Source organism: Malania oleifera, chromosome 8, assembly GCF_029873635.1.
Source record: "Malania oleifera isolate guangnan ecotype guangnan chromosome 8, ASM2987363v1, whole genome shotgun sequence".
NCBI classification, from domain to species: Eukaryota; Viridiplantae; Streptophyta; class Magnoliopsida; order Santalales; family Ximeniaceae; genus Malania; species Malania oleifera.
Genome location: NC_080424.1, coordinates 80,079,157 through 80,151,245, shown reverse-complemented (window position 1 = coordinate 80,151,245; position 72,089 = coordinate 80,079,157). Strand labels below are relative to the sequence as shown.

Here is a 72,089-nt window from a genome sequence, read left to right as displayed (position 1 = left end):
ATGTCTGCATACCCTTTCTTAACCCCTTCTTGAGTTGTATGGCTGAAGGAATGTCCCATCATCTCCTTTCCTCGCAACGGTTTGCACCATGCACGAGTGATCTCTCATAAGATACAGAGAACCAGCAGAAGACATTAGAACTACCTTTGTCCCCTTTAGGAATTCCATTCCCAAAATGACTTGAAAGTCAACCAATGGCACCGTTGTGAATTCGCATGACATAACCACTGCTCAAGCTTCACAATCACTTACTTGGCTAGTTGGGCTATTGAATTTACCACTTTCATGCGTTGTGAATCCTTTTCCAATGATAAGTTAAGTCTCCATGCTCCTAGTTGCGAGACAAAATTGTGAGTAGCCCCGACATCCACCATAGCGCAGGTGCTATTCCTATTGATCCTCAAGTCCACAAACATCAATCCTTTTACTTGTGTAACTTTCACTGCTTTTGCTTGCTTTTACAATGCATTTATTTGCCGCATTGCACCCATCCTCAGGGTATCCTCCTTTTCCTCATCACTTTCCACTACATGTTCTGCAGTGGAAGCATGTAAGGCATTAAGTGTAACGCCCCGACCCTTTATACGGCCCCAGAGTGCTACTACACCTGTATAATACACCTGTCTCTGATAAACATCCTGAATAGGGACATACGGGGGTTTCATACTAATCTGAAATCTCATGCACAATGGAAAACATAAACATTCATATGGAATCTAATAGACAAACCATAGTTTCTAACTGTATTCCCACATACATACAATTGTGCTTAAAACATAACCTGTTCTTACAATCCCCAAAAAGACATTCTGAACTAAGTCTATTACATATACAAACCACTTACGTGATCTACACACAATACGACACTCCAAGTCCCTCTAGCAACTAGGAACGACGTCGTGCAGGGCCTGAAACAAAGGTTGTATGTTGGGGTGAGACACTTCTCAGTAAGTTGGAAGATATTGCATTAGTGTGTGACAACATGTATTTATTTCAATTGAAAGTAGTTACATATAAAGTATATTCTCAATACTGTGATATAGGAGATATATAGATATAATTCTGGCAATAGATAGTTTAGCATCATAACGAGTGAGAGTCCCCAAGGTTAGGGAAGGGTACAGGCCCATACACTGTACAATCCCTTCGCCTAGTACTCAAACTTGTGACTTTGCCCATTTTAGTTTTTAAATCATGTATATATGCATATTTAGAAAACCATCCAACTTAGAAACTTAATAACAAATGCCAACACTACCCCTTGGCGAGGGTTATGTGATCATAAATCCCTTAACAAGCCCTACCCTACGCAGGCACTTGTTAGTCATTATGGTTACTATAGTCCGAGTGAATTCACCTGGTCCATTAATCCATCAGTGACACACACCTACCCAACCGATTATCTCGATACCCACACTGAAAATCTTTTGTGCGTGTCTGTGTGTGTATGCGAGTCTGTGTGTGTGTGTTTGTGTGCGTGTGTTTTTTTTTTTTTTTTTCTTTTTTAAATCTAAGAAACATGTAGTACTAAATATTAGAATTCATATTATAATTTTTTTTTTGAAAAATTAAGCTTTTTTGTTTCATTAAAATTTGGTTGAATTGCAACTGCACAAGGGAAGTGGCCCATCGTGCTCCTTCAACGGAGGCTCCTCCAGCCGCTTAGTAGCTTCCCCTCCCTAGCTTGCTAATTCAATTAGCTTTTACTTAGCAGTTTCTTTAACTTATATATAGCTCTCAATTTCACTAAACACACAATGCTCTACTCCCATTAGTTTCCAAAAGCTACAAATTAAGAAATAATACATATTTAGAAATTAAATATCGAAAGACTAAATAATTAGTATTCAATTTCGGCCAAAACAAATTCAAGTTAAATTTCAGAATTAATCGCAAAATCATATTTAATTTTAATGTGACACTTAACACATAATTTTGCTGAGATGTGTGCAGACAATGATGGTTGCTGGAACTGAAACATCATCAACCACCTTGGAATGGGCAATGTCTCTACTATTAAACCATCCAAATGCCATGGAGAAAGCAAGATTGGAGATGGATGCCACTGTTGGCCTAGAACGCTTGGTAGATGAGCAAGACCTACCCAAGTTGAACTACCTTGAGAACATAATCAATGAAACCCTGCGGTTGTTTCCCCCCGTCCCGCTTCTAATACCACACGAAGCATCCACAGATTGCACCGTGGGGGGCTTCCATGTTCCGCAGGGCACCATGCTAATGGTTAACTTGTGGACCATTCACAGGGACCCTGAGCAGTGGGAGGAGCCGAACAGTTTCATGCCGGAGCGGTTTGAAGCGTGGGGAGGTGAAGGGTGCAAGACAATGTTGCCTTTTGGTGCAGGAAGGCGGGCGTGTCCTGGGGCAAGTCTAGCTAGGAAAATGTTGGGGCTGACACTTGCAGCTTTGATTCAATGCTTTGAGTGGAAAAGGGTTGATGAGCAAAAGGAGATCAATATGGAGGCAGAGGGAAACGCGTTTGGGATGCCCAAGGTTGAGCCGTTGGAGGCCTTGTGCAGGCCACGCACAGCCATGACGGCCCACCTCTCTCAACCATGGTAGGTGTATTTATAAAAGAGTAAGGTAAGTTCTTACCTGATTAGTTAATACAGAAAGGAAACTCTTCATTGAGGATATCTTTTCTACATATAGGAAGCTAGTTTTGTTGGAAGTAAAACCCTATTTTTTTTTTAATAAATGAGTTGTCGTTTATAAGTACGTTGTATTTTTCTTTTTGGTGTAAACTATGAATGAGAAGATAGAATTAATGTAAGAGGCTCTCGGAATAAAGAGGGATTGAAGAAAAATTACACTGTTGAAGTCTGATTAAAAAGATAAAAATTCTGCAATATCAAGACGAGATGAAGTTACTGCTTCATATGCTGCCCTGTTGAAGTATGCTAGGACAAACTAGATTTTCTTAGATCCTAAGATTGTTGGTAAAATTTGTTGACAAGGTATATAATTAAGGAGCCACAATGAGATGAAGTGTCCTAAACCAAAATGAGAAGGATGCTTTGAAGGATTCCATCATTCAAGGTAGGTGAGGAAGGCCCTCGCACATATTAATCAAGGGTTACATGACATTGTGGTTAAGAAAATTGCTAGTGCAACTTTTCTACAACTTCTTCCCCAAAATAAGAAAAGAACTCATGAAAAAGAGTTGATAAAGTGGCAACAGTTTGTCTCACCCAACTTTTATATAGAGTGCTTGTCAATATTTACATATGATTGAACCAATATAAAATTATTTCTCTTATTAATTTTCAAGAGTTTTGGCCATAGTTTAGAAAATAATTAATTAAAATATAGGGTTGTTGTTAACACCCTAATTTATTTAGAGCCAGTTTAGTCAATAACCAGGTTAATTTTAGAATTAATTGGGTATCAAGGGGTATATTTTGTATCTAGAGCAATCAATTAGAGCATTGCTCTCCCTCTTGGTGCTATAGTATGCAAATCATGCATCTCGAGTATATTAAAGTCTCAATTTTTTTTTTTTTTTTGAGTCATTAAAACACTACAAAAATGAGGTTTTTAAAATGATCATTGATATGAAGGGTATTTGGCCATTGGTTCTTATTTTTGGTTTAATCCACTGATAAAACCCCATTTTTGCCAGTAAATTTAATTTTCATGTGAGAAACCGCTAGTAAAATATTTAGTTTGGTGCCAAAACCTCTGGCCAAATTTTTTCCATAAATTACTCTATTAAATGACATTAAAATATTTAGTCTATAGGCTTAGTTACAAAATCTAGAGTTTATCTCAAGAATATATTACGTTATGGCCATTTGGTATATGTGGTCCAAGCTATAAATATGATGGCAAACTAATTGCCTAACTATAATCTTATAGGACTAGGAGTACATGTTTTTTTTCTTTTTTCCCCCAATATCCAACCTTCTATCATAGTGTTTATACCATCCTTGTGCATCCCTTGAGAGCGGTGATCGTCTAACCACAGTAGTCGTCTGAGAAATTAAAAATGAAGGTTGCCTATGCAAGGCATAGGGTGTTCGCTTAGGTAATGTATTGTCTAGTCACCATAGTAATTAAATGAAAAATCACCTAGATGAAACATAAAACAAACATCACTTAGATAACCAAGGAATCACAAGTAGCCATTCAAGTGATAGAAGTCATTAGTCATCAGGGGGTGAAGATCATCAAATCATTAGGTAGTAAGGTGGATAAGTATTAGGCAAGCATGTCAACTGTAATAAAGTTTTTGTCAACTATAATAATTGGATATATAATGATTAGAAATGGTCTCAATTTATGATTAGGCCGTTAATGTTTATATGCAGACCAAATTTATGATTAGGCTTAATCGATTAAATTTTTTATTTGTAACATAAGGATTGGTGTATGTTTGACCTCAGAGGAGTATAAATCGATGTACGATCTATCTTATAAAGGACGTTCAACCCATTCAACTTAATTCATGCAATGTGACGACAACTATCACTTAGGTCTCTATGTCACTTTTTCCCTCTATTTTTATCTTTTATTAGCTCTACTTCCCCATCTCTTCATCTTTCTATCTCCCTTTATTCATTTATTCTAATCCAGTTTAGCATTATATACTTCAATGTAAAATATCAATATGAAATAGAATGAAACTCAAGTGTAGAATTCACCAATATCCTTCTTAGATGAGGATTAGCAGTAGGAATTCAGAGGAGGAAGGATTAGCACTTTAGAATATCTTAGCAAAAGAGTTTTGCAATGAGTGAGCAAGATAACTTGTAAGAACAAGAGTGCTTTCGGCTTGACGAATAGATTTTTCAATTCTTGGATGTATTTTGATTTGCAAAACCATGTATTTATAGGATTTCAAACTTGTTTCCATGTTGCAAAAGTTTCCTTAGAGAGTTTCCCAAGTTTTTAGAAAGTTTGGAGTTCAAACGGCTATATTTTAAAATATTAGAATTTAAAAAATTTTCCCGTTGAACAGTGTTTAGATGTCTGAAGATTTGAGTTCAGTCATCTGAAGTTCCTCAAACCCCTTAAAAAATGAACTAGACATAGGGTCAGATGTCTGAAGTAGGGTTCAGACGTCTGAATAGCTACTGCCTCTTTATTTTTTTTTTTAGAAAATCTTCAGACGTCTAAAGTGACGAGTTCAGACGTATGAGGTGGTCTTGTGTGCTGTTCAGATAGCTAAAGTCCTTCTCGCAAACAGTGTTCATATGTCTGACAGCAGTGACCCCGCTTCAGTGTTTTGGTCATAACTTTTTCTGTATAACTCCAAATTGTGTTCTTGGTGTCAAAAGAAAGCTAAGAGAAAATCCTACAACTTTTATGTTGAACACATTTTAAAATAAAGAGTTTTAGATAGAGAAAAATTCACCTCAATGCGGATGTATAAAAACTACCAGCATTTGGAAAAACTCTTTTTAGTGCTTTTTATTCCAAAAATGATTCTAACCTTGTTACAATAATTTTTAACGTTATAAAAATATTTTTTAGGTATTTTAAAATGTATCTAGGTCCAAGAAGTTAACCTAAGAGTTTCAAAATATTTCAAACGATATTTTAAACATTAAAGCACTTACATGAGACTTCTAAGACATTAACATTCTAGGTTCTTGAGTCTTCGTGCTTTGTCCTTGGATTGAGTCCATCTTTTCTTCAAGCTTCCATATTCTTTGAGCTTTCTGACTTTGCTTTTCTTTGGCTCTTTTGACTTTAATATTCCTTAGCTTTCAACAATTCATTCATGTCCTCATAATCTTCAAGGTTTAATATATTATCTTTAAATCCATGTTTTGACTCATTTAAGTTTCATTTGATCCTTGTGAGCACTTTGACCTTACTTTCTCATAAATGAGCCCTGAAATATTATTACTCACACAAATACATTAAATTTTACTTGTTTGTTAGCATTAAAACAAGATAACAAGATTTTAAGCCTTGTAAGGCCAACAATCTCCCCCTTTTTGATGATGACAAACAAGGAGCAAAAATGTGAGTAAGCCTTAAAAGGGCTCCCCCTTTCAATAAGCTTCATCTTAATAAGATCAACAACATTAATTTTATCGATCATGCTCATCACTTTCTTTTGGTTTTACAAGCTTTTTCAATCAATGTTAAATACTTAAATACTTCTTTTGAATAGATATTATATTCATGCTCAATTATGCCCAATTTTTGCTTCACAACTTCTCCCATTTTTGACATCAATCAAAAAGAATAGAAATGATATAAATTCAAATACAAATCATTTTAAGCATATCAATAACCATGTATTCCAAACATATGTACACACTCAAGTTATTGTTTTTCAACATAGCATGTATAGTGTGTAGCTCACAACATTTATTCAAGATACCAGTTGATATTAATTTGATGGTTTTTATGATACCAATTTAAAATTTAAAATTTAATTCATGATATCAACTGATTAATGATTCATGACACCCCCTCTAAATTTAATACATTCAGTTTTGTTATTAATTTTACTTTTATCATCCCATGTAAAATATTGAATCATATCATATATCAAATATCAATATCATGCTAAGATCATCAATGTCACATCATGCTTATAGACATAATCATGCTCATAAATAATTTGACTTTGTGATACCAAGTGAGCTTTTAGATTTGATATCTATTGAAATTTTTAATATGTGAAACCAAAAATACTTTATAGATACCAAAGCTTAATATCACATAATGTATAGTTCATGGATACCAATATAACTACTATATCTTTCATAGCTCATAGATAAAGAGCAGTATGTTTATCCATGTGATTCATTTAAAATCATGCATGTTCAAGAATTCTCCTTATATAAAAAATTTATGCTTAAGCTCAATAATCTCATTCTCAATTTTCAACATAGTGAGTCATACTTTTCAATATATATCAAATCAAGTTAATTAATACACATGTTGCATATAGTATATCAATATATCACATGTAGGCAAGTAAGCATGTAGCATGTAATATCAAGGTGCTTATATAACATGCTCAGATTTGATATTTTCTTTATATTTTCTTAAGTTAAGCCTAGTAAAAAATCATCCTATGATTTTGACCAACACAGCCATTTTCTATTTTATATATATGTGAAGTCATTATTTCATTTTTGGTACCCATATTTTCTTGGGTCAGGAGGGTTTTTCGAGGGAGGTTTCTTTTATTTTACATACTTATTTGGTTTTAACACCTTTCCTCTTAAACGGACATTCAAACTTTATATGCCCGTTTTTCTTGCATTGACAGGATATGGTATTTGTGTAGGCATTAGAAGATATGCAAGTATTTTCTTTGGATTCTTTCAAGAAATATCCCATGTAAGAATTCTTTTTCTTTTTATTTTCAATTCCATTGAAACCAATTCCTTCTTTATTTAGAGACATTCTTTGTAAGCCAATCATCTTATCAAGGTTTTCCTTTCCTTTTGTTAAGTTGTAAATAATTTTATCCTTATCTTTTATTTGATTCTTGAGATCATTTAACTCTATGTCTTTCTTGTACTCAACCTTCTTTTGAGATTTCTCTAACTCTAGAGATAATTTTCTTATGTTATCCTCTAATTCATATCTTTCTCATATATGGTAGAGGATAGGAATCGAAGGTCTTCTATCATTCGGTCATTCTTACTTTCTAGTTTCTCAATTTTCAAGTTGTTTTCTTTTTCAGCAAGATTTTTGGATTCTATTCCTTTCATTGTTCATTCATACTTATGTTCTAATTGCTTGAGTTTTGACTCTTTATCTCTTTCAGCAATCTTTGGGAATTCTAACTCTTTCATTAAACTTTCATTCTTATTCTTCAATGAGGTGTTTTGTTTATTTGCTTTCATCAGCATCTTATGTACTTTGAATAGATCATTTTGAAGTTCATCATAAGATGGCATACTCTCATCACTATAAGAATTATTTGAAGATTTAGTTGAGGAGCTTTCTTTGTTATCCCATGCCATGAAACACGTGTAAGCAACCTCCTGGTCACTTATTTCATTCTCCGAACTACTTGTACTATCCCATGTAGTGGCTTTTATGGCCTTCTTGTTTTTCTTTTTAGACTCTTTCTTTAATAGTGGACATTCCAGTTTTAAATGTCCAACTTTATTGTAATTGTAGCATTTAGGAGTTTTATTCTTTGATTTCTTGGTAACTTCTTCTTCTGATTCATCTTATTCAAATTTTTGATTTCTTCTCTTGAATTTGTTTCTCCTTCTTAGTATCCTTGCTAGCTTTTTAGATATGAAGGCTACTTCATCTTCATCCATCTCTTCACTACTAGAGTTTTCTTGTGAGGTTTTAAATGCTATTTTTTCTTAGGCTTTAGTTTTTCCACTCTTTTCATTTATTGTCATTTCATATGTAAGGAGAGAACCTATAAGCTCATCTAAGGAAGTGGTTTTCAAATTTCTTCCTTCGGTTATGGCAATGGCTTTTGGTTCCCATACAGTTAGTAGCCCTCTAAGAATTTTCCTTTTCATTTCATAAGTAGTGTAGGTTTTTTCTAGTGCATTTAGGGAATTGATTATGTGAATGAACCTAGTAAACATATTTGTAATTGATTCATTTGGATTCATCTTAAAGGCTTCATACTTGCTTGTGAGCATATCAACCCTATTATCCCTAACATCTGTTGTTCCTTCATAAGTAACTTCTAGCTTATCCCTTATTTCCTTAGCTGATTTACAAGCCATTACTTGATTAAATTCATTAGCATCCAAGGCACAATATAAAACATTTATAGCACTTGAATTTGTTTGGAGCATTTTATAATCTTGATCGGTCATATCTTTCTTCTCTTTTGGGATTTGTTTTCCATTTACTATCTTAGTGGGAATTTGATCTCCATCTATAACAACTTCCTATTCTTTCAAACCACAAAAGATAGGAGGCCTAGTTGAAGATTGTCCCTCTCCAAAGGGAGCTACGCCTATGAGTGCCATTACGATCTTTTTATAGCTTCTAGTTAAAAGTTACTATAATCCCGCTCAAATACCAATTGAAATTAGGAAAAGCTTCCCAAGAGGGGGGGGTGAGTTGGCTTTTAAAATTTTCTTTTGATTCTCTTTTAGAATTCTTAAACTTATTTTATTTCTTTTAACCAATTTGTGACTTATTTCTTTAATTTGTTAAGCACTCACGAACTTAGTTTCTTTATTTAATCCTTAACCATACAAACATCCAATCATTCAACCAAACCAATCAACTATAATTAAAAAGTAAACAAACAAGTCAATACACAACACTTATGTAACATAACAACACAAGATGGTTGTTTGTTTATAATTTCCAAATTTGAACCAAGCCCTGTAGTGAATGAGAATTTATGCTTGCTGATCTAAAGCCCTGTATAGATAAATCAAATCACTCTTTCCAAATATTTAGAACTCAAATAAACTCTTGATAAATTTATCTTTGGGATGTTAACCAAATAACGTACTTCCGTGAGGTTTCCGCAAGATATGGTGTAACCAATGCACTCCCTTTCGGTTTTCGCAACTCAAATCAAAATTAAACCTTAAGTTTGTTTGATTTCCAAATATATGTAGTTTATATGATTTTCAAATTTAAACCATCCACGCAATTTAAATATGCACTGAAAATAAAGAATAGGGAAAGAGAGAGTGAGACGGGGATTTTTACGAGGTTCGGCTTATACCCAGTCTACGTCCTCGCCCTTGGCAAACCACCAAAGGATTCACTAAACTTGTTCCGTTCACAGGTGGAACAAAACCTTTACAAGCGATACCCCACGCTCAAACACTCGTTCACTAGGCTAGAGCCCAGCTCTCCAAACGATGTCCCCTCGTTCAGTCACTCCTTTAGGCTAGAGCCCACCTCTCTAAGCAATGTCCCCTTGCTTAGCGAATGATCCAAACAATCCTTGGAACGTCAAAGAACTACAAGAAAACAAGATATAATCTGCGTACAAGTATACTCTCTCAAAGAGCAAGTTAGTACAATTTTAGCATTATATACTTCAATGTAAAAATATCAATATGAAATAGAATGAAGCTCAAGTGTAGAATTCACCAATATCCTTCTTAGATGAGGATTAGCAGTAGGAATTCAGAGGTGGAAGGATTATCCCTTTAGAATATCATAGCAAAAGAGTTTTTCCGAGTGATGTTGAGACAGCCGGCAACATGGGGACAAGTATAGTTAGCATGCTTTCCTTTAAAGTTATTGTATTATTTGATTCAGGAGCTACACACTCATTTGTGTATATGGAGTGCACTAGATTATGTGGGATAGAAACATAGTTATTAGACACTGAACTATTAGTAACTACATAACTCACTTGAAAAATGAGCAGCTCGGAAGCTATCCCAAGTATAGGAGTCCTGTCGTGCAATATTCAGCCCAAGGGCTAGATCGTCTCCTCTTGGAATGCGGTTTAATCTAAAATTTTATGTTTTTCCAATCGAAAAATAAAAGGTTACTGAACTTAGTTCCGATTCGGGGTTTTAAGGATTGTTGAGATTCTTTTAAAAAATTAAATGAACACACCAATTAAACCCTAATCCTAACATGCACATAATTAAATAATAAGAACGGAAACCCTACGTCAAATCAGTCAGACATCGAAACACGCGTTAAAATTCATAATAGAAACTAAAGACAGTAACTTTAACACGTAATTAAAATACGCAATAATGAAACTCACTCAGTAACCAAGAACCTCTAACAAAAATCAAAAACTCGAACCAAAATCAAAATTTAAAGGCAACCAAGAACACAAAAAGAAATTAAGACTTAACAACCTAAACTAAATTGAACCTGATGAAATGAAAACTTTAATAAGACTTGACCCTAAACTAAATCGAGCTTCGATAAAACATTTAAATTTTGAAAAGATCAACTAATCTAATTTCTTAAAAAAAAAATGCACTTTTTTTCTTTTTGTATTCTATCCTTTCTTTTTTTTCAAGAAACAAAATGGAATAAAATTGAGTAGAAATTAATTTGAGCAAACAAAAAAAATAACTTTAATCTAATGGTGAAACCAAATATAAAACACCTTAAACAATTATTTAAAATCTAAAATTTTCCAATAAACTTCAATAAAGATTTAGCAATATTCAACTAAATAAATAACTTCAATAATAATAACATACCCTAAACAATTATTCAAAACCTAAACTTTTCAAATAAAATTTAATAATAAAAAAGAAACAATATTCAGATAACATTGAAAAAAAATAAGAAAAGAAGAGAGAGGATGTACCCGTGTTTCTGCTGAGAGAAGAGTGGCTTGTTGCTGGTCTTTATTGCGCTGGAGTTGCAGCAGCTAGTAGGAGGATGGCTAGCAGCTTCTCGGGTGGTTGTGGTTGGTAGCAGGGGTGGCTGCTATGGCTTCTGGTGTGGAGGTCTTCAGGTCTGTGGTGCTCGGGTCTCCTCATGACAGCAAGGGAAGGGCTTGCTAGCAGCAGCTTCCGGCTAGGATGGTTGCTTTAGTGGTGGCTAGAATAGAGGGTTGTGTAGTAGGAAAGGGAGGACCAGTGGGCTATGGTGGTTAAAGCAGAGCCGAGGGAGGGTAAGAGGGAGAGTAACAGAGGGAGAGAGTTAAGAGAGGGTAGAGAAGAGAGGGGTTCCGAGAGAGTTAGGGAGAGAGAGAGCAAGGAAGAGAGGGAGAGAAAGAGAGAGTGAGAGAGTAGTGAAAGGGAGAAGAGAAAGTATGGGAGAAGGAGACAAGGGAAAGAAGGGGTGTGCGGGGTACACCAAAAAAATAGAAAGGAGGAAGGTAATAGAAGAGGGTAAGGGATGCGCCCTACCCACGAACAGGTGACCCGACCCGGCTGCATGGCCGAGTCACATCAAATTTATTTATTTTTTTATTTTTTCTTTTTCTTCTTTTTTTTTTTCTTAGTGATCGAGCCAATTTTGATCCTTTTAGAGCTCGTTTCTCTCAAAACTAGAAACACAAAAGTTGTAGGTAATCTTTTTATCTCTCTCCAAGATTTTGAATCGTCTCGATCAGGGCTTGGATGGAAAAATTATGCGCGAATTACGAACTGATGCCGATTTTAGCTCCAAAATTTTTTCTTGCAATAAAAAAAGTCAAAAATTCATAAATTACTCAATAAAATCCAAATATTATAAATATGACACCTTTTTAAAATATTGAGATTAATTAGGCATTTAATTAAATATATAAGCCCTGCGCGAATTAAAACGCCCAATTACGCAATTTAAGCGCGTAATCACACCCCCCCCAACTAGTGTTTTGCTAGTCTCTAGCAAATAACGTGAATGAATTTTAGGGCGTTGTCCACAATTACTAACTCTAGAAAACATAAAATTAATGTCCATGTAACACAATTATACAGTTTTACATACAAGAGTATAACTGAATTTCACACAAGCTTATTCATATTCAATGTACACAACTCCGAAGCACGTCACTCATACAAGTTTCATCGTTTATATAGAAATTAAGAATAGTATACTCACATTAAGTTAACAAGCGGTACAATTTAGAGTTAATGCGGTCATATACGTTCGAGTATATAAACAGGTAAAATCTCGAGGTGTGTGTTACTCATTTCATCTAGGATACCAGTGGACACCTACAGAATGGTCGTTTTGACTCGGCTTAACTGGTATACCCTCAAAAACATTAAAAAATAATAGGTTCATTCGTTATATGTGAGGAGTGTCACGATCAAACATCCCACATATTGAAAGGAACAAACGCTAAGTGTATGGAGTGGACTAGTCTGAAAAGGATCTATCTTATCTATGAGGTGTCGGGTCTTCACCCTAACATCTTCTCACCTACTCGCCATATCCAACCGAGACCACCCTAGATCAACTTATTCACAAACTTGGAGTGAATACATCTGAGGCATTAAACGGTTGAAGAATCTTCATACGTGGAGAATATATGTCGTGTCCTTGACTTTTTTGTGGTATTTTCGTGGAGCAGGTTTTAGCATTTTATTTCATGCGCATTTCTATTTCTTATTCTTTCTTCTGCTCATTCTTCAATTTCTATATTTTCTTGATCAATTAGGACAATCATTACACTTCTTTTATTATCTTCATACCATCAACGGGAATTAAGATCGAACAGTGGTCCATGAACTAAGTCTATTTCTAGGGATGGCTCAGCCTTCACACTTTGAGTAGGCTACGAGACCTATCTATCTCCCCAGTAGATGTCACGTCTAGGCTAGAAAATCAAAAACAAAGACTAGTGTACAAGAAGTCATCCAAAAGAAAAGAGAATTGAGTCTCTTGAACTCTGATTTGATGTTAACACTCAAAAGGACGATAAATAGCTCAAGGATATCTCACAAGGTGTCATAGTCACTACGGGTGTTCTCTTAGTGCTCACAAGGAACCCTAAGTTCAATGAATCACGTCAATGTGTCTATTCAGCCTCGTGAGATGTTGTGTAAATATAAGAAATTATATAGCTAGATTAACACGAGTGTACTACCAATCAACTCTTCAGGGAGTTACAAAGTTATATAAAGAGAAACTACACAAAAATGACTCAAGTGTGTAATTCTTAGGTTAAATGCAAGTATGTGAAGGGTATAAGTCAGTGCTAATCATGGCATACAAGTGTAATTCCTCACTACTCTTTCTTTCTTTCTTTTGAAATTAATATATAAAACCTAGCAAGTTTACGTGCATAGTGTCACATGCAAATGCTCACCGCCCCAACTAAAGTGGAACATTGTCCTCAATGTGAAAGCATGAGAGAAATAGAAAAACTATGTGCGGGAGAAATAGGGCGTACCTGGGTGGAGAAGTAATGGAAAATGAAAATTGAACTATAAGAAAATGTACCTGAAAATTAATTAAAAATAAAATAAGGTAAAACAAAATGAAAAGAAGGGGAACAAAAACATCACAGTTGTCTAGCGGATGCTCTGGAGGAATTTCTTCTGATGGGTGCATGTCTATAAATTGTACTAGCGCGTCTCCAAATTTGAGCCGCCACAATGAATCAGTCTTCAGACCTACACGAAAGTCGGCCTCAAATGAATTAATATTCACTAAAATACTAGACAATACGTGTGCAGATCGACTTTCTTGTTTTAACAAGAAATGGTATTTATTCAGCATATTTTTAAGGAAATTTACTTCTTCACGAACTAGTGTTTGAGGGGAAGTTGTTGGAACAATTACCTGTAGTTCTTTAGAAGCATTAGTATTTAAAGTTTTACCTGATCCCTTGAAAATTAAACATTCACGATTCTTCTCACCCTTTTTATCAGGTGTAGCAAACATCTTACCACTACTGGGAGTGACGGTTCCACGGTTGCCAAATGCTGAGGATGAGGTACCACGACTTGGTACTCCTTATTAGTATTAGCCTCCTCATTAACTGACTGCTCCACTTCTAGGCTCGTTTCCTTCGGTTTTTCTTTGACTTCATCTATTTCAGTCATAACTTCAAGTGTTGGGACAACTGGTTGTTCGGCGATGAGCATCTCAGGTTGGGGAACTTCTTTCCTACTTCTCGAAGTAATGGCAACCTACGCTGTCTCAAGAGAAACATCATGTATTTGTTATTGTTGCTGCTGGTATTCTTGAGGACTAGACTGAGGTTCCACTGGGAATTCCTCTTTTGCTAAGATATCCAACCGCGTGCTTATCGAGTTAACAGCGTCCCACAATTTATTTAAGTTATGAGTAGAATGTTTGACTTGAATTCGCATGAATTGTTGGAGCATATTCGCCATCTGTGTCATGCTATCATAAAAAATCCTAATGGCGCACAACTCTGAGGGATCTGTTGTGGCTGATACTAAGGTGGAAGGGTGTCTAGGTAATATATTGGCTCATATGTATCTCCACCACTGATTGTACTGATAGGGTGTACTGTCATGGGTTCCTAATTGTATCGTGTATTCCACTGTGGGACACTTTCACCTAGGTAAACAAAGAATGATAGTACCTGATTTGGATCCTCGCTGAAGGGTTCTCCATTGCACATGGTCTAGACAAAGTGCTTGCAATTAGGGATAAGAGCAGTGTAAAAACAATTAACTAACCTCCATGATTCAAACCCATGATGTGGACAAGTACTTAGCAGATCCTTGAATCTCTCCCAACAAGTTCGAAAAGTCTCGCCACCCCTCTACATAAACTGAATAATCTGTTCCTGCAAAAATTGAGTTCTCTACGAGGGACAAAACATATGCAAAAATTCACGCTCCATATCAACCCAATTAGTGATAAAGTGAGGTCTCAAGGAATCAAACCACATCAATGCCCCATCTTTCAAAGAGGCATGAAATAAATGCAGTCTAGTAGATTCATTAGTTCTAGCATAAGAGAAAAAAAATATTGCAAATTAACTCAAACTCTGTCAGGTGCTGATAAGGACACTCAGATTCCGTCCCGTAGAACTGGGGTAGCAATGACGTTCTCCCGCGCTGCATCATGAAATCACGTTTTTCATTAGGTAAAACAGTGATAGATGGTGCAGTGGTATATTGAAGCTGCAAAGTCCATCATCGTGCATGGTGCAGGTGCAGCCATATTAATTAATTTATTTATTTTTTCAAAACTCAATTTTTTTTTTTTTTTTCATGAGACTAATTAAAATGACGGAAAAAAAAAATGCTAATTTGAGACTAAGATTGACATTCCCCGGCAACAGCACCAAAAACTTGACTCACTCGAAAATTGAGCAGCTCGGAAGCTATTCCAAGTATAGGAGTTCTGTCGTATAATATTTAGCCCAAGGGCTAGATCGTTTTCTCAGGGAATGCGGATTAATCTTAAATTTTACGTTTTTCCAATCGAAAAATAAAAGGTTACTAAACTCAGTTCAGATTTGGTGTTTTCAGGATTGTTGAGATTCTTTTGAAAAATTAAACGAACACACAAATTAAACCCTAATTAAATAACAAGAAAGGAAACCCTACATCAAATTAGTCAAACATTGAAACACGCGTTAAACTTCAGAATAGAAACTAAAGATAGTAAGTTTAACACGTAATTAAAATACGCAATAATGAAACTCACTCAAACATAAACGCAAATGATAAAAACCGAACCTTTAACAAAAATCAAGAACTCGAACCAAAATCAAAATTTAAAGGCAACCAAGAACTCAGAAAGAAATTAAGCCTTAACAACCTAAACTAAACTGAACACGAGGAAATGAAAACTTTAATAAGACTTGACCTTAAACAAAATCAAGCTTCGACAAAAAATTTAAATTTTGAAAAGATCAACTAATCTAATTTCTTAAAAACAAAAAACACTTTTTTTATTTTTGTATTCTATCCCCCTTTCTTTTTTGAAGAAACAAAACTGAATAAAATCGAGCATAAATTAATTCGAGCAAACAAAAAAAACAACTTTAATCTAATGGTGAAACCAAATAATAAAGCACCTTAAACAATTATTTAAAATCTAAAATTTTCCAATAAACTTCAATAAAAATTTAGCAATATTCAACTAAATAAATAACTTCAATAATAATAACATACCCTAGACAATTATTCAAAGCCTAAACTTTTCAAATAAAATTTAATAATAAAAAAGAAACAATATTCAGATAACACTAAAAAAATAAGAAAAGAAGAGAGAGAGAGAGAGGATGTAACTGTGTTGCTACTGAGAGAAGAGTGGCTTGTTGATGGTCTCTTCCGCACTGGAGTTGCAGCAGTTAGTAGGAGGATGGCTGGCAACTTCTTGGGTGGTTGTGGTTGGTAGTAGGGGTGGCTGCTGTGTCTTCTGTTGTGGAGGTCTTCGGGTCTATATTGCTTGGGTCTTCTCACGATAACAAAGGAAGCGCTTGCTGGCAACAGCTTCCGGCTAGGATGGTTGCTTCAGTGGTGGCTAGAATAGAGGGTGGTATAGCAAGAAAGGGAGGCGTAGCGGACTGTGGTGGCTGGAGCAAAGCCAAGGGAGGGTAGGAGGGAGAGTAAGAGAGAGAGAGACTTGACAGAGGGCGGAGAAGAGAGGGATGCCAAGAGAGTTAGGGAGAGAGAGAGCAGGGAAGAGAGGGAGAGAAAGAGAGAGTGAGAGAGTAGGGAAAGGGAGAAGAGAAAGTAGGGGAGAATGAGACAAGTGAAATAAGGGGTGCGTGGGGCACACCAAAAAAACAAAAAGGAGGAAGGTAATATAAGAGGGTAAGGGATGCGCCCTACCCACGAACAGGTGACCCACTAGGTCACATCAAACTTATTTTCTTTATTTTTTTTCTTTTTCTTTTTTTTTTTCTTAAAGATCGAGCCAATTTTGATCCTTCTGGAGCTCGTTTCTCTCAAAGCTTGAAATACAAAAGTTGTAGGTAATATTTTCATCTTTCTCCAAGATTTCGAATCATATCGATTAAAGCTCGGACGGAAAAGTTTTGTGCGAATTACAAACTGATGCCGATTTTAGCTCCCAAAAATTTTCCTACGATAAAAAAATGCCAAAAATTCATAAATTGCTCAATAAAACCCAAATATTATGAATAGGACACCTTGTTAAAATATTGAGAGTAATTAGGCATTTAATTAAATATATAAGCCCTAATGCACAAATTAAAATGCCTAATTACGTAGTTTAACCGCGTAATCACTACACCGACCGGGTCAGTAGTAAGGTGTAGTAGGGTGCTCCGAAACTGTCCAGTTGATGTCCAAGGGAAAGTCTTGCTTGCTAATTTGATAGTGAAAATGAGTAAATACTCTTGATAGTCAAATTTTCATTTAGTTTAGAAGAGTATTCAGAATGAGTAGACATATTCAAAAATGTTTTTGTTCTTAGTAATCATGTCCATGCTTGGGCAAAGAGCATAAAGGATATGTGAATGTTGTGAACAATGCTCTTTGGAGAATGGAAAGTATCCTATACATATAATCACAATCTAAAGCAAGAATACAAGTAGATAGGTGAAACCTTGCCGAACATGATCATGGTTTGTAAGGATTTCCTATGAAGAGGATAGGTGAATCAAGATTAGAGGATTTAAATATTAAGCTCAAAGGGAATAATTTGATTTAACAATAAAATACGAATTCTCAAGTGGATGCCTCTAATTTTGATTGTGTGAGGGATGTCTTATTTATTAGCACAAGATAGATATGGAATTTATTATCATTGCTTTTACCTAGAGTGATGACCAGGTCTTCACTAATGAGATTAGGGTTAAAAGATATAACGCAAGACAAGGTCCCTAAAGCTCAATTCTGTACAATGGACAAAGGCTGCTTAAACTTGTGATTTTCATGTTAGCATGGGTTAAGCATTTTGAATTAAATACCAGGCATACATGCCATGTCCATATGGAAGTGGATAAAGATTCTTAGTATAACAAGATAGGTGAGTACGTACAGTCATCACAACCTCCTAAACCTAAGCCTAGGAACTAAGGAAACATTAAATAATTAAGTAATATTAAGTTAAATCCAATTTTCCTTAAGAGCTATGAGGTTTACTTTCATAATAACCCACATCATTTCTTTGTCCATACTTCTAGCATTTCTAAGTCGGATACGCCTTTTCATTTTACAAGATAAGCGAAATTTATATGCATGTGACAGATTATGCTTACTTGTTTTATTCTTATTTGACGATGTATGACTGTGGGACTTATGATATGAACCCTTTTTGAAAAATTTATTTCTTTTGGCTCTTAAGGGTTCATTATAATTATTTTTTTTATATTCTACTTTGGGTGCAACAATAGAATAATCATCTATTTCCTTTTCCAAGCAGATAATTTTCAATATCTTCTTAATCTTTCTCTTCTCAAGGATAGCATGATAATCTTTTAATTCTTTTAACTGTATAGCTATCCCCTTACTCTCAATTTTCAAAAAATGATTTCTGCTTAAATATCTTAACTAGAAATTTATTCATTTTCAATGAAGTCTTTTCTAGTTTTTCAAATGACAGCATGCTTTTATTATTCAATTTTGCACATGATTCATCATAAGAATTAACACAATAGTTTTCATATGAATCATTGCATGCATGTTCAACAGGGCAATCACAAATATTCTCAGATGATTCATCATACGATATGCTGCAATGCTTTTCATAGGAATCATCATATACATCATTAACAATATTATGAACAGATGATTCAGCATAAGACACAACACAACATTCAGCATAAGAATCATCACACGCATCATCAATAGAATTATCATGGTATTTAACAGATGATTCAGCACATGTAGCGACATTGCATTCAACACATGAATCCTCAAATGAGCTAGAGTGAGAATCATATACCTCATATTCTATTGATGCACTATCCCTATCACTTACAACTCGCTGAACATCTGAACATGACATCTCTGGAGTGATGGTTTCCTTTTTCTAGGTCTCTCCGTATTTCTTTTCAAGCTCAACCCACATCTCTTGTGCACTACAACATGCCATAAACTCATGAAGAATATCAGTATCTAAAGCACAATATAGCATATCCATGGCATGTGAATTTGCATGCATCGAATTAATATAATTTTTTATAGGCATACAAATTCCATTTACAATTACCTGCCAGGCCCTCCAATTCATTGATTTTATAAAAACGCCCATTCTAATTTTCCATGTGGTGTAATTGACACCACAAAATAATGGAGGACTAGTAGGTGATTGTCCCTCTCGGAATGGGGATACACCAATTTGAGCCATTGCGATCTTTTTGTAAAAACGTTTAAGTCTAGTGCAACGAGGCTCTGATACCAATTGTTAGAATTCGTGTATTCCCAAGAGGGGAGGTGAATTGGAATTTTAAACTTTTCTCCTAGGTTGAACTAGATGTCAGCTGAGTATAACAACCTAGGGTCTTTCTATCCAGTTCCAAATACGTTGATGAATATAATATGCAAAAATTTGAATCGAGCGCATCATTCACATAATAACATACACATGCGATAAATATAAAGTGAGACAACATACACAAACACACAATATGTTATCGGGGTTCGGCCAACTATGCCTACGTCCCCGCCTCTAGCTCATAAGTCCGAGGATTCCACTAATAGCTCACTTAAGGGTGGAGCGACACCGATTACAATCAGGTCAATAAGCACAGGGTTGACCTCAATCTTAACCAGGTCAATTAGCGAGGCTGACCTCAACCTACACGCCTTAACAGGATGGCGCATCTAGCTTTCTTAACCAAGTCTAAGCCAATCCGAGACTATTCTAGGGCTAGTCTCCCTCTTCAGGGCTGTGCCTAGAAATACAACAGATGTATATTACAATTAATTGGTACAGTGATTGTGCTTTCGGGTAAAGCAGATATGTACCCAAATACGTGTAATTACATATACCATAATATAATTTAATATGTAAGCTCAGTGTGGTTCAATATTTCAACTCTCAAATATATTTTCTATCAGTGTAATGCATACGTAAGAGTGTCAATAGACAATCTTTGTATCTCAAGATATTCACCCAATAAGTTCACACAAAGATATCAAATCTCAAATATTTCAATCAGCAGGATGTCTCAAGCATGTAAATATCAAATAATATATATGTTTGGTTTGCAAAATATATTTAATCTTTGTATCAGCAAATAATATGTAAGTCAATGAATATTGCAATAAAGATTTTTATCTCATAAACAAATATCTCTTCAAGATGAAGGCATAATAGATATTTGAAAATGTTTGAGAAGTTTTTGCAATCCAAAAACAAATACAAACTTCTCAAGATATTGCAATGAATATGCAATACTCAGAAGTTTTATATAAGCCTTCTTAGGAGAGACTTATTAACAAAGTCCCCTAAGAACACTTAGATTTAGCTCTTGTAAAAATCAAATCAATCTAATCAGAATGGGAGAGCAAACCTTTCTAATCAAGCACTCAATCAACTTACAGAGAGTTTGAGCAATAAGAGAAGGTAAGTATGAGTGGTTGGGGCTTGGATATGAGTATTATAGGATTTAGAAATTTGAGAGAATTTCTCCTAATCAAAGTGGCTAATCCCTCTCTAATTTGCACAAATGATCTCATATATATAGACATGGGAAGAAATATGACCATTAGGGACCTATTGGGCATTATTAGGAAAGTTTAATGACATTTAAAATATTTTAACCCTGTTTAAAAAATGTTTAATTGCAATAAAAATCAAGGCAACCCGAGAGGTCCGGTCGACTAGAAAGGTTTCAGTCGACCAGATCTCATGTGGTTAGGTCAACTAGGAGGATTTTGAACTGAAGGCTTGGTCGATCGTAAGCGGGCGATTTCCCATTTCTCCGAGGTTCAGTTAACCGGGCCATTTTGAACTGGCTGGCTCGGTCGACCAGACCGTTGGGATTTTTCCCAAGAACCCTTGGTCAACCAAGTTGTTGGAGTACAATTTTTGCTCGTTCGATCAGGTGGTCAATTTGTTGACTAGAGAGGGTTTCGGTCGATCGGGGGGTTTTGAACTACACAGGTTCAATCGATCAAGGCCTTGGTCAACTGTTGACCCAGACCTGTTTCGGTCGACCAAGGCAAAATGAACTGCCTTGGCCGGTCGACCGAAAGTGCACTAAGTGTGTATTTCGGTCCCATTTCGAAACATACAAACCCTATTCAAGTGCCTAATACATGCAAGTGTAAAGGTGAGTGTCCTAAGGTCACTTGGGGTCCAATTTTGAATACTCTGAAAAAGTCTAATATCGGTCAATCTCCGGTCGACCAAAGGGAAAACCCTAAGGTCATTTTTTTAATTATGATTGGTTTGAGCTTACGTATTATCATGCATGTGATGTGTGTAAACTTATTGCAAACCAGAGCCCTAATTACTATTACAGACCAATTTTCAAAAATGGAATATATTACAATACTGAATATAAATTCGTCTTCAGGCTTTACTTGCTTTGTGCCCATCTTGATCTTAATGATCTTAGTACCTGCACATCAACTTGATAGTCATTAAATACCTGAGTATTTGTCATAATCAAAACAAGGTATGACCCATAGGGTCAACAGTCAGTCGGCTGGGTACTTTTAGTTTAACGAGTTAGTCGGCTGGGCTGTCCTCTCTTTTCAAATATTTTCTATCTTTAAAATCTAGTTTACTTGAAAAACTTAATTATAACTTTTCAAAAACATTTTCAAGAGTTTTTCAAGTGTTGGTCTCTAAGTCTTTGTATCTTTAGGAGCTTCACATATATAAATAGTAATGACTTGAAGTATTTATAAATATCCTTCTAAGTATGATCTTCTTAATCACTACATCTTGGAGCCTCTTAAGGTTCACCTTTTACTTCAGGTTCTTCTTGGCCTTTAAACTCTTCATTTGTCATTCATTGCTTTAATATACTGAGAATCTTTCACTTAATTGACATTGATCTCCAGCTTACTTCCACGATTAACCGTGAGTGTCCTTTTACTTGGACCTGAAATAGAACCACTCAATAACACATGTTAAAATATCCTTCATTTTGTTATCACCAAAATAATATTGAAAAGCCCAGCTTGGCTAGCAATATAAAAAGACGGGAAAAATTATAGTTGTTGGGGACACGCTGGGTATTTTGAAAAAAGATTAATTGAGTTTAATTAAAAATAACCCAGTTTAACCTTGGTAAGAATTGGACAACCCCAGAAGGTCGATCGACCATACTTAAGGTTCGATCAACCGAATTGCCAAGTTCAGTGGACCGAGGCATTTTTTAACTGTAGGTTTGGTCAACTAGACTTGATGCGATTTTAGAACTCCCAAGGTTCGATCTACCGGACTAAGTTCGGTTGACCGAACTTCATACACTTCGGCTGACCAAGTCCTTTTGAACTTGGAGGTTCAATCGACCAGGGCATTGGGGCTTCCCACGTGTCTATTCGGTTGACCATGGGGTTGGTATACATTTTAGGATGGTCGACCAAGTGGTCAGCTATTTGACTTTGGGAAGGTTCGATCGACCGAAGAACTCTGTGCATTGGAGTTTGGTGGACCGAACATGCCAACATTTAGCTTTTGGTCCTATTCTTCTTATGAAGTGTCCCTATTCATATGATAATCAATTCTAAGATTATGGGGGACTTTTTCATGCAATATTGTGGGTCCTATGGTTAGTCTAGGGCCTTTGAGAGCCGATAAAAAAAATCCAGCGTCGGTCGACCGAATCCCAAAGGTTCATCTATAATCTTGAGCTTATAGATCCTACATACATGATATGCACCAATTATTACAAACCGTTGGAATTTAAATGATATTACATACTCGAATTAAAAACTACAAAGGAATAAAACACTTTGGGTCTTCGTTTGCTTCAGGTCAAAATGTGCCGCCATATGATTTCACTAATTTGATCCTGCACACAAGTTCAACAAATATTAAATACCTTGTATTTGTCATTATAAAAAATGAGATAGGACTCAAAAAGTCAACAATCTCTCCCTTTTTGATGATAACAAATATAAATGCAAAAATGGTACCTTGTATTTGTCATTATAAAAAACGAGATATGACTCAAAAAGTCAACAATCTCCCACTTTTTGATAATGACAAATACAAATGCAAAAATGGGTAAAGCCAAATAAAGCAAACAAAGCTCCCCCTAAAAATATGCATACCAATTTTTGCAAGTGTATTTCTCCCCCTTTTGGCATCAGCAAAAAGGGTTAAGCTAAGTAAAATAATTTGAGCATTTTAAAAAATTAGCTTAAGTGAACATCCCCTATTTAAAAGAGTTTTGGGCATGTAAAAAATATAACTATTTTTTAAAACAATAGCAATTGAGCACACAAACAGTATAACTGGTCATTTAAAAATTTATATCACATGAAAATAAGGTTAGACCATAAATATACACAAACTATTGCAATTGAAACATATCATATGACCCATGAAAGATTTGAGTTTAAAGCACACGACATATGATAGCAAATAGTTGGTTTAAGCACAAACACAGACTAACTAGTTCACATGCATTTTCATGTGAAGATACCGACCAAACATGTATGTATATAATAATAATAATAATAATAATAATAATAATAATAATAATAATAATAAGGCAAGAGATAAAGAGATTTTGATTTGAAATAATTTCTTGCAAAAATTACATGTAAATAAATATATGTGTGTGTGTTTATATATATACAACTATATATCCCCCTTATGATGTTTGCAAAAAGTATTGGGGGTTGCTTGCCAAAAAAAAAAATTTACAAGATCATGCAAGCAAGCAACATTATTCTGGTTTGTTAATTAAGCACATACTTAGAATATAACTAAAAAAACACAACAATAATGATCCTAAGGATGTCAGACAATTTAAAGCAAGGATCACATGACAAACACAAACAACATGTGGCAAAGCAATATATATCAACTTAAAATTTTCGTAAAGATCATTTCATTTAAGCACATATCACCGTGAATTCAAAATAGATCTAAGCTAAAAAGTTTTAGAGAGCATAATATGATAGACATTTTAATTTTTGGATGCTCCCCATATCGATTTGAATTCTAGCTTAGAAACAGTGAACTACTTATACTAGCCAAAGATTAAATTCATTTAACATGCCAATCAATATAAGCCTTCAATTTAAAATTTTTAAATATTCTGGTAAAGATTAATTTACTCTTTTATGCGACTAGTATAGCTCTCCCTATGGATTACACCTGCATCAAAAAAGATATATTAAGACATGATTTTGTGTTCACAACCAAGGACAATCCATATCTAAATATATGGCTTTAAGAGCTGGATATGATGCTCAGGGTTCTTAGAAGAGCCTCAATATTCAAAAATCAAAGAATGATGTATATGAGTTCTTTATGCTCCTTTTCTAGGGATGGAGCTTAGCTCCTCTAAATACCTGATGATTATGTAATGATGAAAGTTAATATTCAATTAGTTTTCACTCATCATTTCAAAAATATTTTAATTTTCATTTTATCATAATCATCTTTGTACATGGTTTTATTTGGGAAAAATCTACCAAAATTTCGGCAGCATGTCATTTGTAAATTGGATGTTTTCCCATAAAACCTGTACCTAATAGATTCAAGCAAGCAATATATAATTCAGTTTAAGCATGCAAGAACCTATAACCACTACCAACATGCAATACACATCAACTGCATCCGCCATACAATAGGCTTTCAACACAAGCATGCAATCTAGTAGTAATCAATAATCTATGAAATATAAACTATCCAACAAAAAATATGCATAGTAAAGAGCAGAGGGTAGTTATGAGTTCAGTACAATGTTGTAATTCATAAAGGTATATGGGCATAGATGTTATAAGATAATGAAAGCATTTAATTTATATAGTCATGAAAGAGTAATGCTCCCCCTAAGTTATGCACTTATTCAGTTTATGTCTTTTCTTAACTATCTACCTTCTTTAGCCAAGATTATTAAGATTTTTAATGGATTTAGACTTGGCATGAATGCTTTAGGCTTATCGGACCAAAAAGTCACAATTAATATTCATTGAGGTAATAAGCCTATGTCTGCCCCTTTTCTTATGATTTACAATGCATGAGAGACCCAAGTTCAAATGACTTTTTATTTTTAGAATTTGTGCATAGGTTTCTCAATCATTCCATATATGTTGAAACCTATACCAATCATATTATCCATTTAACTTAATTCATTATGATGAAACTCTAAATGATTTTATATAAAGTTTGAGAGCAAGTGAAGGCAATTTGAATGAATACTTTTAAACATTAAATTTCCTTTAAGTTTAGAAAAGCATTCATGAAGAAACAAAACATCATTTAGAATGTTTTTGTGCTAGCAAATATGTCCTAACTATTTTGGCAAAGAGCATTTATGGAGGATGTCAATAACTAGTACCTGATGCTCTTTGGTGATTGGAATGTATCCTTCAGATATGATAATGATTTGGAGCAAGGATATTTGTAGAAGGGACCTTACCGAATATGATCGTGGTTTGGTAAGGATTTCCTATGGAGGAGATAAACCATGATTAGGGATTTGTTACAATTTAAGCACAAGGGAAATATTTAGATTTAACTAGATGAGAAACCTGATTCCCTTAGTGGATACCCCCTAACTTGATTCTGATGGATTTCTTTTAATAAGCACTTAGTGGAATAGGCATTTATTATCATTAGTGCTTTAGGCCAGAGTGATGACTCAATTTTGATTAAGGAGCTTAGGGTAAAATGATATATGGTAAGACGAATTCCCTAAAGCTCGATTCTATGTAATGGACAAAAGTAAGCTTAACTTTATTTTTTATTTTTTATTTTTAATTCAAGTATGGATTAAGCATAAATAAATATATACCTAGCAATGATGCCTTGTCCAATTGGAAGTGGATTTTCTAGATCATGCTTTAGCCAATTTTCACATTTTATCTAGACACTATGATATATATACGTATTAAGTTCAGGTTGGATATATTACTTGAATACTCATATTGGCTTAATCATTTAAGATTCTTAGTATTCAATATAGTGTATAGTGAATGCATATACTAAGATTTTCATTTTAAGCACCAACCACTTCCCAAGCCTACAGTCATCACTACTCCCTAAACTTAGGAACTAATGGAAGATTAAAAATATTTATGTAATTTTAATTTAGATCCATTTCACTTTTGGTCCTACAAGGTTTGCTTTCATAACTACCCACACCATCTCTTTATCTAAGCCTCTGGCACTTCTAAATGGACAAGTAAATTGAATATGCCATAACATTTCACAGAATAAGCAAATTTTGTGTATACGCAAAAGATTATGCTTATTTATTATGTTTATACAAGATGAGGCAGATAATGACTATGGGTTTTACGTATAAATTTTGAACCACTTTTGAAATGATTTTCCTTTTTTATTTCTAGGGGTTTATTCTGGTTATCTTCCTCACTTGTGAATTTGAAAACCATTTTAGAGTAATCTTCAATTTTCCTTTTTAAGAAAATGATTTTCAAAAATCTTTCAACTTTTTCCCTCTCTAGAGTGGCATGATATACTTTTAATTCTTCTAAGTGTTTTGCCACCTTTTTATTTTCATTTCTCAGGAAGATTTTATGTTTAGGTATCCTACCTAAATGCTTCTGCATTTTAAATAAAGCTTTTCTAGTCTTTCGTTAAAGAGCATGCTTTCATCATATAATTCAACATATGATTCATTAGAAAATTTAACACAATCATTACGTGAATCATTGCTTATGTCATTAGAAGGATTATCATAAAATTTAATAGGTGATTCATCGCATAATATATTTCGGTATTTTACTTGAGAATCATCAAGTGCATCAATAAAAAACTTATCATCACATTCAATGGATGATTCAACACATGAAACAACACAACATTCAACAAACGAATCATTAATCAAGCTTGAGTGAGAGTCACATAGGTCCTGTTTTGTTGATGCATTAGCCCTGTGATTTACGACTTCCAGATCATTTGAACTTGACACTTCCGAAGTGGTGGTCTCCTTTTCCTAGGACTCTCCATATTTCCTTTCCAGCTCATCCCAAATTTCTTTCACACCCTTACATGCCATAATCTCAATAAAGATGTTAGAATCTAAAGCACAATATAGCATGTCTATGGCAATTGAATTTGCATGCACAAAAGTAGTATCATTTTCATTCGTTTGCATACAAGTTTCTCTAACAATCACCTGCCAAGCCCCAAGGTCCATTGATTTTATAAATATTCTCATTCTAATTTTCCAGTGGGTTTAATTTACACCACAAAACAATGTAAGACTGGAAGGTGATCATCCCACGCCAAATGGGGATACACCAATGACAGCCATTGAGATCTTTTGCAAAAACGTTTGAGTCAAGTGCAATGAGGCTCTGATACCAATTATTGGAATTGGTGTATTACCCAGAGGGGTGTGAATTGGTAATTTAAAAATTACTTCCTAGATTCAACTAATTCAATAGCAGTATTACACAACCTAGGGTCTGTCTATGTAATCTCAAATGCGCAGATAAATATAATATGCGGACACATGCAATAAATAAATTATGAAAAAAATAAAGTGCACACACGATATGTTATCGGGGTTCAGCCAAAACTACCTACGTCCCTGCCTCAAGCTCACGAGCAAGAGGGTTTCCACTATGGCTCACTTAACGGGTGGAGCGGCACCGTTTACAACCAGGTCAATTAACGAGGCTGACCTCAACCTATAATCGCACCTTACGAGGATGGTGCACCTAACTTTCCTAACCGGGTCTAAGCCAATCCGGGACTATTCAACAGGACTAGTCTCCTTCTTCAAGCCTACACCGGTAATGTAACGACCCAAAGAATAGTGGTATTTAAATAATAAAAAGGGAGGGAATTGGAAATAGAAATAGAAGGAAATATAATGACATTGCACTTTAGATGTAATAACTCTGAAAAATTAGAAGGGTCCTCGTCGATGAACACAGGATATTTGTCGACGAGGATATAAAAGGAGCTCTTTGACGAGGTCAGGTTTCATCAACGAGAAAATACCAAGAGAGGTTTTTGGGCAGTTTGAAATTCGTCGACGAGGAAGGAAGTTTGTCGACGAAATTTCTTAAGGACTCGTCGATGAGATGACATGTCTCGTCGATGAATCTAAGGCTATAAAAAGAAAAACCCAGATATTTTCATCAGAAAATCAGCGCAGAAATCCCTCTCTCTCTCTCTCTAAAATGCACCCCTACCCTTCTCTCTTAGATTCTGGCCTCATTTCTCGCTAGATTGAAGATCTGAGGCCACCACGACGCTTCTGGAGAATTTCTTTGCAAGTCTGCCGAAGCTGATCGTAGGGGAAGTTGGTTTGAAATTCATCCCAAATTTTAGGGTACGGTGTTTTATTCAGAATCTACTTTCCTTGTAGTTATAGAAAATGTTGTATGTAGGAAAATACTGATATTTTGTTATGAGGGATGTCGTTTTCAGGGTGTTCAGTGAAGAACCCTATAGGTATAGGGTTAGAGTACAGTAAGGACTTTTCTGAGATAAGGTAAGAGAAATATGTTATGCTAGGAAATTTTAATATGTCAATAGAAATTTTACCATGTATGTATACCAGTTATTATGTAGTTTTTCAGAATATGTGTTCTTAAAGTATGTGTGACCTGAGTAGATAGTATTTGATGTAGAACTTTATATGGTTTTTCTGGTATATGAAGTTATACGGAACATACAGATATAGCCAAATATTCACATAGATTACAGAGACAGATATACGTACATATACAGCTTTTATTCAAATAGTTTCACAAAACAGATATATATATACATATATATTTATACAGATGTTTACTCCGATCAGTATGTTATAGTTTTATACAAATCAGTATATTACAGATGTTTATCCAGAATAGTATATTACAGTTTTACTCAGATTAGCATATATAGCATTTGCAGTATGCCATGTTTCCTATTACCATAATATTCAGAGTATACAGACAGAGTATATAGACATATATTTTATAGACAAATATACAGAGATAGCATCAAGATGCTACAGATACAGAATATAGAGATTACAAAATTTACAGTATAGAAAGATAGCGTTATGGTAATTTTGGAAACATGATGAAAACAATAAAAGAGTATATATGTATATATATAGTATCAAATCCCTGAGGAATGATTACAGACAGATACAGATAAAGAATACAGAGCATGGTACCATTGCTATATACAGATAGAGTGCAACCACATATCTCAGATAGTGTATGGGTATCGTCAAACTGTGCTCGAAGAGTATGCAGCTCCCCAGTTCGCTGGGTTGAGGGGGCCAGTTTGATGAGGTTGCAGCTAGTTCTGCGCCTAGGAGAGTATGCAGTTTGGCCGGGCTGAGATAGTGTAGAGTATAGTGACTTATCTAGAGGGCCAACGAGATTAAGTCCCGCCTACGGGCCACACAACCCTATCATGAGGGGTAAAATCATATACAGTTCTAGGGATAAAACACAGTTATGTATATGTATACATTTTTACAGCTTTGTTGTATATAGTATGGTATTAGTACTATGAATGATAGAAAGTTATGATGATACATATATTTTAAGCTACTATACATGTGATATATGTGTTTTACAGATTTACTAGATCATGCAATTTTACATACTATTATTATAGTTTTACCACTCGATTGTCACGCACTAGTAATAGCATATTTCCACTTACTGAGCGTTGTCTCACCCTATTATTTTACCATTTTTTAGGTGAGCCAGCTAGGCGTGAAGATCAGGCTCGCAGATAGAGTGAATTCTTGATAGCCTTAGTTTTAGGGTGAGTTTGTGACTGTGTTTTGTATTTTTGGGATAGGTGATACTGGAGGGAGTTGTTTTATATGACTATGGTCTGAATGTATTGAACTCTGGTATTGTATAGTATGCATGGATGTATGATTTGTGTTTCCGCTGCGTAGGTATGAATATTGTATATAGGATTACCCCAGTGCCGGCTAAGGCCCGAGTTTCATAGCAGAGGGTATTAGAACAATATATATATATATATATATATATATATAATATGAAAAAAAATGATATAAATTTTGGGGTCGTTACAATTTGGTATCAGAGCCTAGGTTGTTAGGTTCTGTAGACTTTAGAGTGCAGCAGGAAACAATGCCAGAATAAAGGAAAAGAATTTGAGGTTTTATTTTGTGATCTGGATACAAGATTTTTGTGGTGGTTTCTGTGTTTTTCTGGAGATGGCGACTTCAGGAAAGTCATAGTAAACTATCGACGAGTTATGTATTTAGGTTATGGGATGTGATTTGCGGTTAGGATCAGAAGGGATGGTTGATAGAGAATTTGGAGTTTTAGTTGAATAAGTTGGGTCTGTAGGGAAATAAGATTCTAAAACGGTGTTTTATATGTTTGTAGGATGGACCCAAGAGGCAGTAGCGCTCATGCTAGTGGTGATGATGGAACGGATTCTTCTGTTGTAGGAGGTGGAGATTCAGATGCTGTGCTACGTAGTGTGGCTCAGAAAGTTATGGTTGAGATTGCTCGGAGCTCTAGAAAGCAAGGAGGTCCATTTTCAACTTAGGGATGTACCAGGGAGAAATTTATGAAGATGAATCTGCCAGCGTTTTCTAGAGCGACTGACCCTGCAGTTGTAGAGAACTAGGTGCAAGAGGTAGAGAATATTCTGACAGTACTTCATTGCACTAACGAGCAAAGAGTTTTATATGCTACGTATAGGCTGGCAGGGGAGGCTGAGAGATGGTGGTCAACCACCAGATTATTGGAGGAGTAGAGGGTATACCAGTGTCGATGACCTAGGCTCGATTTAGGGACGTGTTCTTCGATAGATATTACCCTGCCTTAGTTAGAAAGGCTCGAGTACAGGAGTTTCTGAGTTTGTCCCAAGGATCATTGACTGTCCAGCAGTATGCGGCGAGATTTATCGAGCTCTCACATTTCTGCCCATATATTGTCCCCGATGAAGTGAAGAAGGCCAAAATGTTCAAGAGGAACCTGAGGTGAGATATTTACAAGTAGGTGGCAGTATTGAGGATCTAGGATTTTGCAGAGTTTGTTGATAGGGCCACTATAGTGGAGGAAAGTCTACCTAGGGAGACCGATACACAGAGTCAGAGGAAGAGGACTACGCCCTCGATTTTTCATGCAGGTCCCAGTCGAGGCCCTTGGAGAGGAGATAGATCTAGCGGAGGCCAGAGATAGATGGTAGAGCATGGTGGATTTTAGGGTGAACAACTTCCTCCCATTTGTCTTAGATGCGGATGGAGACATCCTGGTGAGTGCTGACTGGGGGAGAATGTCTGTTATCGTTGAGGGAGGCCCAACCATATGGCTTGATCATGTCAGACTTCGTTGAATTATGCACCGGCTCCCAGACTGTTTCGAGATGGATATCAGGCACCCCGCAAAGGTTAGCAGAGGAATACTGCGTCGATGAGGATCTATGCATTGATGCCGGGAGACACTGAGATGGCTAGAGACGTGGTCACAAGTATCATTATTGCTTTACCATATAAAATTGTTGTTTTGTTTGATATAGGTGCCACTCACTCTTTTATATAGGCAGCATATGTAAAAATGACGGGAGTAGAGACACAACCGTTAGACGTAGAATTATCTATGGGTACGCCAATAGGATCTGTAATAAGATGTAGGAAAGTATTTCAAAATTTCTTAGTGAGTGTTCAAGAGAGAGTACTACCCGCGGATCTCGTGGTCCTAGATATGCAGGGGTTTGATGTGATATTAGGCATGGATTGGCTAGCAACTTATTATGCCTGTATTGATTGTCATCATAAGGAAGTAATTTTCAGACCCTCTGGCGAGCAAGAGTATAGATTCATAGGATCACACGTTACGTGCCTCACCACAGTTGGTGTCAGCCATTCAGGTGAGGAGATTGCTACAGGATGGTTTCTAGGGGTTTGTTGCATATATAAAAGATTTTCCAAAAGAAGAATTGAGACAAGCTGACATACCAGTAGTGAGAGAGTTTCCAAATGCATTTCTAGAAGAATTACTTGGTTTGCCACCTGATCATGAAATTGAGTTCACTATAAACCTATTGCGGGGATCTGCGCCAGTATCTAAAGCACTATACCAGTCGAGTTGAAAGAATTGAAAGATCACTTACAGAAATTGCTAGACAAGGGTTTTATCAGGCCCAGTATGTCGCCCTGGGGAGTGCTAGTTTTGTTCGTGAAAAAGAAAGATGGAACCATGAGATTGTGCATCGATTATAGGGAGATAAACAAACTCACTGTCAAGAATAAATATCCTCTCCCTAGGATTGATGATTTATTTGATCAGCATCAGGGGACCCAGGTTTACTCTAAAATTGACCTACGGTCAGGTTACCATCAGGTGAAAGTTAGAGCAGAGGATATTTCAAAGACCTCATTTTGTACCAGGTATGGCCATTACGAATTCTTAGTGATGCCGTTTGGGTTGACTAATGCACCAACAGTATTTATGGATTTGAGGAATCGAATGTTCCATAAGTATTTGGACCAGTTTGTGGTTGTGTTTATTGATGATATACTAGTTTATTCGAGGAGTTTTGAGGAGCACGAGCATCATTTGAGGCTGGTGTTGCAGATATTGAGAGAAAGGAAATTGTATGCAAAATTAAAGAAATGTGACTTTTGGCTAAGGCAGTTTACTTTTCTCTGCCATGTGATCTTTGAAGCAGGTGTATCAGTTGAACTAAGTAAAATAAAGGTTGTGGTGAATTGGGAAAGGCCAAGCAGCATTTAGGAGGTCAGGAGTTTTCTAGGATTAGCAGGCTATTACCGGCGCTTTGTAGATGGCTTCTCCAGACTATCAGGTCCATTAACACAACTTACAAGGAAAAATATGAAGTTTGATTAGGTGAACAACTATGAGCAGAGTTTTCAAGAATTAAAATAGCAGCTGGTCTCGACGCCAATTCTGGCTATTCCATCAAGGGAGGACAGTTTCGTGATATATATTGATGCCTCTTTGAAGGGTCTTGGGTGCGTGTTGATGTAGCATGGCAGATTCATTGCTTATGCGTCTAGAAAACTTAACGAATATGAGAAGAATTACCCTGTGCATGATTTGGAGTTAGCTGCAGTAGTCTACACTTTAAAAATCTGGAGACATTATTTATATGGTGGGAAGTGCGAGATTTTTTTAGATCACAAGAGCCTGAAGTATTTCTTTACTCAGAAGGAACTAAATATGAGACAAAGAAGGTGGCTTGAACTCATTAAAGATTACGACTGCACCATTAGTTACCACCCAGGGAAAGCAAATGTGGTAGCTAATGCTTTGAGCAGGAAATTAGTGGGTCCATTGTTAGCGGCCATGGATATTCAGCACTCGATTCTAATGAATTTAGAGAGACTTAGTATAAAATTTGTAGAAGATAGTCCTCAGGAATTTGTTGCCAGCCTAGTGGTTCAGCCTATGCTGTACGAGAGGATTAAAGTAGCTCAGGGTGATAATGCAAAGTTAGTAGAGGTAGTGGCTAGGGTGCGAGACAGTCTAGGAGAGGAATTCAACGTATTAAATGATAGAACCCTACGATTCCGTACTAGGCTCTGTGTTCCTGCAGATACCAAGATTAGGAGAACTATATTAGGTTCAAAGATCCCTATACACCATACATTCAGGTAGCACTGAAATGTATTGGGATCTGTGGAAGTACTTCTAGTGGAGTGGAATGAAGAGAGATATAGCTGAATTTGTACAGAAGTGCTTGACGTGCCAATAGGTTTAAGCTGAGCACCAGAGACTAGCAGGGCAGTTGCAGCTATTTTTTATTCCCGAGTGGAAATGAGATCACATTTTGATGGATTTCGTTATGGGATTACCACCAGTGTGATAGGGGTTGAATGCGATTTGGGTGGTTGTTGATCTTTTGACAAAGACCACTCATTTCATTTTGATTAAAGTTGGTTATTCCATGGACAAATTGGCAGAAATATATATTCAGGAGATAGTTGGCGTTCATGGTGTGCCGGTATCCATAGTCTCTGACCGAGATCCTTGGTTCACTTCACAATTTTATTCTGCATTTCATTGCACAACAAGCTAGAATCACCATTGGCAGAAAATCCAACCGGTCAAGGAACCGCTAAATAGGGGACCTGCATCTTCATCAAAATGGAATCAATTAAGCTAGCGAAGTCGGCAGCACGGATGATCTCGAAGGGGACGACGTTGGGGATGGAGTCAAAGCGAAGATTGGGAGGTTTGTCGTCGACCCTAATAAGGTTAACCCACTCTTCAGTGAGGAAAAAGGTGATGACAATCTTAAGGGATATACGAGAAGCTAGGTGTCATGACTTTGGCTCTGATAACAAATGTCACGACATTGTCTCTGATACCAAGTGTCACGGTCTGACTATTTTCACACCGTTGTGAAAGGGTTGTGCGGTACTAGCTAAAGCACTCTTGTTTAACTGGCCAGCCTATCGTTTACCAACATTCCTCCACGAAACACTTTAGCATTCAATCCACTAGAAACGAAAATAGTAAGCATTCATGAAAGCAGTGGCAAGCAAGCAGTAAACATTGAATCTACATGATTCAAATCCAGTTGATTTCTTTGTCATCAAGGCATTTCCACTTCACTAGGAACTTCTGCCACTTCTTCCTTGAGGATATGAACTTCTGGGCTGCAAGGATCTTTTTAACTTCATTTCTATCAGATGGCACTGTCTTCAACTCTGCTCTACTTGACTGACTTTTGCTTAAATCGTCAGTGTCGGCATTGAACGGCTTGAGGCAGCGGACATGAAACACATTATGCACTTTCATTCGGTTGAAGTGTTGCGGTCTTCTTCTCCCCTGATCTACCCACTTCTTCATCTGCTTAGAAGCTTTCTCCAGATAGACTCGGGCAAACTCTGCATTCTGTCTCCATTCTCTAGTGACGATGTATGCCCTGAGACTCTTTAGTTTGTACGACTCACCCACTGTGTGAGGTAATGACTCACTCGAAAAATGAGCAGCTCGGAAGCTATCCCAAGTATAGGAGTTCTATCCTGTAATATTAAACCCAAGGGTTAGATCATCTCCTTAGGGAATGCGTTTTAATCTCAAAATTTACGTTCGTCTAATCGAAAATAAAAATGTACTGAAATCAGTTCAAATTCGGGATTTTCAAGGTTGTTTCAATTTTACTTTTGAAAAATTAAATAAAACGCGAATTAAAACTCTAAACCTAGCATGCACTGAAATTGAGAGCAAAAACGGAAACTCTAATCTACTTATGGAAACACTGAAACACGTGTTAATGAAATATGGCAACCTAGAACATGGAATCAAAGATGCGCAATGGAAATTCAATTAAACACTCACGTGCGCAATAAAAACCGGACCTTTAACACGAATTAAAAACTTGAACTAAAATTAACTATTAACGATTTAACCGATAACAAAATACGATAAATAAAAACATAAACTCTAATAAAAACCGAACCTAAATTAAACCGAACTTCAATCAAAAATCAAATTTTACGAAAGAAAGGCAACTAAATTACTTTCTAAAATAAAGACAATTTTTTTTCCTTTTTGTATTTTATTTTTTTCTTTTTCTCAAGAAATCAAACTTAACATACTCAAACATAAAAAACAAAACCAACAAAAAAAACAACTTTAATGGAAACATAATACTCAATAAAACAAAGAATTTAAATTCCCTAAACAATAACAATTTGACTCAAACTTTACTTGGAATAAAAAAAACAACTAAACATTGAAGGAGAATGGAAGAAATAGGAACAAAAAAAATAATAATAAACTAAGATAAAATAGAGAGAGAGAGAGAGAGAGAGAGAGAGGCAGCCATTGGAGTGTCCGGAGCAGCTGGTCGTAAGCTTGATCTGCAGAGTTGGAACAGCATGCATGGTGGTGGCTTCGGGTTTCCATGGGGATGCTGTGCGCAGGTGCTCTCTACTGGAGCTGCTGGTGCTGCTCAGGTTCCAGCAAGTGGCTGGAACAGAGGAGGGATTGCTGAGATCTGTCGTGAAGTTCAACTGAGAACCAGGGGAAGACTTGCAGAGGCTAAGCTGGAGGGAGTTTGCAGAGGGAAAAGGGAGACAGAGCAGGGAAGCTAAGAGGATAAAAGGAAAGAGAGAGATAAGAAAGAAAACAAAGTAATAGAGAGGGAGAGAGCAAGAGAGAACAGAACAAAGTAAGGGAGAAAGAGAAGGGAAGAGGGAGAGTTTGAGGGAGAGAGAAGGGTGCCGGAGGCACACCCTGTGCGGGAGAGTAAAGAGGGATTAAATAGGAGAAGTAGACTGCTGCCCTAGGATCTGTGAAGCCATGACCCGAATGGCTCAACATGACCCAATTGGAGCTGACCCGACTTGCATAGCCGGGTCACATCACATATCCTTATATATATATTTTTTTCATTTTTTTTGTTCTCTGTTCATCACCAAATTTGACCCTTATGGAGTCCGTTTCTCACAAAACTTAAAACACAAAAGTTGTAGATAATCTTTTCCTCTTTGGTCAAAAATTTGAATCGCCTTAATCAGAGCTCGGACAGAAAATTTATGCACAAAATACGAACAAGTGTTAGTTTTGATTCTCGAAAATTTTCCTGCGATAAAATATTACCAAAAATTCATAAATTGCACAATAAAACTCGAGAATGATAATTTTGGCACTTTATTAAAATATTGGATAAATTTGGACATTTAATTAAAAATATAAGTAGTAAAGCCTGGGTTAAAATGCCCAATTACGTAGTTTTGGCACGTAATCACACCCCCCAACTAACGTTTTGTTAGTCTCTAGCAAATGACGTGAATGAATTTCAGGGTAGTGCGTATGATTACAAACTCTAGTGATCATGAAATCAATGCACATGCGACACAAACATACTGTTTTACATACGAGAATACCATTGAATTTCACACAGGCTTGTTCATATTCAGTACACACAACTCCAAAGCACGTCACTCATGTAAGTTTCATCATTTATATGTCATTTAAGAGTAGTATATTCACATGAAGTTAATCAGTGGCACATTCAAAGTTAATGTAGTCATATAAGTTCTAGTATAAACAGGTAGACTCTCGGGGTATGTGTGATGTGTGTGACTCAATACACCTAGGATACCAGTGGACACCTACAGAACGGTCGCTTTGACTCGGCCTAACTGGTATACCCTCAAGAACACTAAAAAAAAAAGGGTTCACTCATCATATGTGAGGAGGAGTGTCGCGATCAAACATCCCACATATTGAAAGGAACAACGGTAAATGTACGGAGTAAACTAGTCTGGAAAGGATCTAGTCTATCTATGAGGTGTCGGGTCCTTCACCCTAGCATCTTCTCACTTACTCGCCACATCCAACCGAGACCACCCTAGATCAACTTATTCACAAACTTGTCGTGAATTCATCTGAGACATTAACCGGTTGAAGAATCTTCATACGTAGAAAATATGTGTCGTGTGTCCTTGTTGTATGTATTTGGCCGGCATTAACATTTCATTTCATGCGCATGTGTATTTCTTGTTCTTTTTTCTGCTCATTCTTTATTCTTTGTCTTTTCTTGATTAATTAGGACAATCATAACACTTCTTTTATAATCTTCAAACAATCAATGGGAATTGAGCTCGAATAGTGGTCTATGAATTAAGTCTATCTTTAGGGGTGGTTCAGCCTTCACATTTTGAGTAGGATACAAGACCTAGGTTTCTATCTCCCCACGAGGTGTCACCTCTAGGCTAGCAAATAAAAAAAAAAGACTAGTGTACAAAGGAATCATCCAGAAAAAGAGAATTGAGTTCTATGAACTCTAATTTGATATTAATGCTCAAAAGGACGATAAATAGCTCAAGGATATCTCACAAGGTGTCATAGTCACCACGAGTGTTCTCTCAGTGCTCACAAGGAACCCTAAGTGCAATGAATCACGTAAATGTATTTATTTAGCCTCGTGAGATGCATGTAGATACAAGAAATTATATAGCCAAATTAACACGAGTGTACTACCAATCGATTCTTCATGGAGTCATAAGATCATATAAAGAGAAACTATGCATGATTGACTCAAATGTGTCATTCTTAAGTTATACATGAGTATGTAAAAGGGTATGAATCAGTGTTAAGCATGGCATAATGCAATGTAATTCCTCAGTGCTCCTTTTTCTTTCTCTCTTTCTTTTTGAATTTTTTTTTTATTTTTTTGTTTTTTTGTTTTTAAAACCCAGTACGTGTACGTGCACACTGTCACATGCGAATGCTCATCCCCCCAACTAAAGTGGAACATTTTTCTCAATGTGAAAGCATAGGGGAAATAGAAAATACTGTGCACGGGAAAAGTAAAGCGTACCTGAGTGATGAGTTAATGGAAAAGAAATACTGAACTACGAGAAAATAAACCTGAAAACTATCTGAAAATAAAATGAGATAAAATAAAAGGAAAATAAGGCAAAGAAAAACATCACAATTGTTTGGCGGAGGCTCAGGAGGATTTTCGTCTGGTGGCCGCAGGTCTATAAATTGAATTGGCAGTTTTCCAAATTTAAGCCGCCACAATCGATCAGTCTTCATACCTGCACGAAAACCAACCTCGAATAAATCAATACACATTAAAATACCAAACAATATGTGTGCAGGTCGACCTTCGTGTGTTGACAAGAAAGGGTCTTTATTCAACATCATGTCTAAGAAATTTGCTTCTTTACGAACTAACGTGTGATGGGAAATTATTGGAACAATTACCTGTAGTTCTTCAGAAGCATTAACATTAAAAGTTTTACCTCGTTCCTTGAAAATGAGGTTCTCACCAAACTGATCATCCTCTTTATCGGGTGCACATATCATCTTACCACTGCAAAAGTCTGCCTCCACATTAGGCTCCTTATCATTTGATTCAGGAGGGGGTGACGGTTCCATGGTTTCTGAGCTCGGAGTATAAGGTATCACAGGTTGGTACTCCGTATGAGTATCAGTCTCCTCATCAACTAACTGCTCCGCTTCTGGCCCCGTTTCCTCTGATTTTTCTTTGACCTCTTCTGGTTCAACCGTGACTTCTAGTGCTAGGACAACTGGTTGTCTGACGATAAGCATCTCAGGTTGGGGAAATTCTTTCTCACTTCTTGAAGTGGTGGTGGTCTCTACTATCTCAAGAGAAACATTGTGTATTTTTTGGTGTGACGGCTGGTACTCTTGAGGACTAGGCTGAGGTTCCATGGGCAATTCTTCATTTTCTAAGATGTCCAACTGCGTGCTTATCGCATTAATGGTGTCCCACAATTCATTATTATGATCAACTTGAGTTTGCATGAATTGCTGGAGCATGTTCGCCATATGTGTTATGCTATCCCCGAAAAGATCTGAAGACGTACAGCTTGGAGGGATCTGTTGTGGCTGATATTGAAGCAGTGGGTTGTTTTGAAAGTTTTGTGGCTCGTATACATCTCTACCACTAATAGTGCCGATAGGGTGTGCAGTCATGGGTTCCTGAGTGTATCATGTGTTACACCGTGGGACATTGTTAGCTAAGTAATTAAAGAATGATAATACTTGATCTGGATCCTCGCTGACAGGTTCTTCAGTAGACATGGTCTAGAAAAAGTTCCTGCAATCAGGGGTAAGAGTAGTATAAAAACAATCAACCAACCTCCATGAGTCAAACCCGTGATGTGGACAAGTACTTAGCAGATCCTTGAATCGCTCCCAGCAAGCCCGAAATGTCTCGTCATCCTGCTGCACAAAATTAAGGATCTGTTCCTGCAAAAATTGAGTTTTCTGTGAGGGACAAAATGCATGCAGAAATTCACGCTCCATATCAACCCAATTAGTGATAGAGTGAGGTCTCATAGAATGAAACCAAATCAGTGCCCTATCCTGCAAAGTAGTAAGAAATAAATTCAGTCTAGTAGATTTGTCAGCTCTAGCATGAGAGAAAAACATGTTACAGGTTAACTCAAACTCTACTAGGTGCTAATAGGGGCACTCAGATTCCGTCCCGTAGAACTCGGGTAGCAATGACGTTCTCCCGCGCTACATCATGAAATTAAGCACATTATAAGGCAAAACAGTGGAAGAGGATGCAGTGGCATATTCAAGCTGCAAAAAGTCCATTATCGTGCGCGGTGCAGGTGCAGCCATTTTTCAAAACTCAAAATTTTTTCTGTTTTTGTTTTCTATCTTTTTTTTCTTTTTCATAAAACTAACAAAAATGACGAGAAAAAGGCAAATTTGAGACTAAGGCCGACATTCCCCGGCAACGGCGCCAAAAACTTGACTCACTCGAAAAATGAGCAGCTTGGAAGCTATCCCAAGTATAGGAGTTCTGTCGTGTAATATTAAACCCAAGGGTTAGATCGTCTCTTCTGGAAATGCATTTTAATCTCTAATTTTACGTTTGTCTAATCGAAAATAAAAATGTACTAAACTTAGTTCAGATTCGGGATTTTCAAAGTTGTTTCAATTTTACTTTTGACAAATTAAATAACACGCGAATTAAAACTCTAAACCTAGCATGCACTGAAATTGAGAGAAAAAATGGAAACTCTAATCTACTCATGGAAACACTGAAACACGTGTTAATGAAATATGGCAACCTAGAACTTGGAATCAAAGATGCGCAATGGAAACTCAATTAAACACTCACGCGCGCAATAAAAACCGGACCTTTAACACGAATTAAAAACTCGAACTAAAATTAACTATTAACGATTTCACCGATAACAGAATACGATAAATAAAAACATAAACTCTAATAAAAACCGAACCTAAATTAAATCGAACTTCAATCAAAAATCAAATTTTACGAAAGAAAGGCAACTATATTACTTTCTAAAATAAAGACAATTTTTTTCATTTTTTTATTTTATTCTTTTCTTTTTCTCAAGAAATCAAACTTAACATACTCAAACATAAAAAACAAAACCAACAAAAAAACAACTTTAATGGAAACATTATACTCAATAAAACAAAGAATTTAAATTCCCTAAACAATAACAATTTGACTCAAACTTTACTTGGAATAAAAAAAAAACTAAACATTGAAGGAGAATGGAAGAAATAGGAACAAAAAAACAAATAATAAACTAAAATAAAATAGAGAGAGAGAGAGAGAGAGAGAGAGAGAGAGAGAGAGAGAGAGAGAGAGAGAGAGAGAGAGAGAGAGAGAGGCAGCCATGGGAGTGCCGGAGCAGCTGGCCGTAAGCTTGATCTGCAGAGTTGGAACAGCTTGGATGGTGGTGGCTTCGGGTCTCCATGGGGCTGCTGTGCACAGGTGCTATCTACTGGAGCTGCTGGTGCTGCTTGGGTTCTAGCAGGTGGCTGGAACAGAGGAGGGATTGCTGAGATCTGCTGTGGAGTTCAACTGAGACTAGGGGGAGACTTGCAGAGGCTAAGCTGGAGGGAGTTTGCAGAGGGAAGAGGGAGACAGAGCAGGGAAGCTGAGAGGATAAAAGGAAAGAGAGAGATAAGAAAGAAAAACAAAGTAACAAAGAGGGAGAGTGCAAGAGAGAACAGAACAAAGTAAGGGAGAAAGAGAAGGGAAGAAGGAGAGTTTGAGGGAGAGAGAAGGGTGCTGGAGGCACACCCTGTGCGGGAGAGCAAAGAGGGATTAAATAGGAGAGGTAGACTGCTGCCCTAAGATCCATGAAGCCATGACCCGAATGGATCAACATGACCCAATTGGAGCTGACCCGGCTTTCATAGCCGGAACATCACATATCCTTATATATATATTTTTTTCATTTTTCTTGTTCTCTGTTCATCACCAAGCTTGACCCTTCTTGAGTCCGTTTCTCACAAAATTGAAAACACAAAAGTTGTAGATAATCTTTTCCTCTTTCTCGAAAAATTTGAATCGCCTTAATCAGAGCTCGAACGGAAACGTTATGCACAAAATATAAACAGGTGTCAGTTTTGATTCTCAAAAATTTTCCTGCGATAAAATATTACCAAAAATTCATAAATTGCACAATAAAACTTGAGAATGATAATTTTGGCACTTTATTAAAATATTAGATAAATTTGGACATTTAATTAAAAATATAAGCAGTAAAGCCTGGGTTAAAATGCCCAATTACGCAGTTTTGGCGCGTAATCAGGTAACAGCCGCATCTGGCTTGTAACAAGCTCAAAAGGGTTCTGGTTGGTTGTTGAGCTCCTTTGGGCATTGCCACATAATGAAGCCACATCAAGTAGTTGCCTGGCATTCTTCTGGTCGTCGTTGACAAAATGGCACAAGTACTATTCTAGTAGCTCTCTGAATCTCTTCATCTGTCCGTTTGTCCTGTCGATGATAACTCAAAGAGATACTAATATGTGACCTGAATATCCTAAAAATTATGTCAAGAAGTTGCCAATGAACATTAAGTCTTAGTCATGAATAATAACTTGGGGAACATCCCAAGGTTTGACAACAATCACGAGGAACAATTGTGTCGTCTCCTTTACCGAACAGTACTTTGGCGCGGCCATAAAAGTACCACACTTCTTCTGTCCCCCTTGTCTTGTTGGTAAGTGACACAAGTTTTGGTATAATCAACCACATCATTCCACGTGTGCGGCCAATAATACCTTCCCAGTAGTCCTGTCACTAGAGTCATTCTTCTTGAATACCCCTCAACAAACTTCCTGTAGTATCTAGTAAGGCCAAGAAAGGAACGCAACTCTTTCACTGTCGAAAGGATCTTCTGTTCTTGAATCATCCTTACTTTCCCCATGCCCTTCCAAATACGACCTTGTTCAACCACAAAACCAAGGAATTTGTTGCTCCGCTAAGAGAAAGAGAACTTCCCTTTCTTCACATACAAACTGTTGCCCCTTAGCCTGTCGAACACCTTCCGTAGATGCTCTTCATGTTTCCTCAAAAACAACACCGATGCTTCCAACGGTGTTTTGGAAAGGCGAACACATTCCACTTCCAATTCATCAAGTTGTTTCCCTAACTCTATTATCTTAAGAGGCGCCATCCGACATGGCCCTTTATCAGGTGGTTTCACTCCTAATAAAAACTCGATCTCATGCTCCACAATTCATCGTGAAGTAAAATTGTGAGGTAGCTTATCCAGTAACACCTCCTTATACTTATCCAACACCGCTTGGATGGTCGTAGGCTCCAGCTCTTGGCCTACTTCTTTATCTACAACCACCGTGGCTAGACGTGTCTGCTCACCCTAACCCAATCTTTCATTGAGTTGTATGGCTGAAAGGGACTTCCCATTGTCTCCTTTCATCACAACGACTTGCACCATGCACGAGTGATCTCTCATCAGACACAGGGAACCATCCGAAGGCATCAGCACTGCCCTCATCCCCCTTAGGAACTCCATACCTAGAATAACTGGAAATTCATTCAATGGCACCGCTGTGAAATTCGCATAACCTTCCCATCGTCCAAGCTTTATAGTCACTTTCTTGGCTACTCCTACAGTAGGCTGGGCTGCAAAATTAACTGCTTTCATGCGTCCTATATCTTTCTCTAAGGATAAGTTGAGTCTCCATGCTTCTAATTGTGAAATAAAATTATGAGTAACCCTCGTATCCACCATAGCGCGGGTACTCTTCCCATTGATCCTCAAGTCCACAAACATTAACCCTCTTGCTAGTGTAACTTTCGGTGTTTTTTCTTGCCTTTCCAATGCGCTCACTAGCCACACTGTACCTACCCTCGGGATATCATCCTCTTCCTCCACCACTTTTCTAGAAGTGGAAGCTTGTAAGGCATTGAGTAATCCCTTGTGTTGACACTTACTCACTCTATGAGGTCCTCTACACAAGTAGCACGAAATTTTACTCTTCCCCTTTCCATTGGGTGTGTTGAACCCTTGAGACGACGAAGCTTCCTTTGAGGTTGATGATTTAGAGTTGACTCCCCCACTCTTGGGTTTGTCTTTCTTGAAAGACTTTCCACTGTTTCCCTCTCCGCCAAACCATTTGGACGAAGTGGTATCATCACCAGCGTAGTCAGTCAAACGTTCTGCGGCAGCTTGTGCAGTTGACAAGTCTTGAACCCTTTGCCTATGAAGTTCAGTTCTTGCCCACGGTTTCATCCCCTTAATAAAATAAAACAACTTGTCCTTCTCTAACATATCCTCAATATCCAACATCAAAGCAAAAAATTGTTTCATATATTCCCTAATTGACCTTATATGCTTAAGATTTCTTAACTTTCTCCTTACATTATACTCAACATTCTTAGGAAAGAATTGGGCATTGAGCTCTCTCTTCAAGTCTGCCCAACTATCGATTACACAACTTCCATTTTCAATTTCTTTGTACTTGGTACGCCACCACAATTTAGCATCACCAACCAAGTACATGGTTGTAATATCAACCTTGGCCTGTTTAAAGGCCATCCTCACAGTACAAAAGTACTGCTCCACATAAAACAAGAAGTTCTCTAACTCCTTGGCATCTCGAGCACTCCTATACGTCCTGGGTTCTGGTACCTTGGTTTTGCTAACTCCTGGAGTGTTGGAGTTCCCCATAGGAAGAACCATCATATTCACCTTTACATCTAGATCAGCCATCCGCAACTGCAAAGTTTCAACTGTATGGCGAAAGTCCTCCTTTAACATGTCACCTATCAAACCTGTTTGATGTTTTTGTGATCCCATCACTTCATCAACAAGTTCTCCTATCTAGGCCACCTCTGCGGCCACAGTGTTGGTTGTTGCCTTAACTTGTGCTTCCAGCACGTTGATCCTCTCAGCATTATTTGGTGTCATGGTCACCTACCAAAGCTTTCCAAATCCCACAACGAAGGTAACTGAGTTCTTGTAACAATTGAACCATGGCTCTGCTACCAAGTGTCATGGCTTTGGCTCTGATACCAAGTGCCACGACTTTGTCTCTGATACCAAGTGTCACGATCCGACTATTTTCACATTATTGTGAAAGGGTCGTGTAGTGCTAGCTAAAACATTCTTGTTTAACTAGTCATCCTATCATTTACGAACATTTCTCCACGAAACACTTTCATTAACATTCAATCAAATGGGAGCGAAAATAGTAAGCATTCATGAAAGTAGAGGCAAATAAGCAGTAAACATTGAATCTACGCAATTCATTAACACTACCTCCGTTGACAATGTGTGTTTAGCCGGGGAGGCAAGTAGGCTAAACACATTGATAATAACTAATGAGTTTTCCAATGACTGATGAACACTTACCTTCTCCTAAAGAGATTTTTATGTAATTATCATCCTGACACTAGGAAACATTAAAGTGACCAAGAAGTCATACTATTTTAAAATAATTTTTATTTAATAAACACCGGATGGACAAGGGTGCTTTGACATGCATCATTTTGAGAAAAAATAAAATAAAATAAATAATAGTTCAGTTGAAACTATTTTAAAATAATTTTTGTTAAAATAGTATTAAAATCGAAGAAACTATCAACGTCCCATCAAGCACCGCACTAGTCAATAATTAAGTCATTTTCCTACGAGCAACAAGCAATAAATCCTCATTTTCCTCTTCGACACAGCTTGAAATTAAAGATCACTTGAGCCGCGCGCAGCATCGAATTAAATCAACCGGAAAACCAATTGATAATTGTCGGCAGAGGAATGGGAGAAATGCAATTGTATGGTGTCGCTCTCTTCCTCTGCTTCTCTGTTTTCCTTCTCAAGTTCTTTATTCTGCCCAAACAAGGAAATTCCAAAAATCTACCGCCAAGCCCCCCTGCGTTTCCGATCATCGGCCATCTCCATCTCCTCAAGGACCCAATTTTCCTCACGCTCCACTCTCTCTCTCAGAAATACGGATCCATTTTTCATCTCCAGTTCGGGACTCGCCCGGTCCTCGTAGTCGCCTCGCTCTCGGCCGCCGATGAGTGCTTCTCCAAAAATGACATTGTTTTCGCGAACCGCCCCCGCCTGCTAGTCGGAGAACACCTCCACTACAACTACACGACCATGTCGTTGGCCTCCTACGGCGACCACTGGCGCAGCCTCCGCCGTCTCACCACTCTCGAGATCTTATCGACAAGTCGAGTCGGCATGTTCGCCGGCGTCCGGCGAAAAGAGGTCCATCTGCTGCTGAAGCAGCTGTGGGAGATGAGCCACGGCGGGAACAAGTGGGCGAAGGTAGACGCGAGGTCAACATTTACGGATCTGTCACTGAATGGCATCCTGGGGATGATCAGCGGAAAGCGTTACTACGGGAGTGATGTGACGGAGTTGGAAGAGGCTAGGGAGTTCCGGGAAATTTTCAAGGAGTATGTGGATCTTCACGGGAGCTCGAACGTGGCGGACGCCTTCCCAGCGGTGCGGCGGGTGAGTTTTGTGGGAGGAGTGGCGAAGAGGATGAAGAAGGTGATGGAGAAGGTGGATGGGTTCTTGGAGTACCTAATTGATCAGCAAAGAGAAGCAAGGGGCAGAAGCGAGTCAAAGCAAAAGAGGACTTTGATCGGTGAGATGCTGTCACTGCAAGAGTCTGAGCCGGAAATGTACAGTTCCCGGATCATCAAAGGCGTTATCCTGGTAAGTACTTCGTCCCTAAAGAATTATTAATTTCGTTATGCTGTATATTTGTGGAAAGACACTGACCTTTCAAGTCAAGAATTGAAACTAATTTGTCAAACTAAATTTTTAAAAACAATGGCGTCATTGGCTCAATTTATTTAATAATTTTTTATTTTTTTCTTTTGACCTTAATGACTCTGTTGTAATGCCACGACTAAAGTAGTTTTTGGGCTGTTTGAATTTTCTTTCCAATAATATAGCAGTTGAAGGAATTTTTAAATCATAAAAGAGTAATTTATTATTGACTAAATTAGTACAATAAAAGTTATAATTAGCAGTGTTAAAATTCAAGTAAGAAATAAGCTTTCAAGTTAACTTTACATCCTGTGTAATTTTATTTAAAAAAAAAAATTTTGACTCAATAGTATACACACATTTTTTAAATAAATTTTTTATTGCATAAAGTCATTACCTAAAACTAATTAGAAAATTTTTGTTCATATTTTAAAAAAGTAGATAAATAAATTTTTTTAGTTCAAATTAAAAGCATATAAAGATATATAAAAATTCTTTTTATAAGTTCTCTGTATATATTTTTAAGTTATAAATATTTAATATAGAGTTGTTAGAAAACATAAGTGAAAATTGTTTTTTTTTTTTTTTTTTTGTTCTTTTGAGAAAGGGTTTGGGGAAGGTTGTTGAAAAGGACTTACATGCCATGGGGCACTAAAGTACATTTTTAAGAAAAGTTTATATGATATAATTTTAGTGTAGAGGTCGCGACTCCCGTGAAACTTAAAGTACTTTTTTTTAAAAAAAATTTATTTTCTTTCTTTCTTTTTGGGTCCAAGTAACGAGATTTGTTTAAATCTCACTATTCCAAGTAGCGAGATTACGTTATGGTTATTTCAGAAATTATTTTTCTAAGAAATGTATTCTTTAATATATTTTTTTGAGAAAAAGATAAATTGGGAAAAAACTCTACTGCAATCTTACGCTTTCTTCGCGGGCTGATATTTTAGTATGCATGCCAATGACAGCATGTGATGATATTTCACCATGCATGCAAGCATGATTTTGAAGAGAGCATATAATGACTGAAACATGTTTCTTTTCTTTCATTCTTTCTTTATTTGTTTTGTTTTGTTTTCTTACCAATTAAACAGATCGCCTCTCTAAACTTTCTCTTTTTTTTTTCCTTTTTTTTTTTTTCCTCCTAAAGAGTTTTAATAAATTCAAAGATTCTTATTTTTCAGCTCAAAAATCATGAAAATATAATAAAGATTTTATAACTTGAGGAATCTTATTTTTTCAATATTCATGAATTTGACTCTTGAATTCAGATTGAAAAATTCTTGCAATCTCTCCTTATTTAAATATTCTTCAATTGATTTTCGTTAGTGACATTAAATTTATTGATTTTAGTCTCTATTACTAGTAAGATCTTCTCCTTTCTTGTTATTTGTTTTCTTATTACTATTATTAATAAGTTTTTTAATAGTTGGTTAGTAGTGGAGATTTTGTGTTTATAATTTGTAGGCTTAATACATGCATTTTTTTTTTCATTTTTTGTGTTTTTTTGTTTTTCATTTGCAAGTTTTGGAAGATACAAAATATTTCAAAAAGTTACTCTAGCTGGGATTCACACCCAAAATTGTATGCTTTAAATTTTGTTTTAATGCATTGTATTGTGTATGTGTTTTCTATTAATTGTAGGATGTGATTTAGAAAATTGTCTATGTGAAATAAGTTTGAAAAAGAAAATACGCAAATGTGTACCTCGCCTGTGTAACGCAAATTTTTTGTACACATAGCCGGTTCTAAGCCCGAATAAATGAGCAGAGTTATGTTAGGTAGCTGACAGCTAGCATAAAACTTTATCAGATCTTATTATTATGAATTCTTATCAAATTCACTTAGGTAAAGAGATTAGATCAGGTCGGTATAAGAGGAAGAGAGTTAATACGCAAGAAATTGAGATTATATTAGCAACTTGGAATATAAAGACTCTTACAAGAAAAGGTGTGGAAATAGTGGAAATAATGTTTAAAAGGAAAATTAACTTAATCTCCCTTCAAGAGACGAAATGGGTAGGAAATAAAGTTAGAGAAATTGAAAACTTAGGATTTAAACTTTGTTACAGTCGTAAACAAAAACATAAAAATAGGGTGGGCATTATTGTGGATAAAGACTTAAAAGATAATGTAATAGATGTTAAAAAAAAATAGGGAATAGGATTATTAAAATCAAGATAGCTTTATGCTTAGCGATAGTGAATGTCATTAGTGTGTATGCTTTCCAAATAGGCTTAGCAAAAATTTTTGAAGATAATTTTGGAAAGATATGGATAGTATTTTTTAAGGGATACCAATGTCTGAAAAGACATTCATACAAATTGATTCGAATGGTCGCATTGGAAAGAATAGTATAGGATATGAGAGGATACATGGGAATCATGGATATGAAGATAAGGATGAGGTCGATGCTATAATCTTAAGTTTTGTCATGTATTACGATTTGGTTATATTGAATACTTGTTTTATAAAAAGAGAACACTTAATAACTTTCAAGAGTAGTGGGTATAATGAAAACCAAATAAATTTCTTCTCAACTAAGAGCAAGGATATCATCTATTTTGTGAGGATTGTAAAGTTGTTTCAAGTGAAAGTTTAGCTATAAAACATAGAGTATTAGTATTAGATATACACATTAAAAAGTGGAAGAAAAGAAGTAGCATAAATCAATACAAGAGGATTAGATGGTGAAAACTTGAAGGAAAATAAAATAGTAAAACTCAAAAATAAAATTAACGAAGAGTGTGACTGGATAGTAGGGGATAAGGTTGAATCAAATACTTTTTTGATAACAAAAGAGGTTTTAGGTGAGTCAAAGGAAGATACTCAAGTTGTAAAGAAAGTTTGTGTTAGGATCAAGAAGTACAAAAAATCGTTAAGATAAAAAGAAATTGATATAAAATATGGCAAAATTGTACAAATATAGAAATCCTTGAAAAATATAAAGAAACGAGAAAAAAATTTCAAAATGATCATTAGTGAAACTAGACATAGAGCTCATGATATATTATATACTAAATTAGAAATAAAATAAGGAGAAAAATACATTTGTAAACTTCCTAGAGTTATAAAAAGAAAATTCAAAGATTTAGGTGATGCAAAGTGTATAAAGGACGAGAATGATAATGTATTAATTAGAGAAGAAGACATAAAAGAGAGGTGGTAGAGGTGGTAGAGATACTTTGATTAGTTGGTTATTGAAAACCAAAATTGAAGTTTAAACTTGGAAGTGACAAATGAGGATAAGATTAAAAATAGGAGATTTATTTGTAAAATTAGAATTCTTAAAATTAAGATGACATTAAAAAAGATAAAATGTGGAAAATTTATATGACCAGATAAAATACCAATTGAAGTTTGAAAATGTTTAGGGGATAAATGAATTATTTGGTTAACTAATCTATTTAATACTATTATAAAAACCAAGAAAATGCTAGAAGAATTATGGAAAAGTACATTAGTACCTTTGCACAAAAACCAAATGTGATATGCAAAACTTTAGTAACTATTGTGGAATTAAAATTATGAATCATACAATGAAATTATGGGAAAGTATAATTGAACATAGGATAATATTAGAAACGAAGATTTAAAATAAATCAATTTAGTTTTATGCCTGAGAGATAAACAACAGAAGTTCTGTTGTTTATCTTTTAAGAAATTTAATGAAAAAGTATAGGGAAAAGAAGAGGGAATTACATATGATTTTTATTGACTTAGGGAAAGTTTATGTTAAAGTACCTAGGGAAGATTCTTTGGTGGGTGTAGACACCCTAATTTGTTCGGGGCTTATATAACAAAATTCAACAAATTTTATTTCATAAAATGAAAAACAAATAAAGAGAAATGAATTTTTACATTTGAAATAATTAAAAAAAAAAAAGCAGAAAATGAGAAAATAAAAAGAGGTGGGCTAGCATCTTCAAGCTCCAAAATTAAAACATGCAAAGAAAAAAATCAATAAAATAAACATGTGTGAAAAATGTGCAAAAATCATAATTAGTGGTGATTGATGAAATTAAGTGTTGATTGATTAAATCAACATTAAGTGGATTGAATCATGAGACCTATAACTAGAGGCTTCTGAAAGTGAGAAAGACACATTCACCGAGAGACAAACATAGCGAAAAGTCATATAGGCAATTGTGAGAGTTCTAATCAAGAGTGAGCTATAGAGCTCGAGAATTGGAGATACCGTGAAGGAAAAAGAGGAATTCAAAAAGCTGCTGAAGGAACTCAAGAGGTCAGGGGCAATTGCAGAGTTGAAGAAACCAAAGGTTGTAGAAAATAGAAATTCAGAGGTTCCAGCAAAAAAAAAAACAATAGTTAGAGTAGATTGAAGGACTAACATTGAATTTGAATACCGGAGGAGGGTTAAGACTAAGGTTGGTTTTCATTTTGTTTTTCTGTTTATTTTTACTTTTAAATTGCACAAGTTATGAAATTGAAATCTAGTGGTTTGAAATAAAAAATTTGTTTAAATTGAAAATTTTGATTCAACCCATTGACCTGGATCCGATCCATTATTTGGATTAGACCCAATGACTCAAGACTCGAATCGTTGACCTATGAAACATGACCCAATACTGGGATTCAATCTGAAAGGCTTAAACCGGGTCTAACTTGGACCTGGGTCCACTGAATGCTAGACCCAAGCTGAATTGGGCCCAACCCAAATAATTTGTTTAAACCCCAAACAATTAGTTCATTTAAGCAAAGCCCAATTAGTTAGCTTAAGCCCAAAGCCCAAACTGACTATTACTCGGCCTAGCAAATAAAATCAATTCAAGCCCAAAAATAATAATAATTTACTAATTGTTTGGTTAATAGGAAAATTTAGGAAAATTTTGCTAAGAAAATTTAAACCAACCAAGAAATGAAAAAAAAAGGGAAAAAAAAAAAAGGAAGGAGGAAGTTATCGTTAGAGAAGCTTGGTCTGTTATTGAATCTCCCTTTGGTTTAGATTTGAAACAAAAGAAGAGACAAAATAAGGTTAGATAGCAAAAGAAACAAAGAGAAATGAGAGAGTGTGAGAGCTGAAGGAAAATGAGAAAAGAAAATCAGAGAGAAACGAGAGAGAAGATCAGAAAAGAAGAATGAGAAAGAAAATCAGAGCGAAATAAGAAAGAAAATCAAAGAGAAATAAGATAGAAGATCAGAGAAAGTGGATGGTATAACGGGAGAGGGTGACCTAGTCCTACTGATTCAACCCTCACAAGCAAGCATATACACTCAAACACTTTAAATTAAGAATTCAGTTATCCAAACATAAATACAATAAATCATGCTATATTTCACATGTTCAAGGATTTTGCAAAGGTGTATGGTGTTGTCCAGAAATAAAGTCCCAATTGATTCTTTCACAAAGGAATCAAGTTACATGCAGTAAAGATGTTATTCAAAATTTCAAGAATTTAAGTTCTATTGTTAGCAAGCAATATTCCCATAATTGATTTTAAACTAGTAAGTATCAATTTATTTTTCAATCTATGGATTCAAATGTGCTATTCAAAGTATGGAATTTCAGGCTTTCAAGCAAAGACTTCAATATAAGCAAGAGTTTACAATATATACAGCAAGGATTCAAACACAAGTACTAAAATTACCAAGAGAATTGTTTGGATCGATGACTTGAAGTTGTTTAACACAAGTCTTAGACCATGCTAGAAAATTCCTTGTAACAAGCTTTGAAATGTAATTATGGAAGTGGAACTGCTGTAAGCATGTAATGATCCAAATGAATTCTAAATTTACCAATCAAAATGATGGTTGACTTGACGATATTCTACACAAGATAGAACTCTCCAGAAGTCCTTTGTGCAAACTTTGAAATGTAATATGTATGCTGCAATGGAATGGTGAATTGTTAGCCTTGGGTGTAATATAACTTGGTGGAGGTCGTGTGTGTGATGGAGGGAAGTCGTAAAGTGGGATAAGGATGGAGTCGCTAGAAATAATAGTGGTCTCTCATCACCTAATATCCAGGAAGAATGATGTATCCTCTCACTACACAATCACAAGGATTGGACAAAGCTTAACAAGCTTCACAAAGGAAAAACCTTTCAATATTCCAATATTCAAACTTAACTTTTGTTCTTACAATGAATGGATATATATAGCTAGCATGGGGGGACAAAGCATTAATAAGCTTAGCTAGCATGGAGGGACAAAGACATTAAACAACTAACAATTCCCACACAAGCACAAGAGACACAAATAATAAAGACACCAACATACTAGATACATTACTCTTACAAGTTACTAACAAAATAAATGCTCCAACTTTCTAGACACGATAAATACTAAGCACAACTTACTAACACACACAGCTTACTAAGACATGTACATGCAAGCAAGCAAGTTGTCTTGTAAGATTACAAATTAAATATAAAACAAAAGTCAAAGGAAGGCCCAATCTTTGTGGGGCCCAACGGAGTTGTGTGGGGCCCATAAGACCGTGTGAGACCCACATGGGTCTCGAACTCGGACTTACTTTGGCATCTCTACTTGGGTCTTTCTCACACTGAAATGTCTTCAAAATAAGTCTTCAAATAATCCATTCAAAATCTACAAGCAATTATAAACCGATGTGGACATCGGGAGGTTGTCCATGTGTCATCATGTTGGCAAAGGAAATGTGGACATTATGAGGTTGTCCATGTGTTAGCATATCAATAAAGGAAATGTGGACATCAAGGGGTTGTCCACGTGTCAGCATATCGGCAAATGAAATGTGGACATCGGTGGGCCGTCCACGTGTCACAACATTTGGAAATGACATAGGTAGGGCATGTTAATCCCCATCAGTGGGAAGGAAAGAGAAAGAAGAATGAGAGAGAAGATCAGAGAAAGAGAGAAAGAAAGAGAGGATCTGCGAGGAGTCTAAGAGAAATCCTAAAGAGAAGAAAGAAGAAAAGAGAAAGAAAATCCTGTAAGGAAAGAAGAGATAAGAAAAAGAGGAGAGATAAGGAGGAGGAGGAGGAGGAGAGAGAAATGAAACAGGAAAAAGGGAGACACATGTCACCATATGTATAGTGGCACGTGACACAATTTGGCCTGCACGTTTGGATAGCGACATGGCGCAATCCTGGTTGTTCGATCTGTATTTTCTCTAGATGGTCGGATTGCTACCACGTCAACAATCAGTGTCAAACTTTTAGAGCTGCTCAGAATTTGCCACATGGTAGGGTGCTGTAATGCTGTCGTCACCTAGTTACAGAAAATTCAAAAAAAAGAAAAAGTAAAAAGAAAATAGAGTTGTCATGTGGCGGGTGACGTCATGCTCACATCACCCTATTACAGTGATTTTTTTTTTAAATAAATAAATAAAGCGAGCCATGTGTCACCATTGTGGGTGAATACGTGGCCCATTAAGCCAAACGAGTTTGTTTTCTAAACTAGTGGTTTTATTTATTTAGTATATTTTTAAGTTTTAATTGATTTTAAATTTTTAAAAATTGGAAAAAAAAATTAGGAAAAATATTTTTCAAAAAAAAATTAGGGAAAAATATATTTGAGTCATTTGGCTCAAATTTTTTTAAAAAAATGGAAAACTAAAAATACCAAAAAATGAGGAAAAAGTCTTTAAAAATCCCAAAAAATTCAGAAAAATGTTAGAGAATTTTAGAAAATTTCTACAAATTTTTTGAAAAAAAAAATATAGGAATGTTTTCAAATATTTGTTTTTACTTAAAATTTGATGATATTACTTTATTTTTATGTGTGAGCATCCCAATAATTTAACAAAGGGTAAAAAGATATTTGAGACCTCACCTATATTAGTTATGAGATGAGTTTATTTAATAAGATTCTCTCATTTGGAGGTCATATTAGGTATTCATAAATTACACTGTGATTTTCATTTTCTTTTTAAATTTGTACTTATTTATTTGTTTATTTGTTTATTCTAAAAGAGTTAATTGAATACCATTAGATTCAATTTAGGGATAATTCATTATTAATTAGGTACTGTTCATAGAACGGATGTGTAGAAGATGCTGGTACAATCTCCTTGCATAACTGAACTCTTGATCCCAACTCTGATAAATGCAAATTGAGACTATTGGTTCTTTGACCTAAGATTAATCTAGAAGACCAATCAACGGGTAGTAATTAGGTGAACTAACTACACCTAGGTAAATAACATGTTAGGGGTGACTCCATTGAATTTCATTATTATTGCTCTTCGCTATTCCAGACACTTATTTGGGACGTTGTGACAGCTTGGTGACTCTGCTGGAAACTTAGAGAGTCGAGCCATTGATTAATTATGAGCTATCCCAAATATGAATTTAATGGTCTTTTGATTACTCAACATATTTTATTTAGATAATTGTTGCATATTTGTGAATATTTTTCTTGTATTTATAATTTTTGTAAGTATGTTGTGAATGGATAAGCATGTGCAGGGTTTGATGATATGTGAGGATTAAAGGGATAGACTTTAAAATTTATGTGAGCACACACAATTTCATGAGCCTCCTACGCTGACTTTACCTTTTAGGAATAGATAGAGGTGTAGTACCGTTAGCTCTCATTAGACAAGGTCTTTGGGAGTGCGTGAACCACTCCGCTGAGTTTGTGCTTATCCAACCCATTGGGTAAGGATAAGGGACCTGCTGGGAACCTATTGTTGATAGGTAATGGAGCTTGAACCACACATATTTAACTTCAGTTTCCTACCTTAGGATAAATACTTGGTGAAAGCCTATAAGAAATAAATCCACCTAGGGTTGGGATAAGAACTTCATCCTTCTTCACATGACTTAGTCCATTCTTTTGTTATACATAGTTTTGAGTTCCTTTGTGTTGTTTCGTGCATTCTGCATCCATTTTAGGTGTACACACTACCTAACCAAAATTTTAGATAACCCCCAAATCACCCATGGACAACATACTATCGGAATACAATGAAGAGGAAATAGAGGTTCAATAGTCTATCAAAGTCATCATAAAAGTAGTTGAATTGAAGAAATTGAGGTGATTGAGGGGCAATTTGGTCAAGTTGGTGCATTAAGTGAATTAATCCTCCCAAATCTCTAACCATTGTGTCCTTCAGAAGTTCTCACTCTTCAGAGGGGACTTTTAGTTGCCAAGTCTTACTTCAACAGAAATAGAGGTTCAAAGAAACAATATGGTTACAAGAAAAGATAGGGCTGCGTGAAAGAATTTTTAGCTGAGGAGAGATATGTTAGGAGTTGAATTGAATGCTCAGTAGATAAGGTCAACTCTTAGGTATCAGTAGAGGAAAATAAATATGTCTGCAAGTTAAGGAAGACAACTCAATTCTTAAAATGTGAAGATTGTATGTCAAAGGTTCGGTTGATTTGGGAGTTTTCATTAGGTGATGAGGTTTTTCTAGGAATTTTGGAAAAGTGGTTGTTTTAGGTTGCATTGCAGTCATGGATTTCATGCATAATCATTGTCAATGGGCCCTTGCTCATGTTCTAGTTTCCTGTAAAACTAGTGTGTCAGAGTGGAAGAACTAAAATTTGGGGTTCCAACATTGAGCAAAACAAGGCAATCTCTCTACATCCTTATAATAATAAACAGAAGGTTAGAATCATGGGAGAGCATTTGGGAAATCACATGAGAGCTTTTGAGCAATGTCATGAAGAAATCCGCTAAGATGTTTAGAAGATTAAAGATCAAATGAATAAGTTAATGGAGATACTCATTACTATGAGCAAGGGGAACGCTGTGCAATCTCCAAAACCCACAACCAAGGAAGATCCTCTATTTCCATTGGGAACTGGTGAATTTGTCAACTGGCTTGGGACCAAGCTCACACCCATTTATCGCAATGGCAATAGTCCCAAGATTTCAATCGAGAGGGAAAGCACAAGAACCACAAATCATAAATCTTGATATCAAAGGAGGGGGAATAACTTGGGAAATTACTAAAAAGTGGACCCCAAGTTCGAAGGTGAATCATAAATATAAAGTGTTGGAAGAACGTTTGTGAGCTATGAAGGGAGCTTTCGCTCAATGGATGCTTTTACTTTGTGTTCGGTGTGCAATTTGATTTTACTCCCAAAGTTCAAAGTCTCAAATTTTGAGAAGTTTAGTGGGTCCAAATTTCCATTATTAACTCATTTAAGGATGTATTGTCACAAAATGGTTGCGCATTCTAGTAATGATAAGCTGCTCATCCATTGTTTCCAAGATAGTTTGATTAGGGCAGCTATAATATAGTATATTAAGCTGGACCTAGCAAAGATTCACACCTGTAAAGGTCTAACTCATGCTTTCATTACCCAATATAGGCATATGATTGAGATAGCGCCAGACATGTTGACCTTGTAGAATATGGAGAAGAAGACAAGTGAATCATTTAAAGAATATGCTTATCAATGGAGGGAAATGACATCACAAGTTTATCCTCCAGTTGAGGATAAGGAAGCAATTTCTTTATTTGCCAACACTCTCAAGGATCCATATTTTAGCCATCTTATTAGAAGCACTCACAAATTTGCAGATTTGGTAATCACTAGAGAAAGAATTGGAGGGAAATTTAAGATGGGAAAGATGAGTAATTCAAGTATTGGGTAGGGAACCTTGAAGGAAGAAATGGACAAAAACAAAATGGAGAGGTGCAAGCACTACAAGGTCATCCTTATGGAGGAGGTAATACCAGAAGGAAAATAATGCTCATTTAAAAGGCTTCCATGCTGGACTAGAGGATTTTCTAGTTGTCAACTTTGGACGACCATGTGCTTGAGTACCCAGTGGTGATAGAATTAGCTAAAATCCTTCATTCTTAAAAAGGAGAATTTATGATAAATTCTTTTTGTTTAAATTATTTTAAATATTAAATAGAATAAAAATGCATTTTAGTCGCATCTCAGGGTAACCTTTTTGCCAAATTTTGTCTAGTTTTGCTTGTGTTTCATGCAAGGATGTATGAAATGGTTTTGCCAATATGGAAGATCTGGAGCCAATAATTTTAAGAATCCATTCAATAGAGCAAAAAAAAAAAAAAAAAAAAACTTGATTGGTGCCAAGTGGAGCAATGCGTCATCAATAATTTTAAAAAGATGAATTAGTTTGGAAAAGGATGTTGATGATTCACATATGGACCCTTATGGAAAATGGACTCCAAATTGAAGGACTGTATGTTATAACTCTTAGGAGGGGTATTGTTGTTAGTTGTTATCAAATTGGATGCTATAAAAAAAAGGTATTTTTCCTAATGAATTGTTTGCCTTTTCTTATGAGATCAATGGAAAAATGGTTTTTTGGTTTTCTATTCTAAATGGTGGTCAGTTTTTTATGGATGAAATGATTCTGTTCTAATTAAATGATGGGTGACCATATTGTCAACTAGTGTACCCAAAAAACTAAAGAACCAAACAATGCATTTACCACTTGATAACCCATTTGAGCTGAGTTGCCAAAAATAAAAAATAAAAAAACCAACTTTGTCTTAAAGTTAGTTTACCAAAAATTTAACTTGGATTTGGATTTTCTAGTATTTTACAATTCATTTGAAGTAATGGTTACTACCAAAAGGATGGAAGGTCATCTTTCTGCTACCCAAAAGAAAATCAAATAAAAAAAATCCCTTTCTAACCTTTTTGAACTTGAAAAATCTATTTCTTGAATAACCCGTCAAAGGATCACACCCCACACTGGGGCAACTTCAAAAGATTAATATAAGCCCCAAGTGAATTCCAAATAAAAAAGGGAGACAAAAATCACTTCACAAAAGGAAAAGTAAAATATGTAGTAAAAAAATAAAATAAAAAATCAGGGGCAATGCTTCATAGGTGATCCTTGGCGAATGATTACCTTAATGAAATTGATGACTTTGAGCCTTATTAAATCTCTTTTTTCTTTAGCTCGTACTCTGAGCCTATATAACAATCCAAATGAAAGTCCTGACTAGATTGGTATGTACTAAAATCTCAAGTAAATCGTCAAACTCGATGAAGGGTCTGAACTACGTTTTGACCTAGTCCTAATAAGGCACGTAGGCAGCTTGTTTACGGAACAAGTTTGGACAAAAAATTTCCACCACTAGGGCATAAATGTTAGTTTAGGGAAGGGTTATTGAGCCTTATTTTCCTTGTTCTTCTGAAAACCCGTATTTTTAGCCTACATTTCATCCCGTGTCTTAAAATCCATATTGAGATTGGAACACTAATCAAAATACCCAATAAGAAACTTATTACAATTCAGAATGGAAAGGTTGGAATGGGTTGAGGAGCACAAATCAAGATAGTACTTTTGGAGATTGGCTTCAGATTTACAAGTATAGACCCTGCATCTCTCACTCTGGGTAGGTTGGTGATGAAGTCCAATGAGACACTTTCCCACGATTTGGATGGTACTAGTAAGGGCTCTAGCAGCCCTGCATTCTTCCTCTGCTCCACCCTTCCTTGTTGGCAAGTGAGACAAATTCGGGTATAATCAACAACATCATCACGCATGTGTGGCCAATAATACCTCTGCTTCAATAAGGCCAAAATGTGTTGCAATCCTGGATGTCCGGCCCACACGGTATCATGGCACTTTCTCAACAGTATCTTCATCATATTACCAGCTCGTGGCACAAAGAGTCGGCTACCATGGGTCATTAGCAATCCCTCTTCCATCTAGAACTGACGTGCTTTCCCCTCTTCGGTTGACTTTATTAGGTTTTGCGCAACTGTATATTTGGCTAAATTCTCTTTGATGTGCTCCTGCATCATCATGGTAACAGTACTCATAGTTAAGTGTGCTACTGTCTGCAAAGTCGCTAGCTCAACCTTCTTACTTAGTATATCCACGACTTGGTTGAAACTCCCCTCCTTGTGCTCAAAGGAGAAATAATTTTTTGCCAAGAATTCCTACATCTGGCTCTGCTTAGGTGTTAACTTTGGTCGTGTGAAGAAATGACTAACTCCCGAGTTATCTATTTTCACCACAAACCTTGACCCAAGTAAGTAATGCCTCTGTACGCGGACACAAATATATCACCACTAGCATCTTTTTCTCTTAAGTTGTGTACTTACGCTCTACTTCAAATCTTATGACTCTCGTATGCAACAAAATGTCCCTCTTGTAACAAGACTCCTCTAAGGGCGAAGTCTAATGCATCTATTTGCACCTTGAAGGGTTTCATGACATCCAAAAGCGCAAGTATCAAAACTTTCATTATGGCATCCTTGAAGTCATCAAAGGCTCCCTGACACTTCTCAGTCCAGTTCCACCTAAGACACTTCTTCAGTAGTTCTGTCATAGGAGTCGTTCTCTGCGAATACCCCTTTATGAACTTCCTTTAATAGTTGGTAAGGCTAAGAAAGGAACGCAACTCCTTCACTGTCATTGGGATCTTCCATTCTTGAATCGCCCTTAACTTCTCTATATCCATTCGGGTATGAACTTGCTTGATCATATGACTAAGGAATTTGATGCTCCGCTGAGCGAAAGAACATTTCTCTTTCTTCACATACAAACTGTTCCCCTTTAGCATGTTGAATACCTTTTATAGATGCTCTTCATGTTCCTCTAGAGTGGAGCTGTAGACAACAATATCATCCAGGTACACTACGACAAACTTGTTGAGGTACTTATGAAATACCTGCTTCATCAATGTATAGAATGTTGCAGGCACATTCGTCAACCCAAATGGCATCACAGAGGAATCATTCGCCCCATACCACATCACATAAGTAGTCTTCGACTCACCCCTATTAGCAATCCTTGCCTCATAGTAGCTTGACCTCAAGTCAAGTTTAGTGATGTTATTAGCATGACTCAACTGATCCAACAAATTAGTAATCAATGGAATAGGATACTTGTTAAGCACTTTCACCTTGTTGAGCGCGCGGTAGTCTACACACATCTGCATGCTCCTATCATGTTTCTTCTAAAACAACAATGGTGCTCCAAATGGTGCTTTGGAAAGGCAAACATATCCTGCTTCCAACAACTCATCAAGTTGTTTCCTTAGCTCCACTAGCTTTGGAGGCGCCATCCGATATGGCCTCTTAGGCTCCACACCCCGTCGTGGAGGTAAGTTGTGATGTAGCTAATCCGGCATCACCTCCTTGCACTCATCCAACACCGCTTGGGTGGTCGTAGGCATGAGCTCTTAACCTTCTTCTTCATCTACCACAATCATGACTAGATATGTCTGCTCACCCTTTCTCAACCCCTTCTTGGGTTGCATGGCTGAAGGAATATCCCATCATCTCCTTTCCTTGTAACGGTTTGCACCATGCATGAGTGATCTCTCATAAGACACAGAGAACCAGCAGATGGCATTAGAACTACCTTTGTCCCCCTTAGGAATTCCATTCCCAAAATGACTTGAAAGTCAACCAATGGCACTGCTGTGAAATTCGCATGACATAACCACTGCTCAAGCTTCACAATCACTTACTTGGCTAGTTGGGCTATTGAATTTACCACGTTCATGCATCGTGAATCCTTTTCCAAGGATAAGTTGAGTCTCCATGCTCCTGATTGCGAAACAAAATTGTGAGTAGCCCCGACATCCACCATAGCGTGGGTGCTATTCCCATTGATCCTTAAGTACACAAACATCAATCCTTTTACTTGTGTAACTTTCACTGCTTTTGCATGCTTTTCCAATGCATTCATTCGCCGCATTGCACCCATCCTCAGGGTGTCCTGCTCTTCCTCATCACTTTCCACTACATGCTCTGCAGTGGAAGCCTGTAAGGCATTAAGTGTAACGCCCCGACCCTTTATACGGCCCCAGAGTGCTACTACACCTGTATAATACACCTGTCTCTAATAAACATCCTGAATAGGGACATACTGGTGTTTCATACTGATCAGAAATCTCGTGCACAGTGGAAAACATGAACATTTACATGGAATCTAATAGACAAACCATAGCTTCTAACTGTATTCTCACATACATATGATCGTGCTTAAAACATAACCCTTACAATCACCAAAAAGACATTCTGAACTAAGTCTATTACATATACAAACCACTTACGTAATCTACACACAATATGACACTCCATGTCCCTCTAGCAACTAGGAATGACGTCGTGCAGGACCTCAAACAAAGGTTGTATGTTGGGGTGAGACACTTCTCAGTAAGGTGGAAGATATTACATTAGTGTGTGACAACATGTGTTTATTTCAGTTGAAAGTAGTTACATATAAAGCATATTCTCAATACTATAATATAGGAGATATATAGATATAATTTTGGCAATAGATAGTTTAGCATCATAACGAGCGAGAGTCCCCAAGGTTAGGGTAGGGTACAGGCCTATACATTGTACAATCCCTTCACCCGGTACTCAAACCTGTGACTTTGCTCATTTTAGTTTTTAAATCATGTATATGCATATTTAGAAAACCATCCAGCTTAGAAACTTCATAACAAATGCCAACACTACCCCTTGGCGAGGGTTAAGTGATCATAAATCCCTGAACAAGCCCTACCCTATGCAGGCACTTGTTAGTCATTATGGTTACTATAGTCCTACTGAATCCACCTGGTCCATTAATCCACCAGTGGCAAACACCTACCCAACCGATTATCTCGATACCCACACTGAAAATCAAATGTGTGGTAGCACCGTATCCAACATATAATAACAAGCTATGGTCCCAATATCATATATAAAGTTTACAATAAGACAGATTAACTTGTTTCCAATTCATAAACCACCTGTATAGTTCTAGTATTTTCACAAACTCATTCATTCATACTGTGGTATAAACCGGCACACACACTCTCGATTTAACCCTTTTCACCTACAAAGCTCGGTATATAATCAGCGCCTATTTTCAACATTTTCAGATAACAAAATGGAATTTTAGTTTCCATAGTTCATATACGTACTTAAAAAGATTTAGATATTTCATTTCATGTCATATGCCACACTCATTTGGTCAAAATCCGTTATATAGTATATAACTCGAAAAATAACATTTAAACGGAAAACAAAAGGGGTCTAAGCATCTCCTACGTAAGTTTAATGCAAATTAAATAGTTTTGAAAAGTTTGGAGATCATATGCCAAAACCTTCAGTTTCACCAAAACTGTAAAATCATAAAATCGACATTTTTACCTGGTGAAACTTTGCAAACAAGCAGTTAATACGTGCATATAAACATAAGTTAACTTTCTAGCGGTTTAGTTTTCTAAAAGAGCTGATGTAAATAAATCCTCTTGCCTATTTCCCCGAACACTGAAACACGAACTATACGGCTCCAAAACAACGAACTAAGTTCTTAGAACCTAAAAACCAAAGAACAATACTTCAATACAACCCTATTTACTACTGATCTACCGAACCAAAAATGAACTTAGACCCTTACCTCAATTTCGGGATAAAACCTAGAAATCCTCAAAACTAAGATTCGATCCACTACAATCGTAGAGGTTTTTCTCTCGATCCATGTAGTAACATTGGATCATTGATTCGGGTAATAGACGGCCCAAGATCCTAGAAAGAGAGTGTCTACTTTGAGTTCTATAGAGAGAGAGAGAGAGAGAGAGAGTTTTGAGTTTCTTAACCATGATGCAATGAATAGATATTTATAATTTAGTTGACCTGACTAGACTCGTCGACAAGCCCAAGATTTCGAAATTCAAGAAATCTCTCGGTATCCACTCGTCGACGATCCTTTGAACCTCGCCAACGAGCCACAGAAGAGATTTTGTCGAAGAGAGAAAGAGTCTCGTCGATGAGCCCCGTTGTTTTCACCTTTTTAAATTCCTTCCCCTTTTCTTATTTGTTTAGTTCACATTTCTCGGGTCTGGTCCTTACATTAAGTGTTGCTTTGTGAGGGCACTCAAAAACTCTGTGAGGACCTTGACACAAGTAACATGAAATTTTGCTCAATCCATTGGATGTGTTGAACCCTCGAGATGATAAAGCTTCTTTTGATGTTGATTCTTGATAGTTAGCTCCCCCACTTTTGGGTTTGCTCTTCTCGAAAAACTTTCTGTTGTTTCCCTCTGTGCCAAACTCTTTGGACGAAGCGGTAGTATCACCAGCGTAGTCAGTCAAGCGGCGAGCGCTCTGTGGCATCTTGTGCGGTAGACAAGTCTTGAACTGTTTGCCTATGAAGTTCTGTTCTTGCCCACGGTTTCAACTCCTTAAGAAAATAGAGCAGATTGTCTTTTTATGATATGTCCTTAATATCCAACATCAAAACAGAAAATTATTTCACGTATTCCCTGATTGACCTAGTATGCTTGAGGTCTCTCAGCTTTTTCCTAACATTATACTCAACATTCTCAGGAAAGAATTGGGCCTTAAGATCTTTCTTCAAGTCTGCCCAATAATCCACAGCACAACGTCCATTTTCAATTTTATTGTGCTTAGTACGCCACCACAAAATGGCGTTACCAACCAATTACATGGTCGCAATATCCACTTTCACCTGTTCTGAGTCAGTCCTCATAGTGCAAAAGTAGTGCTCCATGTCAAACAAGTAGTTCTCCAACTCCTTGGCATCACAGGCACCCTTATACATCCTGGGTTCTAGTACCTTGGTCTTGCTAAACCTTGGAGCATCAGAGTTTCCCATAGTAAGAACCATTAGATTTATCTTTACATCTAGATTAGCTATCCGAGATTGCAAAGTTTCTAGTAAGGTGAAAGTCCTCTAAAATTTTAGCTATCAAACTTTGCTTGATGCTTTTTTGATTCCATCACTTCATCAACAAGTCCCCTCAGTTGGGCTATCTCCGTGGCCACATTATTGGCTATCGTGCATTGGTTGGTGCCATGGTCACTTATCAAACCTTTCCCAATCCCACAATGAAGGCAACTGAATTCACGTAGCAACTAATCTAGCTCTGATACCAAGTATGACAAGCTGGCTATTTCACACCTTTTTGTGAAAGGACTGTGTAGCGCTAGATAAACCCCTCTTGTTTAACTATCCAATTTATTGTTTACCACAATTCATCCATGAAACACTTTCATTTTTATTCAATAAAATATCAACGGAAGCAGTATACAATTATGAAAGTAGTGGCAAGCAAGCAACAAACATTGAAGCAACGTAATTCATTAACAACACCTCTGCTAACATTGTGTGTCTAGCGAGGGACGCAAGTATGCTAAACATGTTGACAATATCTAGTGAGTTTTACAAGTTGATGAATACTCATCCTCCCCTAAAGAACTTTATATGCAATTCTTGCCCTAACACTAGGAAACATTAAAGTGACCGAGAAGTTATACTGCCTGACTTGGCATAGGGAGAAACTACTACTAGAAAATAAACTTACACTACTATTTACATGATGGAAACCCATCCCAAATGCAGGAGACAAGCAGTCATAAGCAAACATAATGCCCCGAACAAGCTCGGCTCGTGACAGGGTGATGTCATGCTAACGTCACCCAACTACAAGAAAAAAAAAAAAAAACAGAGTTGCCATGTGGTGGGTGATATCATGCTGATGTCACCCTACTATAGTATTTTTTTTTTTTTTAAAATAGAATAAATAAAGTGAGTCATGTGTCACCACTGTGGGTGGACACATGGCCCACTAAGCTAAGTAGGGTTAAGCCCGGTTCAGACCGGCTGAACCGGTCTATTTTCTGATCCATTGGCTTTTTCTATTTATTTTATTTTAAATTTTTAATTGATTTTAACTTTTTTAAAATTGAAAAAATAATAAAAAATAAAAAATCAGAAAAAAATAAAAAAATTATATTTTAAAAAATCAAGAAAAAAAATATGTGAGTTATTTTGAATCAAAATAAAACAAAATGGAAAAATAAAAATACCAAAAAATGAGGAAAAAGTCTTTAAAAATTTGAGAAAATTTTAGAAAAATGTTAGAAAGTTTTAGAAAATTTCTACAAAATATTGGAAAAAAAACTAGAATGTTTTTAAACATTCTTTTAGGTTAAAATTTGATGATTTTTCTTGATTTGTGTGTTGTGTGTGTGTGTGTGTGCGCGCGCGCGCGCGTGCGCTTTTGGGTGTCCCAATGATTTAACAAAGGGCGAAGAGGTATTCAAGACCTTACTTATATTAGTTCTGAGGGAGATTTTTCTAAAAGGATTCTCTCATTTGGAGATCTTATTAGACATTCCTAAATCACACAATGATTTTTATTTTTATTTTTAAATGTTTATTTATTTATTTACTTATTTATTTGTTTATTTTAAAGGAGTTAATTAAAGAACATTAGATTCAATTTTGGGATAATTCATGATTAATTAGGTACTGCTCATAGAATGAGTGTGTAGGGGGTGCTGATACCTTCCCCTCGCATAACTAAACTTCCAATCCCAACTCTAGTAAATGCAGACTGAGACTATTGGTTCTTTGGCCTAATATTAAACTAGAAGACCAATCAAAAGGTTGTAATTAATTAGGTGAACTAACCATACCTAGGTAAATAACTTATTTGTGGTGACTCCATAGAATTTTAATATTATTACTCTTCTCCATTCCAGACCCTTCTCGGGGACGTTGTGACAGCAGGTCTTAGAAAGAAGAGAGTTTAGAGTAGATATACGAAGGTTATTAAGGATATGTATGATAGAGTAGTGACTAGAAATAGGACCTTAGGAGAAGGGTCTAGAGATTTTCCAATCATTATTCATAATGAGATCCCTTGGTGTATGTTTTTTGTAGATGATATCATGTTGATTGATGATAGTAGGAGCAAAATGAAATCTAAGTTAGAACTTTGGAGAGCCTCAATAGAGTTTAAATGGTTTAGGATAAGTATAAAAATGACATAATATATGAAATAAAATTTTAGTCAGGTAAGGAGTAGCAATAGAGAGAAGATTAAACTTGAAAATTAATTGCATTGATAAATTTAGATATTTTGGATCTATTATGCAAACTGAAAGTGAAATTGAAGAATGTGCAATACATAGAATTAAAACAGGTTGGATAAAAGGGAGGAGTCAATTATGTGTGTTATGTGATCATAGAATACTCTTAAAATTAAAAAGAAAGTTTTATAAGATGGCTTGTTCAGAATGTTGGATAACTAAGAAACATGTATAAAAATAAAAGTTGTTGAGATAGGAATGTTGAGATAGATAAATGGTTTAATATTAAAAGATAAAGTAAGAAAAAAGCATATACACAATAATTAGGCATAGCACGAGTTGAAAACAAGATAAGGGAGGGGCATCTTAAGTGGTTTAGGCATTTGAAATGCAAGCCTAGTAAAACAGCTGTGAGAAGGAGTGAGTTATTGTTTCTAACATGAAAAGGGGTAGGGGTATGCCTAGCTTGAAATGAGGTAGTGAAGAATGACTTAACAACCCTTAATCTAATAGAGGAAAGTGCTCTTGCTCGGGTGATTTGATGGAAAAGGGTTCATGTAACTGACCCCACTTAGTGGGAATTATGGCTTGTTGTTGTTATTGTACATTATATGACATAAATAATATAAAAATATTATATTTTAAAGTTTTATTAGGCTCAAAACTTGACTTGCGTACTATTATTGAGTTCAAACTCGACTCATTAAAATATTCGAGTAGTTTGAACTCAAGTTCGAGTAGAACTGAGTCGAGTCAACTTAAGAGATGAGTCGAATTCAAGTAATATATATATATATATATATATATATATATATATATATATATATATATATTCCCAAAAGATAAAGAATGATTTTTCCAATATAAAGATTGTGGGTTTGTGTGTGTTTGTGTGTATGTATGCGTGTGCGTGTGTGTGTGTGTGTTTGTGTGCGTGTGTTTTTTTTTTTTTTTTTATTTTTAAAATATAATAAACAAGTAGTACTAAATATTAGAATTCATATTATAATTTTTTTTTTCGAAAAATTAAGCTTTTTTGTTTCATTGAAGACTGGTTGAATTGCAACTGCACGGGAAGTGGCCTATCGTGCTCCTTCAACGGAGGCTCCTCCAGCCGCTTAGTAGCTTCCCCTCCCTAGCTTGCTAATTCAATTTGCTTTTACTTAGCAGTTTCTTTAACTTATATATAGCTCTCAATTTCACTAAACGCACAATGCTACTCCCATCAGTTTCCAAAAGCTAAAAATTAAGAAATAATACATATTTAGAAATTAAATATCGAAAGACTAAATAATTAGCATTCAATTTCGGCCAAAACAAATTCAAGTTAAATTTCAGAATTAATCGCAAAATCATATTTAATTTTAATGTGACACTTAACACATAATTTTGCTGAGATGTGTGCAGACAATGATGGTTGCTGGAACTGAAACATCATCAACCACCTTGGAATGGGCAATGTCTCTACTATTAAACCATCCAAATGCCATGGAGAAAGCAAGATTGGAGATGGATGCCACTGTTGGCCTAGAACGCTTGGTAGATGAGCAAGACCTACCCAAGTTGAACTACCTTGAGAACATAATCAATGAAACCCTGCGGTTGTTTCCCCCCGTCCCGCTTCTAATACCACACGAAGCATCCACAGATTGCACCGTGGGGGGCTTCCATGTTGCGCAGGGCACCATGCTAATGGTTAACTTGTGGACCATTCACAGGGACCCTGAGCAGTGGGAGGAGCCGAACAGTTTCATGCCGGAGCGGTTTGAAGCGTGGGGAGGTGAAGGGTGCAAGACAATGTTGCATTTCTAGAAGAATTACCTGGTTTGCCACCTGATCATGAAATTGAGTTCACTATAGGCCTGTTGCCAGGATCTGTGCCAGTATCTAAAGCATTGTATCATATGGCTCCAGTCGAGTTGAAAGAATTGAAAGATCAGTTATAGGAATTACTGGACAAGGGTTTTATCAAGCCCAGTGTGTCGCCCTGGGGAGCGCCAGTTCTATTCGTGAAAAAGAAAGATGGAACCATGAGATTGTACATCGATTATAGGGAGATAAACAAACTGACAGTAAAGAATAAATATCCTCTCCCTAGGATTGATGACTCACTTGATCAGCCTCAGGGGACCCAGGTTTACTCTAGAATTGACCTGCGGTCAGGTTACTATCAGGTGAAAGTTAGAGCAAAGGATATTTCGAAGACCACATTTCATACCAGGTATGGGCATTACGAATTCTTAGGGATGATGTTTGGGTTGACTGATGCACCAGCAGTATTTATGGATTTGATGAATCAGGTGTTCCATCAGTATTTGGACCAGTTTGTGGCTGTATTTATTGATGATATATTGGTCTATTCAAGGAGTTTTGAGGAGTTTGAGCATCATTTGAGGCTGGTGTTGCAGATATTGAGAGAAAGGAAATTGTTTGCAAAATTAAAGAAATGTGAGTTCTAGCTAAGGCGAGTTACTTTTCTCAGCCATGTGATCTCTGAAGCAGGTGTATTAGTTGATCTGAGTAAAATAGAGGCTATCGTGAATTGGGAAAGGCCAAGCAGCGTTCAGGAGGTTAGGAGTTTTCTGAGATTAGAAGGCTATTACCGACTGGTAGATGGCTTCTCCAGACTATTGGGTCCATTAACACAACTTACAAGTAAAAATGTGAAGTTTGATTGGACCAACGAATGTGAGCAAAGTTTTCAAGAATTAAAATAGTGGTTGGTCTCGGCGCCAATTCTAGCTATTCCACCAGGGGAGGACGGTTTCGTAATACATAGTGATGCCTCTTTGAAGGGTCTTAGGTGCGTGTTGATGCAGCACGACAGAGTCATTGCTTATGCATCTAGACAGCTTAAAGAATATGAGAAGAATTACCCATTGCATGATTTGGAGTTAGCTGCAGTAGTCTACGCTTTAAAAATCTGGAGGCATTATTTATATGGTGGGAAGTGCGAGATTTTTACAAATCATAAGAGCTTGAAGTATTTCTTTACTCAGAAGGAACTAAATATGAGACAAAGAAGGTGGCTTGAACTCATTAAAGATTATGACTGCACCATTAGTTACCACCCAGGGAAAGCGAATGTGGTAACTGATGCTCTGAGCAGGAAATCAGTGGGTCCATTGTTAGCAGCCATGGAGAGTTCAGCACTTGATTCTAATGGATTTAGAGAGACTTAGTATAGAATTGGTAGAAGATAGTCCTCAGGCGTTTGTTGCCAGCCTAATGGTTCAGCCTATGTTGTACGAGAGAATTAAAACAGCTCAGGGTGATGATGCAGAGTTAGCAGAGGTAATTGCTAGGGTGCGAGACGATCTGGGTGAGGAATTCAGTATATCAGATGACGGAGCCCTGCGATTCTGTACTATGCTCTGTGTTCCTGCAGATACCGAGATCAGGAGAAACTATATTAGGCTCACAAATCCCTATACACCGTACATCTAGGTAGCACTAAAATATATCGGGATCTGCGAGAGTACTTCTAGTGGAGCAGAATGAAGAGAGAGATAACTAAATTTGTACAGTAGTGCTTGACGTGCCAGCAGGTTAAAGCTGAGCACTAGAGACCAGCAGGGCAGTTGCATCCATTGTTTATTCCCGAGTGGAAATGGGATCACGTTTTGATGGATTTCTTTACAGGATTACCACCAGCACGACAGGGGTTGAATGCAATTTGGGTGGTTGTTGATCGTTTGACAAAGACCGCTCATTTTATTCTGATTAAAGTTGGTTTATTCCATGGACATATTGGCAGAAATATATATTCAAGAGATAGTTCGTGTTCATGGTGTGCCAGTATCCATAGTCCTCCAACCGAGATCCTCGGTTCACTTCATGATTTTATTCTGCATTTCATTGCACAACAAGCTAGAATCCCCATTGGTGGCGAATCCAGCGGTCAAGGAGCCGCTAAAAAGGGGGACCTATATCTTAATCAAAATGGCATCAATTAAGCTAGAAAAGTCAGCAGCGCGGATGATCTTTGAAGGGGAACGACGTTGGGGATGGAGTCAAAGCAAAGATTGGGAGGTTGTCATCGACCCTAATGAGGTTGACCCACTCTTCAGTGAGAAAAAGGTGATGAAAATCTTAAAGGATATACAAGAAGCTAGGTGTCAGACTTTGGCTCTAATACCAAATGTCACGACATTGTCTCTGATACCAAGTGTCACGGATCCGACTATTTTCACACCGTTGTGAAAGGGTCGTGTGGCGCTAGCTAAAGCACTCTTGTTTAACTAGCCGCCTATCGTTTACCAACATTCCTCCACGAGAAACTTTCATTATCATTAAATCACCTAGAAATGGAAACAGTAAGCATTCATGAAAGCAGTGGCAAGCAAGCAGTAACCATTGAATCTACATAAATTCAAATCCAGTTGATTTCTTTGTCATCAAGGAATTTCCACTTCACTAGGAACTTCTGCCACTTCTTCCTTGAGGATATGAACTTCTGGGCTGCACGGATCTTTTTAACTTCATGTCTGTCAAATGGCACTGTCTTCAACTCTCCTCTGTTTGACTGACTTCTGCTTAAATCGTTGGTGTCGGCTGTTGAACGGCTTAAGGCAGCGGACATGAAACGCATATTGTACTTTCATTTGGTTGAAGTGTGCAGTCTTTCTTCTCCCCTGATCTGCCCACTTCTTCATCTTCTTAGAAGCTTTCTCCAAAATAGACTCAGCAAACTCTACATTCTGTCTCCATTCTCTGGTGAAGATGTACGCCTTAAGATTCTTTCATCTGATGACTCGCCCACTGTGTGAGGGTAACACCACAGCTGGCCTATAACAGCTCAAAAGTGGTCTGGTTGGGTTGTTGAGCTCCTTTGGGCATTACCACATAATGGAGCCACATCAAGTAGTTGCATGCCAGTCTTCTGGTTGTTGTTGAAAAAATGGCGCAAGTACTCTTCTAGTAGCTTTCTGAATCTCTTCATCTATCTGTTTGTCCTGTCGGTGATAACTCAAAGAGATTTAATATGTGACCTGAATATCCTGAAAAATTCTGTCAAAAGTTGTCAGGTGAACATTAAGTCTCAGTCATGAATAATAACTTGGGGAAACACCCAAGTTTTACAACAGTCACAAGGAACAATTGTGTCATCTCTATACCGAACAGTACTTTGGTGCGGCGATGAAAGTACCATACTTCTTTCGCTCCCCCTTGTCTCGTTGGCAAGTGACACAAGTTTTGATTAATCAACCACATCATTCCACGTGTGCGGCCAATAATACCTCCCCAGTAGTTTTGTCATTAGAGTCATTCTCCGTGAATACCCCTCAACGAACTTCCTACAGTATTTAGTAAGGCCAAGAAAGGAATGCAACTCCTTCACTATCGTGGGGATCTTCTGTTCTTGAATAATCCTTACTTTCTCCATGCTCCTCCGGATACGACCTCGTTCAACCACATGACCAAGGAATTTGTTGCTCCGCTAAGCGAAAGAGAACTTCCCTTTCTTCACATATAGACTATTTCCCGTCAGCCTGT

The 72,089-nt window shown here is 36.5% G+C and overlaps 2 protein-coding genes across 2 annotated transcripts in view; both read left to right on the top strand.

Moving 5' to 3' along the window:
• LOC131161684 (cytochrome P450 81Q32-like) overlaps positions 1–2,825 on the top strand; it is a 12,330-nt gene extending 9,505 nt beyond the window's left edge. Inside the window, exon 2 of the mRNA XM_058117613.1 lies at positions 1,954–2,825. Within this exon, the coding sequence (XP_057973596.1) occupies positions 1,954–2,580 (627 nt within the window). The 3' untranslated portion in view covers positions 2,581–2,825. The remainder of the gene's footprint in view (positions 1–1,953) is intronic.
• Positions 2,826–45,725: 42,900 nt separating this feature from the next.
• Positions 45,726–68,405, top strand: LOC131162761 (isoflavone 3'-hydroxylase-like). Its single transcript, XM_058119363.1, has 2 exons — positions 45,726–46,801; positions 68,001–68,405. Exons 1-2 carry the CDS (start codon positions 45,887–45,889, stop codon positions 68,403–68,405), a joined length of 1,320 nt encoding a protein of 439 aa, XP_057975346.1. The 5' UTR covers positions 45,726–45,886.
• Positions 68,406–72,089: the final 3,684 nt, after the last annotated feature.

What these genes read in the sequence shown, in the direction of transcription:
- LOC131162761 (XM_058119363.1), top strand. Translation starts at nt 45,887, where the DNA reads ATGGGAGAAATGCAATTGTATGGTGTCGCTCTCTTCCTCTGCTTCTCT. An exon ending in TCATCAAAGGCGTTATCCTG is followed by an intron (nt 46,802 to 68,000) that starts GTAAGTACTTCG and finishes AGATGTGTGCAG; the next exon opens with ACAATGATGGTTGCTGGAAC.